The 72,089-nt window shown below is 43.9% G+C and overlaps 1 protein-coding gene across 1 annotated transcript; it reads right to left on the bottom strand.

The window, feature by feature from the left end:
• Positions 1-18,380: 18,380 nt before the first annotated feature.
• On the bottom strand, positions 18,381-70,140 carry scarb2c (scavenger receptor class B, member 2c). Its single transcript, XM_084170252.1, has 12 exons — positions 69,932-70,140; positions 69,291-69,448; positions 68,348-68,492; positions 58,553-58,744; positions 57,788-57,879; positions 57,329-57,448; positions 55,638-55,807; positions 55,265-55,383; positions 37,613-37,686; positions 29,305-29,356; positions 23,694-23,846; positions 18,381-22,792 (listed from the first exon to the last, which is right to left on the bottom strand). The coding sequence occupies exons 1-12, from the start codon at positions 70,052-70,054 to the stop codon at positions 22,754-22,756; spliced, it is 1,437 nt and encodes a 478-aa protein (XP_084026378.1). The 5' UTR covers positions 70,055-70,140; the 3' UTR covers positions 18,381-22,753.
• Between the last annotated feature and the right edge of the window lie 1,949 nt (positions 70,141-72,089).

Raw genomic sequence — 72,089 nt, 5'->3', positions numbered from 1 at the left:
GTAAACAACATAAAGGCTTCATAATTCATAAAGGTCATGTTAACTATTATTTCATAGAACAAAACATATAAGATCTCCAAAGCCTGTGTTAACCTCAGACCTTCTTTTCTGCGTTTATTCCAAAACCCTATTCTTTCCCCATTCATTTTTTCCCATAGGGATGGCTGAACGAACCAGAGGTTAGTAATTTCTGGGTTTTAGGACTACAAGATGGTGAGCTCTACAGAAATCCCCGAACACACTTGTAGGCGATGTCATGGCGACGTGTAGAAACACTTCATCGGGTCTAACTGTCATGTGCAGTTCGTCAAAACAAAGGCACTCCTTCGATATAAAGTTGTTTTTGACTTAAATTAAAATGTGTCAGTTTGTCACTTTCACGAGGTTGGAGTAGTAACATGTTAAACTACTTAAGACATTGAATCGGCTCCAATCTAGGCTGTGCCTTTAAATTTTTCACTTCTCATCATGAACTTCTCTAACCCCAAACCTCGGCCTGGTCTGTTTTGTCTGTTTCGCAAACATTCCCGGAAGTCTTGTGATGTGACACAACTCTGCAATAAAGGTCTGTGCTATCCGAGATCCTTCGTGCTTCCATATCCCATTGAAGTTTACATTTAAAATGGTTACGGTAAGGGTTAAGGTTAGGGTTAGGTAAGGGTTATGGTTAAGGTTAGGTTAAGGGTAGGGGTTAAGGTTAGGGTTTCAGGTAGGGACATCCCAAGGATCCTGGATAGCAGTAACCTTGCAATAAAGAGCTAGAGCTCTGGATTCTGATGCCCAGGCCCAATGGCAAACATTTAAAAAATACTTTCATTTCAAAAATAATTTTACAGTGCATTTGTCAATGGGTCAATTACTTTAACCATCAATTAAAACATTTTGGACACATAAACAAGTTATGGTACAAATTGTGAGATAGTCATTAGTGTTTGCCAAATTGTAATAAGATTGGTTGAATAATGGTTTTTAAATGCACTAAAAATGATCATAAGGCAAACTCTTATTCCATAATGTAACCTTGCAAGGGTTTCACTGTTGAGGAACATTCTCACTTTTGGATGGGATACATTGGTGCAATTATTTATTTATGACATTATTAAGGCACCATGTCATGATCTGTCATGATGCCATGATCAACACGCTATATGTGTCTGCACAAGATAGCGATGACCTCAAAGGTCACACGTGTTGATACTGACGTCATGTAACAGTGCGCAAAGAAAGGGGTTGAGAAGAAGGTCATTGTGCAAAATCCAGACATGAAAGATTGCTGCGAAAGAAAAAGTATTGTAGGTCAAAAATGTCAACACAGGAGAGGGAAAGTATGTTTTCCATGCAATTTGTTTAGCTTTTTTGGATACATGAATTCTGGTGGACGATTTAGCATAGGTAGTTAGCTAGCATTTGCTAGCTAGCTAGCCAAGTGTTGGCTAGCTAGCTAACTGTAGGTAGCAAACATTAGCTGGCGTTTTTGTTGGGCCTACCAACTAGGCTAGCTAGCTAGCTACAGTAGTTACCATCTACAGCAGGGGTCGCCACAGGTCGATCGCAAGCTACCAGTAAGTCTAGATGCACAATTAAAGGCTCAAAAATCCAAATTTGTTAGTTTTCTTCCAGACCTAAAAAAAAAGGTAGAGTGGCTTCAGAAAGTATTCACCCCCCTTTGTATTTTTTCTATTTTGTTGCCTTACAACCTGGAATTAAAATGGATTTGGGGGGGGGTTGTATAATTTCATTTACACAACATGCCTACCAATTTGAAGATGCAAAATATGTTTTATTGTGAAACAAACAAGAAAGTAGACAAAAAAACTGAAAACTTGAGTGTCAATACTTTATAGAGCCACCTTCTGCAGCAATTACAGCTGCAAGCATTTTTTTATTTATTTAATCAATTTTAGAATAAGGCTGTAATGTAACAAAATGTGGAAAAAGTCAAGGGGTCTGAATACTTTCCGAAAACACAGTGCAGTACTTTTTAACGTTTATTTTTAACGTTAGCTAGGCTCGATGGTCTTATCTTCCCTGAACCTTGAACCAAGTATGCCAAGACTATGAAGATTATATATTCTGAATCAGGGGTGGATGGAGAAAAATCCACCCTTTTTATTTGTTTTATTTTTTATAATACGATTTCAATCTTCAATAGCTCTTACACAAAGCGTACCATGATTATGAACATTATATTTTCTGAAACGGGTGAGGATGTACAAAATTCCACATATTTTTTTGTTGCTGTTGAAATTTTGATTTTCAGTCTTCAATGGCTCATACGCAATGCCATGACTATGAAAATGACATTCTGAATCGGGGGAGGATAGACAAGCATTCACTTTTAAAAGTTTTTTTTTTAGCTTTCAATCTTCAATAGCTCTTACACAAAGCGTGCCATGACAATGAAAATTATATATTCTGAATCGGGGGAGGATGGGGAAAAAAATCAAGTTTCTGTAATTTTTTGTTGTTGCTTTCAATCTTCAATAGCTCTTACACGAAGTGTGCCATGACTATGAAAACGATATATTCTGAATCGGGGGAGGATGGACAAAAATCCACAGCTTTTTTGTTGTTGTAGAAATTTAGATTTTCAATCTTCAATGTCTCTTACGCAAAGCCATGAATATGAAAATGATATATTCTGAATCGGGGGAGGATAGATAAAAATTCACAGTTTTTATTTTTTTATTTTTTAGCTTTCAATCTTCAATAGCTCTTACACAAAGCGTGTCATGGCTATGATGAAATGATATATTCTGAATCGGGGGAGGATGGACAAAAATCCCCAGCTTTCTATTTTATTTATTTATTTAGGTGTTCTTTAGGGGGTGTCACGGTTTCGGCCGAGGCTGCTCCTCCTCCTGGTTCGGGCAGGCTTCGGCGGTCGTCGTCCCCGGAGTACTAGCTGCCACCGATCTATGTTTCATGTTCGTTTGGTTTTGTCTTGATGTTGTACACCTGTGTCTTGTTAGTCCTCGTTAGTGTCCTATTTAGTTCTCGTTGTGTGTGTTTGTCTTTGTGTGTGATTGCTCTTCTGTTTCGTGTTGGAGCTACGTACTTCCCTCCAGTGTTTTGGAGAGGTTTTTCGCACATGTTAGTGCGCCGTTTGTTTGACGCCTGTGTGCGCCGTTATTTCGCCTTCGGGCTAATTGTGCTTATTTTCTACGTGAATATTGCACTAAAGTCTTTTGGACTGAGCTTCTGCGTCCTGCGCTTGATTCATGCACCACACCCACCTTCAGCACCCCTTGACAGAATCACACACCAATATGGAATCAGCAGGATCTGCAGTTACGCCTGAGTCGCTCGAGGAGCATGTTCGCGGCCAAGATGACCAGATACGACAACTGGGGACCGCTCTACAGGACGTCATCAACACCCTGCACCGATGGGAGGCCAGCGGGGTACCCACACCTCCACCTACCCTGCCAACCCCATCGGCCGGTCCACCAGTCCCAGGTCCGGAACCCAGGGGGATTCGGCTCTCGCTCCCGAGGGCGTATGACGGAAGAGCTGCCGGGTGTCAGGGGTTCCTCCTGCAGGTGGAGCTCTACCTGGCCACTGTACACCCGGTGCCCTCGGGACACGAGAGCGTTTCCGCCCTCATCTCCTGTCTCACGGGCAAGGCGTTGGAGTGGGCTAACGCCGAGTGGAGGAAGATGGACGCCAACACCATCTCCTATGCCGAGTTCTCCCGCCGCTTCAAGGCCGTGTTCGACCATCCACCTGAGGGCAAAGCGGCGGGGGAGCGTCTAGTCCACCTGAGACAGGGGAGGAGGAGCGCACAGGCGTTTGCTCTAGAGTTCCGGACTCTAGCGGCGGACGCAGGGTGGAATGAACGGGCCCTCATCGACCATTTTTGATGTAGCCTACGGGAGGACGTTCAACGTGAGTTGGCCTGCAGGGATACCCATCTCACCTTCGACCAGTTGGTCGATATGTCCATCCGTCTGGACACCCTGCTGGCCACCCGTGGACGTCCCGAGGGGGGTCCGTCCATTCCGCCCTCCGGCACCTCCGAGCCGAGCCCTATGGAGCTCGGGGGTGCCGGTGCTAGAGAAAGGAGGAGGAGGAGCCCGAGGGGGCCTGTCTCCTGCACCAAGTGCGGTCGTGGGGGGCACACTGCGGCCAGGTGCTGGGGAGGGAAGACAACAGGCCACGCACTGGGGGGGCCTCCCAGGTGAGTAGACGTCCCACTTACCCAGAGCTTTCTGTTGCGCACTTTTGTATACCTGTGTGTTTTCCACAGGTTGCACCTCATCTGCTAAATGGCATATTATTATTATTATTATTATTCCCAGCATAAGGCGCTAGTAGATTCAGGCGCAGCTGGGAATTTTGTTGATCGGAAGTTTTGTTTAGATTTAGGGATCCCTCTCCTACCTGTTGACAAACCTTTTCCCGTTCATGCCTTAGATAGCCGCCCGTTGGGGTCGGGGTTGATTAGGGAGATCACAGCACCACTTAGGATGTGTGCGCAGGGGGGTCATGAAGAGACTATACAGCTGTATCTGATCGACTCTCCTGCGTACCCAGTGGTGCTGGGAATTCCCTGGTTAAGCACCCATAACCCTGCTATTTCGTGGCAACAGAGGGCTCTCGATGGGTGGTCTGCTCAGTGCGAGGGGCGATGTCTGGGTGTTTCCGTGGGGGCGACTTCGGTGGAAAGTCCAAACCAAGTGCCCGCACTGCACATTCCGCCTGAATATGGGGATTTAGCTCTCGTGTTTAGTAAAACTAGGGCGACGCAGTTGCCTCCTCATAGACAGGGGGATTGTGCGATTGATCTCCAGGCAGGAGCAGCGCTCCCACGGAGCCACGTGTATCCTTTGTCTCAAGAGGAGAGAAAAGCTATGGAGACTTACATAGCCAAATCTTTGAGACAGGGATACATTCGGCCCTCCACTTCTCCCGCCTCCTCGAGTTTCTTTTTTGTGAAGAAGAAAGATGGAGGGTTGCGCCCGTGCATTGATTACCGTGGTCTCAATTAGATTACTGTGAAATACAGTTATCCACTCCCTCTGATTGCGACCATGACAGAGTCATTGCATGGAGCGCGGTTTTTCACAAAATTGGATCTCAGGAGCGCGTATAACTTGGTGCGCATTAGGGAGGGCGACGAATGGAAGACAGCGTTTAGTACCACGTCAGGTCATTTCTAATATCTTGTCATGCCATATGGGTTGATGAATGCTCCATCAGTCTTCCAATCCTTCGTAGATGACATTTTCCGGGATATGCAGGGACAAGGGGTGGTCGTGTACATTGATGACATTCTGGTGTACTCGTCTACCCGAGCCGAGCATATAACCCTGGTGCGTCGTGTATTGAGGAGGCTGTTGGAGCACGACCTATATGTCAAGGCAGAGAAATGTCTGTTTTTTCAGGAGTTGGTCGCCTTTTTGGGTTATCGGTTGTCCGCGTCAGGGGTGAGAATGGAGGTGGATCGTGTGTCCGCTGTGCGTAATTGGCAAACTCCAACCACTGTAAAAGAGGTGCAGCAGTTCTTGGGCTTTGCGAATTACTACCGGAGGTTTATCCGGGGTTTTGGACAGGTGGCAGCTCCCATCACGTCCCTTCTGAAAGGGGGTCCGGTGCACCTGCAGTGGTCAGCTGATGCGGACAGGGCCTTTAATAGACTGAAGGACCTGTTTACGTCGGCTCCGGTGCTGGCGCATCCGGATCCCGCATTACCCTTTCAGGTTGAGGTAGACGCGTCTGAGGCTGGTATAGGGGCCGTTCTCTCTCAACGGTCCGGCACGCCACCTAAACTCCGCCCCTGTGCTTTTTACTCAAAAAAGCTCAGCCCGGCGGAGCGTAACTATGACGTTGGGGACAGGGAGCTGTTAGCTGTAGTTCAAGCCCTTAAGGTGTGGAGGCATTGGCTTGAGGGGGCTCAACACCCTTTCCTCATTTTGACTGACCATCGGAACCTGGAGTACATCCGGGCAGCGAGGAGACTGAACCCTCGCCAGGCTCGATGGAGTATGTTTCTCACCAGGTTCGTATTTAAAATCACGTACATCCCTGGGTCCCAGAATGGTAAGGCAGATGCGCTGTCCCGGCGGTATGACACGGAGGAGAGGTCCGTTGAGCCTACTCCCATACTACCGGAGTCTTGCCTTGTGGCACCGGTGGTGTGGGAGGTCGATGCCGAGATCGAGCGAGCGTTGCGTACCGACCCCAGCCCTCCACAGTGTCCTGAAGGTCGGAAGTACGTTCCGCTCGAGATTCGGGATCGACTCATTTACTGGGCTCACACGTCACCCTCCTCTGGACATCCGGGTATTGGCCGGACAGTGCATTGCCTTAGCACTAAATACTGGTGGCCCACTTTGGCTAGGGATGTGAGGGTTTATGTCTCCTCCTGCTCGGTGTGCGCCCAGTGTAAGGCGCCCCGACATCTGCCCAGGGGTAAGTTACAACCCCTGCCCGTTCCACAACGACCATGGTCCCACCTCTCGGTGGATTTTGTGACAGACCTTCCCCTCTCTCAGGGGAATACCACCATCCTGGTTGTTGTGGACCGGTTCTCTAAGGCCTGTCGTCTTCTCCCTATGTCGGGTCTTCCTACTGCCCTACGGACCGCTGAGGCCCTATTTACCCACGTCTTCCGGCATTACGGGGTACCCGAGGATATAGTGTCTGATCGAGGCCCCCAGTTTACCTCCCGTGTTTGGAGAGCGTTCATGGAGCGTTTGGGGGTCTCGGTTAGCCTTACCTCAGGGTACCACCCGGAGAGTAACGGGCAGGTAGAACGTGTCAACCAGGATGTGGGTAGGTTTCTGAGGTCGTATTGCCAGGGCCGGCCGGAGGAGTGGGCACGGTACATTCCCTGGGCCGAGATGGCCCAGAACTCTCTCCGCCACTCCTCTACCAACCTAACCCCCTTCCAATGTGTGTTAGGTTACCAGCCGGTTCTGGCACCTTGGCAGCAGAGCCAGATCGAGGCCCCTGCGGTGGATGATTGGATGAGGCGCTCGGAAGAGACGTGGAACGCTGCCCACGTCCACCTGCAGCGGGCCGTCCTTCGTCACAAGGCGAGCGCCGATCTCCACCGCAGTGAGGGGCCGGTGTACGCACCCGGAGATCGAGTCTGGCTCTCTACCAGAAACCTACCCCTCCGCCTGCCCTGCCGGAAGCTGGGTCGGCGGTTTGTGGGGCCCTTTAAAGTCCTGAGAAGATTGAACGAGGTGTGTTATAGGTTACATCTACCTGTTGAGTATAAGAATATTAACCCCTCGTTCCATGTGTCTCTTCTCAGGCCGGTGGTAGCTGGTCCACTCCAGGACAATGAGATAGGGGAGACTCCTCCGCCCCCACTGGACATCGAGGGGGCTCCGGCGTACACCGTTCGGTCCATCTTGGACTCAAGACGCCGGATGGGGGGTCTCCAGTATCTCGTGGAGTGGGAGGGGTACGGCCCGGAGGAGCGGTGTTGGGTGCCGCGGCCTGCTCCACGTCTTCCTGGTCGTCCCAGAGGCCGGGGTCGGCGCACGGGGGGGGTACTGTCACGGTTTCGGCCGAGGCTGCTCCTCCTCCTGGTTCGGGCAGGCTTCGGCGGTCGTCGTCCCCGGAGTACTAGCTGCCACCGATCTATGTTTCATGTTCGTTTGGTTTTGTCTTGATGTTGTACACCTGTGTCTTGTTAGTCCTCGTTAGTGTCCTATTTAGTTCTCGTTGTGTGTGTTTGTCTTTGTGTGTGATTGCTCTTCTGTTTTGTGTTGGAGCTACGTACTTCCCTCCATTGTTTTGGAGAGGTTTTTCGCACATGTTAGTGCGCCGTTTGTTTGACGCCTGTGTGCGCCGTTATTTCGCCTTCGGGCTTATTGTGCTTATTTTCTACGTGAATATTGCACTAAAGTCTTTTGGACTGAGCTTCTGCGTCCTGCGCTTGATTCATGCACCACACCCACCTTCAGCACCCCTTGACAGGGGGCTTCAATGGCTCTTACACTTATGAAAATGATATATTCTGAATCGGTGAAGGGTGGACAAACATTCACGTTTTTGTGTATTTTATTATAAATATATATATATATATATTTAGGGGGTAGATCAGTTTTAATATTTGTTTTTGCTTTCAATCTTCAATAGCTCTTACACGAAGTGTGCCATGACTATGAAAACCATATATTCTGAATCGGGAAAGGATGGACAAAAATCCTCTGCTTTTATATGCTTATAAGAAAGAAACAGATGAAAACAGAGTTGTCGATTTCCATCGTTAGTTGGTGGTCCTCTGTAGCTCAGCTGGTAGAGCATGGCGCTTGTAACGCCAGGGTAGTGGGTTCGATCCCCGGGACCACCCATACGTAAAAATGTATGCGCACATGACTGTAAGTCGCTTTGGATAAAAGCGTCTGCTAAATGGCTTATTATTGTTACTTGTAAATGTTAAAAAATGAAGAAAAAGACAGACCCATTTTTCTAAATTGGCTATCTCGGCTACTCACTATACTATGGGCTACAGATTTAAGTCACCTCTAGAATAGTTACTTTTATGTTATTGAGTAGGGCCTATATCTCTGTTTAATCAAATTATCAATATATTTGTCTTTTTACATGTTGCAATAAAGTTGACTAAAGTAGAAGCTCATCTTTGTTTGTAGGTTTTTTCACTTGGTAATAAGTAATAAGTAATTATATAGAAATTGCTCATAGCTAACTGTAAAGTTACACTTTCACTTTAAATAGCTAAATCCTGTGTAACACCTAGCGACAACCTTGTAGTTGTGCAGATATTACAGATATGTACTCTGTGGGTTTATTAGTGTGTTTATTTTCTCACTTAATGGGGTGGCTCTTTTAGAAGCTGATGATTAGATTGTCGGAATGGGGAATGTACTTTTATAGGTACACAATAATTACAAGTAAGTACACCTCAAGATACACTTCATTTTAACTAGCTGAATCCTGTGTAACACGTGTAGTGTCTGAGGAATGACGACTTTGCTAACGTTTTCAAATGGAACCTGAGAGGAGGTTTATTCAGCTTAGAGGAAGCATCTGGGGAGCAGTTTTAGGGGGACACCCCATAGAACAGAGGAAGTCTGTTGTGTGGAGACAGGGGATTGGTTGGTAGGAAGAACCACCCATATCAGATTACATAGAATATATACCACAGTTAAGACAAAGGAAGACAGAATAATCAGATTAGAGATGGGGCGATTATTCTCCAGGTATCTGCAGGTATCTGTAAATCGACGCTGTAACCCTTTGTTATGAATAAACCTTTATGATGAAAATACAGCGTCAGCGGGTTCTCCTTGGTCATCACAGCATAATTAGCAACGTTTACTCGACACAACACACACCTAGTAATTAAATTGTAATTATGCAGATATGACATGCACTCTGTGGGTGTACTCGTGTGTTTTATTTTGTCACTTGGATGGTGCTTCCAGAAGCCTTAAAATAACGACCAGGTTGTCAGGATGGGTAATGTACTACAGAAATACACATGAATTACAAGTAAGTAGCCCTGAAGATACACTTCATTTAAAAGTAGCCAAATCCTGTGTAACACCAAGTGAGTACATTGTACTCATGCAGATATGACATGTACTCTGTGATGTACTCTGTGATGTACTCTGTGCTGTACTCTGTGGGTTTATCCTCTCACTTGGATGGCAAGGAGGTTTCAGGTTGTCATAATGGGTAACGTACACATTCATCCTAATTTTTTTTTACAAAATTATAATCTGGGATGACACCCGTATGGTAGACCTCGGTCCGTGAGGTTGACCTAACTCCGATCTGTTTTTGTGAACCCAACAAAATAAACCCAGATGGTACACTTTTGGGGGACAAGTGCTAGCAACGACGTTAATTGGAGGTTATGAAGAGTGGGGCATTAACGGGTAGATAATTTCTGACCCTATTGTGCCTCCAAATTTTTAATCTCTGACACCCAGCGAATCTGTCCACAAGCGATGACAACCTGGTGACAATTATTTACGAAATCGGATGCAGCTGAGAAGAAACTAGACAGTAAATTGGACAACAAACGCTCGTTACCGTGCTTGTCACAAATGGGCAAGTTTCCACTAAATTCATCAATACTTGTTACAGTGTAATTACACATGTAATTACACTGTAATTAAGAACCTCTTAAAATGAAGTGTTACCGATCAAACTATAGGGGCAATTTAGGGTTGGAAATGGGAACTCCTATAAAATGTCAAATTATTTGGAAAACACTTATTTTTCTAACTTCGGACAAAGAGTGATGATGAGGGGGTCCTCTGAGCCAAATACATACTTATAGAGGAGGGTTGAATAAGTGCAGTACCAATTTATTACACAGATATAGAGGGCCTCGGGGCGAAATAGACAGTTATTTCCCAAGTATGAATTCTGTGCAGGAATCATATTACAGGGGGTCAATGGGGGGTAGGACACCTCCATAACAAAACCAGGGCCACCACCCCATGTTTTGTGAGTGAGAGTATCAGCACAAGCGGATAATCAACATGGAGCCCATCCTGTCTCACATGAGAGAGCCTCTGACCTGTCCTAGACAACACTGTAATTTACAGTCTTCCCACCGCTGCTGTGTGGAGCAACACGTCTGGCCAACTGAGACTACAGTTAACAAGGTTATCGCTATCTAGTGGACTAAACGATACACTACCGTCTGAAAGAGGTACATGTTCTACACTAGCTAGTGATACCTACTGTGTATCAAAACAGGGCAGGTGTAAAACTCCTGGTATCACCACATATCTGCTGCTGACTTTTCTTTCCTGATATAGATTTTTGCACAATTTTTTCAATTTATTGATTTTTATCCCCACCATAAGCAAATCAACCAAATCAACCCAATCAACCCAATCAACCCAATCCACCAAATCAACCCAATCAACCAAATCAACCCAATCAACCCAAATTGACATTAAGATTCCATGCATATTTTGACTGAAGAGAGCATTTACACACAAAATAAGAAAAGGTCAATCACTAGGTCAAAACCAAACCCCTTTGTTTTAATTGGCGTGTAGACTACATAACCCAGCGTCCATCCTCTCTGTCCCCTGACGTGGTTTTTGGGCCTATAGAAGTCTGAAGCTGTTGTTGCTAAAGTGGTCACTAAACCACCCTGCTACCTCTGTCATCAACCCTGTGGGCCCTGCTGAAAGTAGTGCACTGCATAAGGAATAGGCTGTCATTTGGAACACAACCACAGTCCTATCTCCCCCGACAACCATGGAACTCCAAACACACACACACACACACACACACAGTGCCTCACTAAACCACCCTGCTACCTCTGTCATCAACCCTGTGGGTGTCACGTCCGTTGTATAAAGGATCGGACCAAGGTGCAGCGTGGTACGCGTACATAGTCGTTTATTTTAATAAACACCGACAAACTAACAAAATCCAATGGAACGTGAAGTTCAAGAGGCTAAACATCCAACAAGCCAAACAGAAACAAGATCCCACAACTAAAGGTAGGCAAAATGGCTGCCTAAGTATGATCCCCAATCAGAGACAACGATCGACAGCTGCCTCTGATTGGGAACCACACCCGGCCAACATAGAAATAGATAAACTAGATTATATCCAAATCACACCCTGACCTAACCAAACAGAGAATACAGGTGATCTCTAAGGTTAGGGCGTGACAGTACCCCCCCCCCCCCCCCCCACACAAAGGTGCGGACTCCGGCCGCAAAAACCTGACTCATTAGGGGAGGGTCCGGGTGGGCATCTAGCCTCGGTGGCGGCTCCGGCTCCGGGCGCGACGTCGGTCTTAACCTCTTCTCCCATCCTGCCTCCCCTTTGCATGCCTGGTCCGGTCTGGACCCCAGCGCGATGCTCCCCCTCTCAGTCCTCCCACAATGCACCAAGCCCTGTCTGGACCCTGGTGTGGGAGACCCCGACCCTGGAGAGGGGCTGACGTCTGGTTCCGGCTTGGCAGTCCTCCCTCGATGCACCAAGCCCTGTCTGGACCCTGGTGTGAGCACCGGTGAAGTGGACTGCCCCGGCTCTGGTAAGGAGCAGATAACCGGAGCTGGACTAGGCACCGGTGGAACGGACTGCTCTGCCACTGGAGTGAAGCAGCTGACCGGAGCTGGACTAGGCACTGGTGGAGCGGACTGCTCTGGCACTGGAGTGGAGCAGCTGACCGGAGCTGGACTAAGGCACCGGTGGAGCGGACTGCTCTGGCACAGGAGTGGAGCAGCTGACCAGCACTGGAATAGGCACCGGTGGAGCGGACTGCTCCGGCACAGGAGTGGAGCAGCTGACCGGAGCTGGACTGGGCACCGGTGGAGCGGACTGCTCTGGCACAGGAGTGGAGCAGCTGACCGGCGCTGGACACTCTGGACTGCAGACTGTCGCTGGAGGCTCTGGACAGCAGACCGTCGCTGGAGGCTCTGGACTGCAGACCGTCGCTGGAGGCTCTGGACTGCAGACCGTCGCTGGAGGCTCTGGACTGCAGACCGTCGCAGGAGGCGCGGGGCCATGGACCATCACAGGAGGCTTCGTGCCATGGATCATCACTGGAGGCTTCGTGCCATGGATCATCACTGGAGGCTTCGTGCCATGGATCATCACTGGAGCCCGGCAAGTGCGGGGTTCTGGCACAGGACGCACTGGGCTGTGAAGGTGCACTGGCGACACGGTGCGTAGAGCCGGCGCAGGATATACTGGGCCGTGGAGGCACACTGGAGGTCTGGAGCGTAGGGCACAACCCGTCCTGGCTGGATGCTCACTTTAGCACTTACCAAGCGCACCGGGCTGTGAATGCGCACTGGAGACATAGTGCCTATCACCGCATTACAGGGTGCCTGAACGGTCACCCGCTCCCTAAAGCGAGTGCGGGGAGTTGGCTCTGGTCTGAAACCTGGCTCCGCCAACCACCCCGTGTGCCCCCCACCCAAAAATAAAATGTATTGGGGCTTCCTTCGTCGTCGCTGTTGATCCTTTCCTGCCTGGGCTTCTTCCTTCGCCCAGGGTCCCTTTCCGGCTAATATCTCCTCCCATGTCCAGAATGTCTTCCCCACCTGTGTCCAGCATGTCTGCTCCTCCTGGCCACGCTGCTTGGTCCGTTGGTGGTGGGATCTTCTGTCACGTCCGTTGTGTGAAGGATCGGACCAAGGTGCAGCGTGGTATGCGTACATAGTCGTTTATTTTAATAAACACCGACAAACTAACAAAATCCAACAGAACGTGAAGTTCAAGAGGCTAAACATCCAACAAGCCAACCAGAAACAAGATCCCAGAACATAGGTAGGCAAAATGGCTGCCTAAGTATGATCCTCAATCAGAGACAACGATCGACAGCTGCCTCTGATTGGAAACCACACCCGGCCAACATAGAAATAGATCAACTAGATTATATCCAAATCACACCTAACCAAACAGAGAATACAGGTGATCTCTAAGGTCAGGGAGTGACAGTGGGCCCTGCTGAAAGTAGTGCACTACATAAGGAATAGGGTGTCATTTTGAACATAACCTCTGTCCTATCTCCTCCGACAACCATGGAACTCCAAACACACACAGAGTGCCTTCGGAAAGTATTCAGACCCCTGGACTTCTTCCACACTTTGTTACGTTACAGCCTTATTCTAAAATTGATTAAATAAATAAAAATCCTCAGTAATCTACACATAATACCCCATAATGACAAAGTGAAAACAGGTTTTTAGACATTTTTGCAAATTAATAAAAAATACAAAACATAAATACCTTATTTACATAAGTATTCTGACCCTTTGCTATGAGACTCGAAATTGAGCTCAGGTGCATCATGTTTCCATTCATCATCCTTGAGATGTTTCTACAACTTCATTGGAGTCCACTTGTGGTAAATTCAATTGATTGGACATTATTTGGAAAGGCACACACCTGTCTATATTAGGTCCCACATTTGACAGTGCATGTCAGAGCAAAAACCAAGCCATGAGGTCGAAGGAATTGTCCGTTGCGCAGGATTGTGTCGAGGCACAGATCTGGGGAAGGGTAAAAAACTAAATGTTCAGCATTGAAGGTCCCCAAGAACACAGTGGCATTCTCCATCATTCTTAAATGGAAGAAGTTTGGAAGCACCAAGACTCTTCCTAGAGCTGGCCGCCTGGCCAAACTGAGCAATCGGGGGAGAAGGGCCTTGGTCAGGGAGGTGACCAAGAACCCGATGGTCGCGCTGACAGACCTCTAGAGTTCCTCTGTGGAGATGGGAGAACCTTTCAGGCCTTTATGGTAGAGTGGCCAGACGGCAGCCACTCCTCAGTAAAAGGCACATGACAGCCCGCTTGGAGATTGCCAAAAGTCACCTAAAGACTCTCAGACCATGAGAAACAAGATTCTCTGGTATGATGAAACCAAGATTGAACTCTTTGGCCTGAATGCCAAGCGTCACTTCTGGAGGAAACCTGGCACCATCGCTACGGTGAAGCTTGGTGGTGGCAGCATCATGCTGTGGGGATGTTTTTCAGCGGCAGGGACTGGGAGACTTGTCAGGATCGAGGCAAAGATGAACAGAGCAAAGTACAGAGAGATCCTTGATGAAAACCTGCTCCAGAGTGCTCAGGACCTCAGACTGGGGCGAAGGTTGACCTTCCAACAGAACAATGACCCTAAGCACACAGACAAGACAACGCACAAGTTGCTTCGGGACAAGTCCCTGAATGTCCTTGAGTGGCCCAGCCAGAGCCCGGACTTAAACCCGATCGAACATCTCTGGAGAGACCTGAAAATAGCTGTGCAGCAACGCTCCCCATCCAACCTGACAGAGCTTGAGAGGATCTGCAGAGAAGAATGGGAACAACTCCCCAAATACAGGTGTGCCAAGCTTGTAGCGTCATACCCAAGAAGACTCGATGCTGTAATCACTGCCAAAGGAGATTCAACAAAGTACTGAGTAAAGGGTCTGAATACTGATGTAAATGTGATATTTCAGGGTTTTTTAATTTATAAATTAGCAAACATTTCTAAAAATCTGTTTTTGCTTTGTCATTATGGGGTATTGTGTGTAGATTGATGAGGGGAAAAAACGATTTAATCAATTTTAGAATAAGGCTGTAAAGTAATAAAATGTGGAAAAAGTGAAGAGGTCTGAATACTTTCCGAAGGCACTGTATGTCACGAAGGGTGTGATTAACAAAATATAATAAGGTTGGGGGTGATAGCTTTCACACAGCGTTGAGAATGCTCAATTTAGTATTTCATGTCTTCCTTTGTTTTATTGTTAGTCAGACCCAAGCTGCAAGTCTTGGCTCACTCCTGTGGCTGGCATGGATGACTACTAGCCAGGCTGCCATGTTTGGCTTGACAATGACAGCAATGGAGTTGGCAAGAGCACAATCAGACTTAGGACCAGGATAGAAGACTGCATATTTCTGTTCTTTACTCTACTGCATGGGAAAAGCAGGATGGTTGCTGCACCAGACCATGCCCCCATCATGACCCCCATCTATTATACTGCGAGAGAGGGTGTTTAGGGGGTTGTTGATCCAGGGACTTGTTCTTTCTTCTCTCTCTAATATGTAACAGTGTAACCTCTGAATTCTTTCTCTAATATGTTACAGTGTAACCTCTGAATTCTTTCTCTAATATGTTACAGTGTAACCTCTGAATTCTTTCTCTAATATGTTACAGTGTAACCTCTGAATTCTTTCTCTAATATGTTACAGTGTAACCTCTGAATTCTTTCTCTAATATGTTACATTGTAACCTCTGAATTATTTCTCTAATATGTTACAGTGTAACCTCTGAATTCTTTCTCTAATATGTTACAGTGTAACCTCTGAATTCTTTCTCTAATATGTTACAGTGTAACCTCTGAATTCTTTCTCTAATATGTTACAGTGTAACCTCTGAATTCTTTCTCTAATATGTTACAGTGTAACCTCTGAATTCTTTCTCTAATATGTTACAGTGTAACCTCTGAATTCTTTCTCTAATATGTTACAGTGTAACCTCTGAATTCTTGCTCTAATATGTAACAATGTAACCTCTGAATTCTTTCTCTAATATGTAACAATGTAACCTCTGAATTCTTCCTCTAATATGTTATAATGTAACCTTGGTACTGAACCATGGACTTTTATCTGGGACTAACCATAATCAGTCAGCAATCTCTAGATATCTCTGCATGGTTTGATCTTCCACTGACAACACATCAGACTATAAACTGAACCACCATCAATGTACAGTACTGCTGCTGAATTCATGTGAGACCACTGTGCTCCTGAACCCTGCATATGTGAGACCACTGTGCTCCTGAACCCTGCATATGTGAGACCACTGTGCTCCTGAATCCTGCATATGTGAGACCACTGTGCTCCTGAACCCTGCATATGTGAGACCACTGTGCTCCTGAACCCTGCATATGTGAGACCACTGTGCTCCTGAACCCTGCATATGTGAGACCACTGTGCTCCTGAACCCTGCATATGTGAGACCACTGTGCTCCTGAACCCTGCATATGTGAGACCACTGTGCTCCTGAACCCTGCATATGTGAGAGTGCTCCTCCGTCCACACCAGTTCTGGGTTCAAATAGTATTTGATTTCTTACAAATACTTTAGCTACTCTTGACGGAGGTTGTCTGGTGCAATGGAATAGTCTAGTCCAAAAAGTGCAAACACCATCCATCTGGAACTGCAGGCAGGCTCAATAAAGCTAAAATTATGTGGGGAAAAAACCCAAATACTATTTGAACCCAAGTCTGGCCCTCCCAGCTCAGAGAGGATAGGAGCCATTACACAGTTAAAGGTGTCAGTGGCCTGCCCTGCAGACGTGGAGTTGCCCTCATTTGGACCCCGGGTAAAGTGTTCTTTGAACACGCCCCCACCTCCTACCGATGATCGTTGCCCTTGGCAGCCCTTATCAAATAGATTAGCACCTCTAATATAAGTGGCCGGCCGAGGCTCCTATAGTCTCATTGCACGGCAATCAGGAACCTAGGCTCTGCTCTCTTCAACATGAGGACAGCACAGTACATAGCCATCTTCGTGCTCCTGGCTCTGGTCTGCCCAATCCAGGTAGGATGCTAGGCCCCATGTCTGATCTTGTCCACCAGCCGGTTCACTCTATGCGGTAGCAATGGAGCCTGGGGAGGGGGGAAGAGGTTAGCCTACGTCTGATCTGATGCTACGTCGGCTTGGCATCAACAAGACGTTTATTCACTCACTGTCCCTGGAATGTTGGGTGGAGATTTTGCCTTTCGGATACGAATCTAACATTTTATTGGGAAGTTTGCATGCATTGCTGCAGGTTCAGATTGCTGCAGGTTCAGATTGCTGCAGATTGTAGCTTCAGGTTTTAGCTACTGTACAGTTTTGCTTTGCCGAACTCAGGGGTCTGTCGATATCGGTCTGTGAGATAGCAGCTGAGTGGTAACGGACAATCTACAGAATAACTTCAGTCAGGCTGTTTCAGTCAACGAGCCCTGTTTCAATGAGACTTAAAAGAAAATGAAATCCTACACACCGCACTTGTTTATAAAGGAGACTGACTGACGCTAACCTGCCTTCCTCCACCTTCCCAAGGTGCAGACCGCTCCTGTGCCTGAGGATTGGACTGGGATAGGCCTGATCACCCGAGCCAAGCGCTCTCTCCTGTGGCGATGGAATACTCTGAAGCCTGTTGGCGCCAGCTGCAGAGAGCACAATGAGTGTGGGACCAACTACTGCAGGTACTGGGTTTGAATAGGGAGAGCTACATTTACATTTTAGTCATTTAGCAGACACTCTTATCCAGAGCGACTTACAGGAGCAATTAGGGTTAAGTGCCTTGCTCAAGGGCACATCGACAGATGTTTCACCTAGTCGGCTCGGGGATTAGAACCAGCGACCTTTCGGTTACTGGCACAACGCTCTTAACCACCAAGCTACCTGCTAGTTTATAACACTAGCTTATACTAATTTCCGGTGCTATGCTCATATTCAAAACAACTATTGTTTCCATTTGCAACAAAAAAAAATAATCTTTGGATATTTTGTGTCATTTCTTGCAGGAAAAAAACGTGTTCTTTCCAGATTTTTACCTCTTGAACTGAAATATGATCTCTGCTATAAGTCTGGACAAAGCCAGAACAACGATCAATGGAAAAGCAACAATCAACGGAGCCTGTCAATGGAATGCCAAACTGTACCAACTGATGTCACAGGACTTCAGTTGGCTCACCAAATACTCCCAAATATTTGGTAAAAACAGCTAACCAAATAATTTGAACTGCCCCGATAACCCCTTCCTAACTGATACAAATGTACCAGGTACAGTCTAACAGTAAATAAGCTGCAAATGTTGTAAAGTTATATGAACCCTGTCTCAGTATGTATTATCAGATAATAGCATTCCCATTGGATACTTCATCTATCCAATCAACAAATGTTTTAAAACAAAATACAGACAATGCACTCAACAAACATGAAGCGGTTTTTATTGACAAGCAAAAAATGTCTGCGGAAGATATGTTTAAAACCATGGAGCAGTTATTTATTTGTAAATTATTTATTTGTACATAATGTCAAGGTTGTACACACATAATGTAAATAATGTTAAAATATATAAATTGCATTTGTTGTGACATGGTAGTGAAAGTATTTTATGGTTTCTTACAAAACAAAAAAAAGCCATGCGGGCTCCTGAAGCATAATGCATTAGCAAATGGATAAGTGGTGGTCTTTTCAGGACATGGGATAATGGATGACAGACTACATTTACCTGGTACCAGATACTGTGTGTGTGCACCTGCCAACTCCCATTTCGGATAGAACCCTCTAAAATGAATCACTTACTATTTACATACTGTCATTATCACTATGGGAATAACATTTAAAATGTAGGAGTCATTCTCACACAATGCATTCTGTTACATACATTATTGTTTTTAATCACTGTTTGTATAGTGGCATGAGGTTAGTGGTATTATAACTAACAAAACACTGAGGGGAAACGTTCCCTTGTAGTCTAATTTCTATTTTCTATTGCTACTGTATGACCAGTCAGTACAATAATGTTATATAGTCTCTCTCTCTTTCGCTCTCTAAAAATGAATATAAAAAAATTAATTTCTGCAACTCTATGCATATCAGAGTTGTGAACATTACTTTCCCCAGCTTTAACAATTAATCACAATGATTGGGTAGTCAATAATTAGGTCACACTTTATTTGGATAGTCCATCTGTAAATGACAGCTATCTGTTGATAAGCAACTGCTTGTAAATATCCAGTACTTTCTCTTGCGTCTATCCTCTTTGTGAAAATATGACTATGTCTCAATGACCAATGATTCATTTAACAGTGGATTCCAATGCTTGCTTCCTTATGTATGTACAGATTAACTGATTGGTTTGATAAAATGTTGATAACTTTCCCTAAATGTACACTACCGGTCAAAAGTTTTAGAACACCTACTCATTCCAGGGTTTTTCTTATTTTTTAAAAACTATTTTCTACATTGTAGAATAATGGTGAAGACATCAAAACTATGAAATAACACATATGGAATCATGTAGTAACCAAAAAAAGTGTTAAATAAATCAAAATATATTTTATATTTGAGATTCTTCAAATAGCCACCCTTTGCCTTGATGACAGCTTTGCACACTCCTGGCATTCTCTCAACCAGCTTCATGAGGTAGTCACCTGGAATTTCTTTCCTTCTTAATGCGTTTCAATCAGTTTTGTTGTGACAAGCTTGGGGGGGGGGTATACAGAAGATAGCCCTATTTGGTAAAGGACCAAGTCCATATTATAGCAAGAACAGTTCAAATAAGCAAAGAGAAACGACAGTCCATCATTACTTTAAGACATGAAGGTCAGATAATACGGAACATTTCAAGAACTTTTAAAGTCTCTTCAAGTGCAGTCACAAAAACCATCAAGCACTATGATGAAACTGGCTCTCATGAGGACTGCCACAGGAATGGAAGACCCAGATTTACCTCTGCTACAGAGGATAAGTTCATTAGAGTTACCAGCCTCAGAAATTGCAGCCCAAATAAATGCTTCACAGAGTTCAAGTAACAGACACATCTCAACATCAACTGTTCAGAGGAGACCGTGTGAATCAGGCCTTCATGGTCGAATTGCTGCAAAGAAACCACTACTAAAGGACACCAATAAGAAGAGACTTGCTTTGGCCAAGAAACACGAGCAATGGACATTAGACCGGTGGAAATTTGTCCTTTGGTCTAGAGTCCAAATTTTTGATTTTTGGTTCCAACCGCCGTCTCTTTGTGAGACGTGGTGTGGGAGAAAGGATGATCTCCGCATATGTATTTCCCACTGTGAAGCATGGAGGAGGAAGTGTTATGGTGTGGGGGTGCTTTGCTGGTGACACTGTATGTGATTTATTTAGAATTCAAGGCACACTTAACCAGCATGGCTTCCACAGCATTCTGCAGCGATACGCCATCACATCTGGTTTGGGCTTAGTGGGACTATCAATTGTTTTTCAACAGGACAATGACCTAACACACATCCAGGCTGTGTAAGGGCTATTTTACCAAGAAGGAGAGTGATGGAGTGCTGCACCAGATGACCTGGCCTCCACAATCCCCCGACCTCAACCAAATTGAGATGGTTTGGGATGAGTCAGACCGCAGAGTGAAGGAAAAGCAGCCAACAAGTGCTCAGCATATGTGGGAACTCCTTCAAGACTATTGGAAAAGCATTCCAGATGAAGCTGGTTGAGAGAATGCCAAGAGTGTGCAAAGCTGCCATCAAGGCAAAGGGTGGCTATTTGAAGAATCTCAAATATAAAATATATTATGACTTATTTAACACTTTTTTGGTTACTACATTACTCCATATGTGTTATTTCATAGTTGAAGTCTTTCACTATTATTCTACAATGAAAATAGTAAAAATAAAAACCCTTGAATGAGTAGTTGTTCTAAAACTTTTGACCTGTAGTTTATGTAATTACGTAGTTATAACATTTTTTAATTAAAGTAAAGTAGGATAACCTCGTCAGGTGTTTGGGTCAATTCCATTTCAACTCAGTCAATCCAGGAAATTTTTCTAATTTCAATTAACCACCTGAATTGACTAAAATTGAAATGGAATTGACCCAAACCCCGTAGCTCCTATTATTTCACACAAAGCAGACAGATCATTCCTCGTAGGCCTACGAGCAGTATAAAAATATATAAAAGTGACGATGTCACTGGGGTTGTGTAATAAGAATAACATCTCTGCGCTAACGTCATCAGTCCAAAGGTGGATGTTTTGATACGCCGTAAAACTTCAATTAAAAGCAGCCTCAAATAGCCACCTGTCCCTTTTAATAGCCAGACAACGGCACATATTTCAGCAAAAAACGCCTGTTTCAAATAAACGCCTGGGGTCTAAATGAATTGTTTACGAGGTTAAATAATAATAATAATAATAATAATAATAATAATAATAATAATAATAATAATATAATATGCCATTTAGCAGACGCTTTTATCCAAAGCGACTTACAGTCATGTGTGCATACATTTTTACGTATGGGTGGTCCCGGGGATCGAACCCACTACCCTGGCGTTACAAGCGCCATGCTCTACCAATTGAGCTACAGAGGACCACGTAACATTAATTGTTTACGAGGTTTAATGTTTGACTTGTTACATTAAACAATTCAGTAATGACTCAAAAAAAGTATAGCAATCATCCGTTTTCAATCGGCATTAAGAAAACTCTAGCCATTGGCTGCTAACAGCTGAGAAATGCTAACTGGCAAGCACAAAAAACAGTCAACAACTTTGGGAGTACAAACCCCCGTCAGATCACCCTCTAGTGGTGAAAGTAAGAACTTCCGAAAATGCACAGTCAAAGAGGAAAATAATTATTCTGTTAAGGAAACGTTTTTTTCTTCTTCTCTAAATAGAGACATACTAATAAAATAAACAAAATAGTATGTAAATGATTAAAATGCTGGAATTAAACAATGAACTATGCAAATTAGCAAAAGCTGTGTGCATTAAGGAAATAAGACGCCTGTCTCAAATAGAAGCCTGTCTCAAATAGAAGCCCGTCTCTAATAAGCCCCTGTTCCGTTCAGTGATTTCAGCAAATAAAACGCCCGGGCTATTAACTGAAGTTTTACGACATTCCTAATCCTAATGATGACAGCGATAGATCATAATAATATTGCAATTCTTTTCAACAGCCTCTCAATGTCTAACATGAGTGGCCCCGTGTAGCTCAGTTGGTAGAGCATGGCGCTTGCAACGCCAGGGTTGTGGGTTCGATTCCCACGGGGGGCCAGTATGAAAAAAAATATGTATGCACTCACTAACTGTAAGTCGCTCTGGATAAGAGCGTCTGCTAAATGACTAAAATGTAAAATGAACTTGGCAATCTGCCTGAGCTTCTATCCTCTCTCATTCCCTACTAATCAGTGTTACATCTCTCTGGGTGACCCCAAAACACAACATTTAAAAGCAACAAAAATATTAAATAAAAGTACAGTCATCTTCCTTGTAACTCATGTTAAAAAATAAAAATAAACTGTTGGATTAAAAAACAAATAAAAGAAAAACAGATTAAAATATGTCAGACTTTAGAAAGTATTTAAACTATTCATTTTAAAAGACAAAAACATTCTCAATCCGGTTCCTGATCTAGCCTTACAGTAGCTAACAGTGAGGTTACGGTTACAGGGTAGAAGATGATTCAATCTGGTGAAGTGGAAACAGTGTGCAGTCAGAACCCTTGATACAGTTAACAAAACACGGATGGCAATTCTAATCCTGTCCTCCCAGGATCGCACTTCCTGTGGAGCAGATTCTACTTCTTGTGGGACTAGGACTTCAGAAGGGGCTGGCGTTCGTCAGAAGAGCTCTGAGGAGAAAAATAAATGTAAAGAAAAACAATATTTAGTCCGATCTGATTTCAGATCTATTTTCAGATAACGAGTCCTACATGTTGTGTTTCCCAGGACTCAAGTATGAAGTACTTGGCTCAAGAAAAAAGGACTTGAGTATGAAGGGCTGGGACTAGGGACTCAACTCTGACTTGAAGTTTGACTACATCACTGATGAGATCTACATGCGTTTTGATAGTTGATTTCGCCCCTGTAAATTCTAAAATAAGAAAACAGGTCAACAGCCAACTGGACCTTGTGATAAATCTCTTTAAGCACCTATTGTTTTGATAATATCGTGAGAGGGAAACATGTATCCATCACAGAAAGCTGTGAGGGAGTTCTCAGGATGCTACCAAGGTTACTTTTTTTTTTTTATACCAAGACATTATTGACTATGTCTGATTTGCTGAAGGCAGTTTGCTGGGGGAACCGCCCCTGATAGTGATAGTGTGTCGGGAACCTTCTCTTCCTGCTAATATTACACAAACATGAAGCTACAGGGTGGAGTTGTTTATGACTTACATAAATACTCCCTAATGGAACAGAGGGCATCTTCATGAAGTCATAGGCTACGTCAGAAATGGCACCCTAATCCCGATTTCAGGGTTTCCAAAACTTGGTCCTGGGTCCCCTGGGTCCCCCCCCGGGTGAACGTTTTGGTTTTTGCCCTAGCACTACACAGCTGATTCAAATAATGAAGCTTGATGATGAGTTGGTTATTTGAATCAGCTGTGTAGTGCTAGGGCAAAAACCAAAATGTGTACCCGGGGGGACCCAGGACCAAGTTTGGGAAACCCTGCCCTATTTAGCACACTACTTTTGACCACAGCCCTACGACACATGAATGACCTATGACCTACGGCTATGACTTCTCACCTCTGGGATCCTTTGACGACACTGGAGCACCATGAAGACCACGCCCAGGAGGATGCCGAAGCCAATCAGCATAAAGGGTATGTTGACCACTACGTTGCCCTCCGCCACGATCACCTGCAGCTGTTTGGCCGATACCTCATCGATCACAACACTCTGTGGGGAGAAGAGAAGAGATAAGGGGGTCATACATGCTTATGTCAAGTCATACCATGCATTACAACTGGATCATAATGTATTATATATGCAGGCTAACGTGTAACATGTATGAGGTAACAGGTAAAGAGTTAAATAGCTGAGGAACACTCAACTCTGTTCTCTTATATTGAGGCAGAGTTGAGTTTTTATAACTGGTCAGGCGATTTGCTAACAACAACATGATCAAGTGTGTGTGTGTGTGTGTCAGATAACCTATGATATCCTGCTGACAAATCCACAGAGATTGTGGTAAAAAAGTCACAACTTCCGGACTACTTGGCTACCTGCCAAACTTTTAGGTTTTTAATAACCATTTAATCCAAATCTGTATTTAAATACATTTAACAACGTCTTAGTTATCTCCTCACTCTACTTTGTTCATTCAACTTTTTCACCCCAGACTCTTTATCTGGACATGGTTCTACAGGACCCTTTATCTGGACATGGTTCTACAGGACCCTTTATCTGGACATGGTTCTACAGGACCCTTTATCTGGACGTGGTTCTACAGGACCCTTTATCTGGACGTGGTTCTACAGGACCCTTTATCTGGACGTGGTTCTACAGGACCCTTTATCTGGACGTGGTTCTACAGGACCCTTTATCTGGACGTGGTTCTACAGGACCCTTTATCTGGACGTGGTTCTACAGGACCCTTTATCTGGACGTGGTTCTACAGGACCCTTTATCTGGACGTGGTTCTACAGGACCCTTTATCTGGACGTGGTTCTACAGGACCCTTTATCTGGACGTGGTTCTACAGGACCCTTTATCTGGACATGGTTCTACAGGACCCTTTATCTGGACGTGGTTCTACAGGACCCTTTATCTGGACATGGTTCTACAGGACTTCCACCAGCCGAAAAAGCGAAGTTGTAACATTAAAGATATGTAAATGTGATATTTCAGTTTTATATTTTTAATACATTTGCAGAACGTTCTCCACGGCGTCTCCAGACTCTGTCACGTCTGTCACGTGTGCTCAGTGTGAACCTGCTTTCATCTGTGAAGAGCACAGGGCGCCAGTGGCGAATTTGCCAATCTTGGTGTTCTCTGGCAAATGCCAAATGTCCTGCACGGTGTTGGGCTGTAAGCACAACCCCCACCTGTGGACGTCGGGCCCTCATACCACCCTCATGGAGTCTGTTTCTGACCGTTTGAGCAGACACATTTGTGGCCTGCTGGAGGTCATTTTGCAGGGCTCTGGCAGTGCTCCTCCTGCTCCTCCTTGCACAAAGGCGGAGGTAGCAGTCCTGCTGCTGGGTTGTTGCCCTCCTACGGCCTCCTCCACGTCTCCTGATGTACTGGCCTGTCTCCTGGTAGCGCAACCATGCTCTGGACACTACGCTGACAGACACAGCAAACCTTCTTCCCACAGCTCGCATTGATGTGCCATCCTGGATGAGCTGCACTACCTGAGCCACTTGTGTGGGTTGTAGACTCCGTCTCATGCTACCACTAGAGTGAAAGCACCGCCAGCATTCAAAAGTGACCAAAACATCAGCCAGGAAGCATAGGAACTGAGAAGTGGTCTGTGGTCACCAACTGCAAAACCAGTCCTTTATTGGTGGTGTCTTGCTAATTGCCTATAATTTCCACCTGTTGTCTATTCCATTTGCACAACAGCATGTGAAATGTATTGTCAAACAGTGTTGCTTCCTAAGTGGACAGTTTGATTTCACAGAAGTGTGATTGACTTGGAGTTACATTGTGTTGTTTAAGTGTTCCCTTTATTTTTTTGAGCAGTGTACATCAAGCTAACGTGTAATGTGATGTAGCATAGAGGAAGATGTGCATAGCTCACGTTAGCTAACTACCTTGCTAATAACAGCTAACTGTAGCCCATTGGCATTAAGGGCCAGTAAAGGCCAGGCACTTGGATACTAGCTTGCTAGTTAATAATAAGATTTAGCCAGCTTGCTTTAATAATGTTTCAAAGCGAACTGGCTAGCTAACGTTAGCTAGCAAGCCAAATAATTTAAACGCAGACAAAATATATAAAACTAACCCGGATTTGTAAGTTAGGTAGCTAGCATTCGGGGCTTCTTCTGCCAACCCAAAACAACATCCGTACACGGATTTGCACCAGATCTGCAAATCCGTGTACGTGACCAATACACTTTTGATTTGATTCTATTAGCATATACATTTTACTTCCAAACAAAATAGTTATTTTTCTCGCTATGTTTATTTTTTTTAAAGTGGATTTTGTTTTGGAAGTAGTTACTGTCTTATTCCATCGCTGCATCTTCCGTACGGACACGAGCGTCCTCCGAAACACAACCCAACCGAGACGCACTGCTTCTGGACACACGTGCCCGCTTAACCCGGAAGCCAGCAGCACCAATGTGTCGGAGGGAACACCGAACACCAGGCGACCGAGTCGGCGTGCACTGCGCCCGGCCCGCCACATGAGTCACTAGTGCGCGATGGGACAAGAACATCCCCGCCGGCCAAATCCTCCCCCTAACCAGGACGACGCTGGGCCAATTGTGCGCCCCATGGGTCTCCCGGTCGCGACAGAGCCTGGACTCGAACCAGGATCTCTAGTGGCACAGCTACTCGGGAGGCCCTCTCGCTATGTTTATTGAGCGATTATATTTAATTTAATTCACAAGCTACTTGCAAAACCTGGTGGACTTGTTGTTCAGCAGCGTTGTGGGAACCCCCCCTACCATATCAGGAGCTGCTACAGATGGCATAGGCAGTGGCCAGACACCAGTCCCACTTCAGAGTATTGGAGGACACTTCAAAATGGAGGTTTGTCACATTTGATATGGTCAACGGTCAAAATACTATCTGTCCTGGAATTCACCTAACCACCATTGAAATCAGTGCCGTGTGTATATGTGCATTGTAACTCTGCCAATGGACTACTCCTGAACCCAGAGTGAGTAATGCCAACTAGTCAGTGCCATGCTGGCACGTGTCCCTTGTTTGATTGGCTATGTTCAACCGTGTATTTACTGTTGGCTTCCATGACTGTGTGGTGATAGTATTTCCCTCCCTCCCTCCCTCCCTCCCTCCCTCCCTGATATAGGAGCCGAAGTCAGGCTCCTTCATGACCAGTATCTGTAACGAGAGGGGCCTGGAGCTGATCCGCAGCTCCGCAGATGGGAGGAAAGGTGATTACTAATAAAGCCAGTAAAAAATCACAAGTGTTTAGTTTTAGTTTTATCACCATTACAAAGCATGTGTCAAATCAACCCTTCCTCATTTTTTTCTACAGATGGACAGAAGAGATGCTTTTGAACTGTCCTCTGACTGAAAAGTCAGGTTGATGCAGAAGTCTGAACTGGGAGAGACCTTGCACTCAGCATTAAAATGATACAAGACACATCTATTACTTTTCACCGTCTTTTGTTATTATTTAATAGTGGGAGGTGGGGGACCCTGTGTATTCTTCAAACATGTCAGGGAACTCCTGTCTTATAGAGGACACCCTACAGGATATATAAAAGTGTAATATTTGCACATTGTTATATTAGAAGAACACTGCTTGTACAGTATTTATGAAGGATGGTTTATTCTACATGGAACTGTTACACTTCACCGTTATCAAAACACTGTTTAGAACACACAACATATTCCCAAAATAATGTGGACACCCCTTCAAATGAGTGGATCCTGCTATTTCAGCCACACCCGTTGCTGACAGGTGTATAAAAATCGAGCACACAGCCATGCAATCTCCATAGACAAACACTGGCAGTAGAATGGCCTTACTGAAGAGCTCAGTGACTTTCAACGTGGCACCCGTCATAGGATGCCACCTTTCCAACAAGTCAGTTCGTCAAATGTCTGTCCTGCTAGCGCCGCCCCGGTCAACTGTAAGTGCTGTTATTGTGAAGTGGAAACGTCTAGGAGCAGCAACTGTTCAGCCGCAAAGTGGTAGGACACACAACGGGACCGCCGAGTGCTGAAACGCGTAGCATGTGAAAAATCGTAATTCCTCGGTTGCAACACTGCCTCTGGAAGCAACGTCAGCACAAGAATTGTTCGTTGGGAGCTTCATGCACACAAGCTATCACCATGCGCAATGCCAAGCGTCGGCTGGAGTGGTGTAAAGCTCGCCGCAATTGGACTCTGGAGAGTGACGAATCACGCTTCACCATCTGGCAGTTCGACGGACAAATCTGGGTTTGGTGGATGCCAGGAGAACGCTACCTGCCGCAATGCAGAGTGCCAACTGTAAAGTTTGGTGGAGGAGGAATAATGGTCTGGGACTGTTTTTCATGGTTCGGGCTAGGCCCCTTAGTTCCAGTGAAGGGGAAATCTTAACGCTACAGCATACAATGACATTCTAGACGATTCTGTGCTTCTAACTTTGTGGCAACAGTTTGGGGAAAGCCCTTTCCTGTTTCAGCATGACAATGCCCCCATACACAAAGCATGCAGAAATGCACAGAGCCCTGACCTCAACCCCATCAAACACCTTTGGGATGAATTGGAACACCGACTGCGAGCCAGGCCTAATCGCCCGACCTCACTAATGCTTGTGACTGAATGGAAGCAAGTCCCCGTAGCAATGTTCCAACATCTAGTGGAAAGCCTTCCCAGAAGAGTGGAGGCTGTTATAGCAGCAAAAGGTGGGACCAACTCCATATTAATGCCCATGATTTTGGAATGAGATGTTGGACAAGCGGGTGTCCACATACTTTTGGTAATCTAGTGTATACTCTACTCTTCTCATATAACTCTCTAGGCTACTGACCGATTCAAAACGTCCTTCTAGAAGTATCCCTTTAATAGTTGTTGATTTCTATTTTAACTTATCAAGAGGTCTCTTTTAAAAAGGAAGTTAGCTCCATCTAAAACCCCTCTGTTCAAATATGTTTCTTCTACAGTTCATACTAGCATTGATGAGACTGCACTGATGGTGAACCTTCTTAGTTCCTAAAGTGACACAGAGTGTCTAGGCCTACATAAGGTTGTCATAAACATGTTATGACAGTTTATGACAGCTTTGGTCACCTTGCCGTACTGTGATAATCCTGATATGAAGCCTGATGCAGGAGTGGTTTGCTTTTCAGTTACCTTTGCTCCAGATAACTGGCGTAAGGTTAAAGGACATTCCTTGCTGAGCGTGTATCATGTTTCCTCATCTAAGAAACGTTAAGCATTGTTGTGAGCCACACGTCATTCTATTTATGTTTTTGGATCCTATTTACTTTTGACCTAGTGGGGGAACAATCGCTTATTCAGATAGTTTGGCATGTGATTTAACTAATGAACAACATTAGTACATTACACAAACGTGGACGCCCAAAAACAACTTGGAAAACAACAGTAGAAGGGGAACTGAACGAAATGAAGCTATATGCAGGGCCATCAGAAGTGTTGTCAGTCTGCCAGTAGACACAAAGAAGATCAACAGCATATACATTATGTGAATGAATGACCAAGCCCAGCTTACCTCATTGAGGTACAGCACAGGAAACACCAGAGTCCTGACGTCACCTGTTTGGCTGCAAGGAGAATGAAGGACAAAATGTTAGAAAACTATAGAATCTAAAGCCATTGTTTGATCACGGTGAGACTAAAAAGGGGCGTGACTGACAGACATCCCGACATCAAAACCTAAAACTGCACTGTTGGCGCTAGGAACACAAGCATCTTGCTACACACGCAATAAAATCTGCTAAATATATGTGTACGTGACCAATAAAATTTGATTTGATTTGAAACTGACCCTAACCTTAACCCCTAACATTGATCTAATTTTAAGCAATTGAGAAATGTAACATCAGTTTGCCAGTCAGTCGCGTCCCCTTAGTTTTCCCCTGTAGGATCATTGCATGAAATCACTTTAAGAATGGGACTTTTATTCCTATGTAGTCCCCGTGTAGCTCAGTTGGTAGAGCATGGCGTTCGCAACGCCAGGGTTGTGGGTTCGATTCCCACGGGGGGGCCAGTATGAGAAGAAAAAAAAAAGTATGCACTCACCAACTGTAAATCGCTCTGGATAAGAGCGTCTGCTAAATGACTAAAATGTATTCCGCACTATGTAAATCTATTTCCAGAATGCATTTACTCAGTGTTCTAGTGGTAATATTAGAACCTGCTCGGGCGGTGTACTGTGGGATTTGGAATAAGAATACGGGATGGTTTTTCAATACATTTGAATATTTGTAGCAACTTTTTAAAGTGAATACCTGCAGTCAACTTGTGTAATACGTTAGGAGATGAAGCAGGTTGCGTTCTTCATTTCACCTGTCACATTATTTTACATTATGAACCTTACCGTAGTTCCCCAGAACAGTTGAGCCAGCCATGTGTGTTTTTTTGTAAATAGCACAACAGGAGAAAGCGGAAGCTGGTGAGTCCATAGTGTTCTACTGTATATCTATCAGTGAGTCTCTGTTGGTGAGTCCATAGTGTTCTACTGTATATCTATCAGTGAGTCTCTGTTGGTGAGTCCATAGTGTTCTACTGTATATCTATCAGTGAGTCTCTGTTGGTGAGTCCATAGTGTTCTATATCTATCAGTGAGTCTCTGTTGGTGAGTCCATAGCGTTCTATATCTATCAGTGAGTCTCTGTTGGTGAGTCCATAGCGTTCTATATCTATCAGTGAGTCTCTGTTGGTGAGTCCATAGCGTTCTATATCTATCAGTGAGTCTCTGTTGGTGAGTCCATAGCGTTCTATATCTATCAGTGAGTCTCTGTTGGTGAGTCCATAGTGTTCTACTGTATATCTATCAGTGAGTCTCTGTTGGTGAGTCCATAGCGTTCTATATCTATCAGTGAGTCTCTGTTGTGCGGTGCACATGAGTATGCAATTCACTACTAAATGTTGGCCATCAGATATCTTATAACGGCTTTCTGCCAGAAGTCAAAGAGCTCTGGATGAGTTCTGTACAGCTGCCATTTTGTCCCTGTGCTTCCTACTAGCGTTTTTCCCCTCCTCCGTTCTCCTCCCCTCCGCTCCGTGTTCACATGCTGCTCTTCCTTCAGAAAAGCATGCATCACAACTTTGTTCATTTGCACAATTTACCTCGTTCACTTTCACTTGTAAAATGTCCACACTCACCGAAAATAACATTCGGTTGCCACTAGCTATGCATGTATAACTTTATGAGCTGGATTTGCTAACAGCGTCTGTGTAATTTTGGTAGCATTTTTGGTAATAGAGGCCCAATGGGCTTTTCTTGCGTTTTTTAGCGCCCCCTTGTGTGCTATGCCGGTAATATGGTAAATCCCGGGATAAGAGAAGGACGGTATGACTATATGAAAATCTGGGTACCACCCAAGCCTACTTGTTACCCATTTACATTTTAAACCGCTCAATTAATACACTATTATAGTATGGTGTGTTTGTGCTCTGAACAAGATGAAGCCTGCCAACATCACATCGTCAGCAAGCCATTCCAAGCCCCATTCTCAATTTTCCCATATTTCATGTGCCGACCAGCAATTGAGCAGTACGATGTTACGTTACACCACTGAAACTGATCCAAGTCATACCAACCTTTCTCTGCGCCCACCGCTCGAAGTGGACACACACACAATCTCATGCATGGAAATAAATTTAACCTGAACTAACCTGGAAATCTGGTCATAGTTCGACCAGCAGGACTGAGGACAACAAATGGCTGTTTTGTTTCATAAAGAAACCCAATTAACTCAGTCCTAAAAAAAATTAATTAGCTAATTACCTAATTCAGTGACGAACGAATGAGAAAAATGAACTATGAGAACGATAAAGGTCAGATGAGGGCATGGTGACCAGGCCTGGGTTCAAATACTATACTAGCTTGGCTTGATTGAGCTTGCCTGGTGCAATGGAACCATTAGAAGAGAGTCTCAAACCCCTGCCCGCCTGACAATCCAAAAATAAAAGCTAAAATGTATTTAAAAAATACTTTAAAAATCGTAATTGAACCCAGGTCTGGTGGACATCAGAGCTAACAGGATCCACATGATGATGCAACCAAGACTTGCATATCAAGTCATCATCACAGTAAATGATGTAAGAAAAGGTGTGAAGGGCAGAGCCATAGTGCATATCAGACACCCTGGGGACCATGTCAGATGTTGATGCGTTTTGACTGAGCAAAGGTCAGCAATGGAGTTACAACGACAGCGTAATTAATACATTAACAGTTCTACTTCAGACAGACTCCTCACAGTCAGTCTCTAATAAGGCTATAAATTGTAGTCTGATGACTGTTGTAATGTTATGTGGTTGGAGAAAAACACCTGACCATATCACTTTTATTGATTGTCTGAAGGTACTACCAACAGGAAGCTTGTGTAAGCAAGAAGTGAAACTTGTCTGGCAGAGGTCGTCCTCAGCTGCTGTGGCCAAACTTAGTGATCAGTTACACTGTTTAAACACACCTAGCCATTAGAGTGTTGAGCCAGTAACTGAAAGGTCGCAAATACAAATCCCAGAGCTGACAAGGTGAAAAATCTGTCAATATGCCCTTGAGCAAGGCACTGCTCCAAGGTCGCCATTGATAATGGCTGACCCTGGCTGTGACCCCACTCTCCAAGGGTGTTTCACAGGGATTTGGTATATTCCAAAAACACATTTCCAAATCAAACGTGTATATAAATACATTGTACATGTGTGAAATAGGACAAATATAACCAAAGTATTATATCATTATTATTACAGAGAACTGTGGTGCCCTATTTGTTGAAGCTTGCAATATATAACTTTTTGGGTGACCCGATCAAATTCACATAGAAATGTTTACTTATAGATCTGTCATTCTCATTCAAAGCAAGTCTAAGAAGCGGTAGATCTGTTCTATGTGCGCTATTTCTATGCTTCCTGTTCTTAATTATTTTTTTATTTTTTTACTTTCGGTTTTGTGCACGAGCTTCAAACTGCTGAAAATACAATAATTTTAGTTATGGAAAATATATTTCACAGCGGTTTCGATGATACAATGATTCTCTACACTATACTTGCTTGTTTTGTCACAAACTGAAATTCGGCAAACTATTAGAATTGTAGCAACCAGGAAATGGCGGAGCAATTTAATAATAAATAATAATAATATGCCATTTAGCAGACGCTTTTATCCAAAGCGACTTACAGTCATGCATGCATACATTTTTGTGTATGGATGGTCCCGGGGATCGAACCCACTACCTTGACGTTATAAGCGCCGTGCTCTACCAGCTGAGCTACAGAGGACCACAAATTTCTGCATAGTGCATCTTTAATATTTGGGCTGCTTGAATAAAACTACATCACTCAGCCATGGTCTAATATTTAGGCTGCTTGAATAAAACTCCTGAGTGGCGCAGTGGTCTAAGGCACTGCATCGCAGTGCTAACTGTGCCACTAGAGATCCTGGTTCGAATCCAGGCTCTGTCGCAGCCGGCCGCGACCGGGAGACTCATGGGCGGCGCACAATTGGCCCAGCGTCGTCCAGGGTAGGGGAGGGAATGGCCGGCAGGGTAGGGGAGGGAATGTAGCTCAGTTGATAGAGCATGGCGTTTGCAACGCCAGGGTTGTGGGTTTGATTCCCACGGGGGGCAAGTATAAAAAAATATGTATTCACTAACTGTAAGTCGCTCTGGATAAGAGCGTCTGCTAAATGACTAAAATGTAAAACTACATCACTCAGCCATGGTCTAATATTTAGGCTGCTTGAATAAAAACTACATCACTCAGCCAGGGTCTAATATTTAGGCTACATCTCAAAAGGTTTGAATAAAAACTACATCACTCAGCCAGGGTCTAATATTTAGGCTACATCTCAAAAGGTTTGAATAAAAACTACATCACTCAGCCAGGGTCTAATATTTAGGCTACATCTCAAAAGGTTTGAATAAAAACTACATCACTCAGCCAGGGTCTAATATTTAGGCTACATCTCAAAAGGTTAGAATAAAACTACATCACTCAGCCAGGGTCTAATATTTAGGCTACATCTCAAAAGGTTTGAATAAAACTACATCACTCAGCCAGGGTCTAATATTTAGGCTGCTTGAATAAAACTACATCACTCAGCCAGGGTCTAATATTTAGGCTGCTTGAATAAAACTACATCACTCAGCCAGGGTCTAATATTTAGGCTGCTTGAATAAAACTACATCACTCAGCCAGGGTCTAATATTCTGACCCCACATCTTGTTAAAATGTTGAGTATGCTTTCTGGTATGCATACGTGACTTATCTATACACAGTCAATAGGTGGGGGGGGGGGGGGGGTGTTAGCTCATACTCAAAGAGAAACCACCACCTCACTAAGGCGGCAGTTGGTTTAATCATATCCCGGTAGCGCAAATCGCAACCACAGATCTTCCAGTCATGCTCAATGTTAAAATCTAGTTTCGTATGTACAGGATACACATGGTATACAAATGTACAACTAAACGCTACCTTGCAGGTTCCTTTGCGGTCTTTCTGGGGTCAAATTGGGGTCATGTCGCTCATCATTTTCTACTAATATGGCATTTAAAACATCCTGTTGTTTCTTGTACGTTGGGAGGCTGGAGTCAATAGTTTCCAACACTGTCACGTAATCTGGGATATATTTACTTCCTCACTCTCTCCTCTATCAAAAGTCTATCTGTTGCATCAACTGCACTTGGCAAGAACACACACACACACACACACACTGCTGCCGCGCCCACAGAATCAGCTGTAGCTAGCTAACTAGGTGTGTTTAAACAGTGTAACTGATCACTAAGTTTGGCCACAGCAGCTGAGGACGACCTCTGCCAGACAAGTTTCACTTCTCTCTCTACAAAGATAAACAGAGCTGAGAATAGATTATTAGGAATACTTCATAATTAAAGAGATTCTCTGCTACTTTTGTATACTTTTTAGCCAGTAGTTCTGAAAGAAGCCAAAAGTGGTCCCTGAAAATTGCATACTACGTCACGTCTCTCTCTCTCTCTCTCTCCCTCCGTTGGGCCCGCCCTGTAACCTCATTGGATAACGCTGGACAGGCCTCTTGCTAGCTGTCACTCAAATTAGAGGGGCTGAAGTTCATTGGCTAGAACTCAATTTGCAAGGGGGCTGGGCCACGTGGAAATGTAGAGAAAATTGTACGGCACAGCTTCAAGCCAGTAATTCTGCTCATAGATTATGCATGTATGAAATACACATTGGACACATCCAGCCCAAAGCCGTAGGTTTAAAAAATACTTTTAGTCGCGAAAGTACCGGACCATGTCATTAAACTGTTTCTCATCTTACAGGCGATTATATCTCATAAACAGCAGGGATCACAAACGCTGTTCAGAACGCTGAGATAGCAGGTTTCTATGGGTATTCAGTACTGGACCACTGTACGGTCCTCACTGCGAACCCCATTGAATACATCAAATAATTATATTTACAAAATGAAACAAAGGTCAATAGGCTCTGCCTACACTGAGTTGTAGGCCTATGCCCTTTTGAGTAAATCTGAGCTAAAAAAACAAACATTCCAGGCTATTCCGTTAAAACAACTACCGCAGGGTTCCCCAACTGGCGGCCCGCAGGTCATTTTATTTAAAAAAATGTTTCATTGTTGGACATAAAAGATTGTAAAAACACCAACAAATAAGCTCCAAGTGATTTTCCGTTTTGGAAATCTGTTCCTAACTATTCCCACGCATAAGAGAGAGACGTACTGTTTGTGATTGTATGCAAATGTAAGCACGGTTTGACATTATTATGTTTTAGTAAAATATTATATCTGTTTGGGCTTCTTGCGGCCAATTTGCTGTCTACAAATGATTTGTAATTATGTTCCGGCCCGCTGACCATCCGCTCAAGAAACAAATAGTCCCACGGCTGAATCTAGTTGACCCCTGAACTAGAGCCTATGCTCACGTTGTAATCAAAATTATAATCTTAACTGGTGCATTTCAAACCGTCCTTTTGTGAGGCGCAGCCGGGAACTAGTTCTGTAAGATGGGATGTGGTCGATAAACCAGAATTGGAGGATCCTTCATCATCGTTTAAATCTCCAGTTTGGGAAAATGTTGGCTTCCCAGTAGATTACAACGGCGATGGACAGTGTTGTGGATAAAACGTTAACAGTATGTCGCCACGCACAACGAGAATGTACTCCTGAGTGGCGCAGTGGTCTAAGGCACTGCATCGCAGTGCTAACTGTGCCACTAGAGATCCTGGTTCGAATCCAGGCTCTGTCGCAGCCGGCCGCGACCGGGAGACTCATGGGCGGCGCACAATTGGCCCAGCGTCGTCCAGGGTAGGGGAGGGAATGACCGTCAGGGATGTAGCTCAGTTGATAGAGCATGGCGTTTGCAACGCCAGGGTTGTGGGTTCGATTCCCACGGGGGGCCAGTATAAAAAAATATGTATTCACTAACTGTAAGTCGCTCTGGATAAGAGCGTCTGCTAAATGACTAAAATGTAAATATAAAATGTAAAAATGAGAATAGCCTATGCAGCTGCCAACACCTCAAGTTGACACATTTACGCCGACATCACCCCAGTATACCAGAGCGAGACAGAAACGCAAAGAAACAACATCGTCTCCCCTCTGCGTTCAAGCAGCCCTTGGCAACTGATTCTGACTGGGCCAAAGAAATTACAAGAGCAATAGGTAGGCTATGTTTATATATATATTTTTTTATAGTTTTTGGTTTATTGCCACGGATATGCGCCCATTTTTGGGGGTTTCAGCACCTTGTGAAAGTGCTCGAGCGACGTTACGAACTTCCCTCTTGCACCCATTTCAGCAAACAGGTAGTACCCGCCCTATATAAACAAATCAAAGCAGTCAATGTACCGTGCTAAAGACACGTCACAAGTGCGCATCTGGCCCTGAAGGAGGTGCTTTCGTAACAAAGTAGGAAATGGGAATTTACCACGTAAGACTGGGGAAAATCCACTTGAATGGCCCTCAAACTGCTAATTACTACTGGTAAACTCATCTATCATCCCGAGCACCCACTTATCCCACATGGTGACCTCGGATGTCACCTACTAAGGAAATGGCCTTTATAACAGAATTCTCAGCAGTTAAATGCAACAAAACATCATTTTATAAAAAGCAATCTATTAATGTGGTTTTTGAACTCTATAATTTGTTTACAAGCATGATAGCTGTACTTTTAGTTTATGGTTGGCCATTAGCCAATCAGCGTTTCTCAACGAGTTCAAATCACATGAATGCATCCAAATGGTATTTACGACTTCACAACTGGAAACACACATGGTTATAAACGTAGCATCAGAGTGGAAACCTGAGGCCCAACATAACAATCCGTTCACAACAGACAAAGCAAGGAACATTGTGAACGCTGAACATTTAATTTCCCCTCTGTACCAAAACCGCAATTATGTACCGAACCATGGGTTTGGTGAACCGTTACACCCCTATAGGCTTCCTTCTATAAGGCCCCACAGTGGAGGTGTCACAATACCGATAAAACCTAGCGGTCAAACATGGAAATGGTTTCAAATCGTTTTTCCACCATTCATTTTTCCCCATAGGGAATTTCTAGAAACACTTAAAATAAGGTCTGTTACCCTGGCGTGACGTTTTGATAACCATGATAAGGTGACTTTTATCAATATAAATCGGCTCTGTTTACTCTCAGATTAAAAAATGCTAATTAGCATCAAAGTAGACATCATACAAGACTACAAATCCCTGCAAGCTCCTGCACGTCATCTTTAGCTGACACCTTTGCTAACAGGTATTGTGTCAATTTAAAACTTGCACAAGACAGTTCACAGAATTGTCAATTTAAAAAGAAAAGTAGCCACTTTATTAATTACAAAATGTATTTGCTTACCTAAACACGGGAATCTTCTCAACGAACACATTCACTTGAAGTCTCTTAGCAGCCTGAAGTACGATGCCTGTAAGCTGTGGAAACAAATCGTTATGAATTATTACTACTTCTCAGGTTGCCCATTCTATAGACCACTGAATGCTAACAGTCAGTATCTGGATAATGTGTGTGAAATGCTTGATAACGTATGTTATGTCAACAGTGGTATATTTTCTGGGTGACCTAAATATTGACTGGGTATCACCAAGCTATCCACTCAAGAAGAAGCTTCAAAACTGTAACCAGTGCATGCAATCTGGTTCAGGTTATCGGTCAACCTACCAGGGTATTTACAAACAGCACATTAATGAAATCATCCACATGTATTGGTCACATCTTTACTAATGCTGCTCTAAAGCATTATCCACACCCATTGGATGTAGTGATCATAATATAGTAGCAATATCTAGGGAAACCAAAGTTCAAAAGGCTGGGCCTAATATATAGTGTAAGAGAGATCATACAAGAGGTTCTGTAGCGATTCCTATGTTTACATCTTCAAGAATATTTGCTGGTCTGTTGTGTGTAGTGAGGACCAACCAGACGCAATACTTGGCACATTTGTGAAATTGTTTCTTCCAGTTATTGATAAGCATGCACCTATTAAGAAACTATTTAGAAATGCTAAATCCCTGTGGATTGATGAGTATTAGAAACATTTTATGGTTGAGAGGGACGAGGGAAAATAAATGACAAATAAGTTTGGCTGCACAGCCAACTGGCAAACAAACTGTAAATTGAGAAATTGTGACTAAACAAAAAGAAGAAACTGTAAAATGACATTAAAGACGATTCTGTGCTTCCAACTTTGTGGCAACAGTTTGGGGAAGGCCCTTTCCTGTCTCAGCATGACAATGCCTCCACCCGTACACAAAGCGAAGTCCATGCAGAAATTGTTTGTCGAGATCGGTGTGGAAGAACTTGACTGTCCGGCCCAGAGCTCAGAGCTCTGACCTCAACCCCATCAATCACCTTTGGGATGAATTGGAACGCCGACTGCAAGCCAGGCCTAATTGCCAAACATCAGTGCCCGACCTCACTAATGCTTGTGGCTGAATGGAAGCAAGTCCCCGCAGCAAAGTTCCAACATCTAGAGGAAAGCCTTTCCAGAAGAGAGGAGGCTGTTATAGCAGCAAAGGGGAGACCCAACTCCATTTTAATTCTCATGATTTTGGAATGAGATGTTCGACAAGCATGTTTCCACATACTTTTGGTCATGTAGTGTATTTCAAAACTATAAGCGTTATATTTATAAATAAATAAAAATCCCCCGGTAAACCGTAAACCTCATCTAAATCTCGTAATGAATAATGTGGCAATTGTGAGAGGTATTGACGTGTTGAAATCACAGAACTGTCTGTTCAAACAGCTAACACACAGCTCCCACAAGACATGCCACCAGGGGTCTCTTCACAGTCCCTAAGTCCAGAACAGAGGCTGGGAAAAACACAGAACTACAGTGGCTTGCGAAAGTATTCACCCCCCTTGGCATTTTTCCTATTTTGTTGCCTTACAAACTGGAATTAAAATAGATTTTTTGGGGGTTTGTATCATTTGATTTACACAACATGCCTACCACTTTGAAGATGCAAAATATGTTTTATTGTGAAACAAACAAGAAATAAGACAAAACAAACAGAAAACCTGAGCGTGAATATACTTTGTAGAGCCACCTTCTGCAGCAATTATAGCTGCAAGTCTCTTGGGGTATTTCTAGGCCCTCTCCTATTCTCCCTATACACCAAGTCACTTGGCTCTGTCATATCCTCACATGGCCTCTCCTATCATTGCTACGCTGACGATACACAACTAATCTTCTCCTTTCCCCCTTCTGATAACCAGGTGGCGAATCGCATCTCTGCATGTCTGGCAGACATATCAGTATGGATGACGGATCACCACCTCAAGCTGAACCTTGGCAAGACGGAGCTGCTCTTCCTCCCGGGGAAGGACTGCCCGTTCCATGATCTCACCATCACGGTTGACAACTCCATTGTGTCCTCCTCCCAGAGTGCGAAGAGCCTTGGCGTGAAACTGGACAACACCCTGTCGTTCTCCGCTAACATCAAGGCGGTGACCCGATCCTGCAGGTTCATGCTCTACAACATTCGGAGTACGACCCTGCCTTACACAAGAAGCGGCACAGGTCCTAATCCAGGCACTTGTCATCTCCCGTCTGGATTACTGCAACTCGCTGTTGGCTGGGCTCCCTGCCTGTGCCATTAAACCCCTACAACTCATCCAGAATGCCGCAGCCCGTCTGGTGTTCAACCTTCCCAAGTTCTCTCACGTCACCCCGCTCCTCCGCACACTCCACTGGCTTCCAGTTGAAGCTCGCATCTGTTACAAGACCATGGTGCTTGCCTATGGAGCTGTGAGGGGAACGGCACCTCTGTACCTTCAGGCTCTGATCAGTCCCTACACCCAAACGAGGGCATTGCGTTCATCCACCTCTGGCCTGCTGGCTCCCCTTCCTCTGCGGAAGCATAGTTCCCGCTCAGCCCAGTCAAAACTGTTCGCTGCTCTGGCACCCCAATGGTGGAACAAGCTCCCTCACGACGCCAGGACAGCGGAGTCACTCACCACCTTCCGGAGACATTTGAAACCCCACCTCTTTAAGGAATACCTGGGATAGGATCAAGTAATCCTTCTAACCCCCCCCCCCCCCCCCTAAAATAAATAAATAAATAATAATAATTGTAAAGTGGTTATCCCACTGGCTATAGGTTGAATGCACCAATTTGTAAGTCGCTCTGGATAAGAGCGTCTGCTAAATGATGTAAATGTAATGTAAATGTATGTCTCTATAAGCTTGGAACATCTAGCCACTGGGATTTTAGCCCATTCTTCAAGGTAGAACTGCTCCAGCTCCTTCAAGTTGGATGGGTTCCGCTGGTGTACAGCAATCTTTAAGTCATACCACAGATTCTCAATTGGATTGAGGTCTGGGCTTTGACGAGGCCATTCCAAGATATTTAAATGTTTCCCCTTAAACCACGTGAGTGTTGCTTTAGCAGTATGCTTAGGGTCATTGTCCTGCTGGAAGGTGAACCTCCGCCCCAGTCTCAAATATCTGGAAGACTGAAACAGGTTTCCCTCAAGAATTTCCCTGTATTTAGCGCCTTCCATCATTCCTTCAATTCTGACCAGTTTCCCAGTCCCTGCCGATGAAAAACATCCCCACAGCATGATGCTGCCACCACCATGCTTCACTGTGGGGGTGGTGTTCTCGGGGTGATGAAGTGTTGGGTTTGCGCCAGACATAGTGATTTCCTTGATGGCCAAAAAGCTCAATTTTAGTCTCATCTGACCAGAGTACCTTCTTCCATATGTTTGGGGAGTCTCCCACATGCCTTTTGGCAAACACCAAACGTGTTTGCTTATTTTTCCTTTAAGCAATGGCTTTTTTCTGGCCACTATTCCGTAAAGCCAAGCTCTGTGGAGTGTACGTCTTCATGGTGCCGCTTGCTTGGTGGTGCCCCTTGCTTAGTGGTGTTGCAGACTATGGGGCCTTTCAGAACAGGTGTATATATACTGAGATCATGTGACAGATCATGTGACACTTAAATAGTCCACCTGTGTGCAATCTAACTAATTATGTGACTTCTGAAGGAAATTGGTTGCACCATATCTTATTTAGGGGCTTCATAGCAAAGGGGCTGAATACATATGCACGCACCACTTTTCCGTTATTTATTTTTTAGATTTATTTTAAACAAGTTATTTTTTTAATTTCACTTCACCAATTTGGACTATTTTGTATATGTCCATTACATGAAATCCAAATGAAAATCCATTTAAATTACAGGTTATAATGCAACAAAATAGGAAAAACACCAATGGGGATGAATACTTTTGCAAGGCACTGACTACATGGAACTCTTCCACATCAGGTAACTCTGAGCCATCTGACTCTGTGCCCATCCACAGGTCTCTACCCACGCAGACACAACCGACGCTGCTGCTAAAATGATTATTGATTAGATGTATAACTCCATTATGCTGCTGTCCATTGATTATCGATTGCCATTACATTAGTATCTATCTATTTATTATATTACTATTCACTGTTACTCCTGTTTACATGTATATATTACCATTAGTATATTACCGTAAGTATTTATATATTCCTGCTACTAGTTACTTTTCAGTCCTGTTTACATGTATATCCTACTACCAGTCACTTTCTATGTATAAACCCACCTCAACCACTCCAGTATCCCTGCACGTTTAATAAGGTACTGGCACAGACCTGTATATACTTGCATTCTCCTGTTTCTTTAACTCTCATCATAGTTCTTGTGTGGTTTTAATTCTTACTTTATTTTTAATTATATTTTCTATTATTATTATTATTATTATTATTATTATTATTATTATTATTATTATTATTACCACCACTGCATTGTTGGGTAAGAGCTCTCAAGGTAAGAATTTTACTGTACTGTTTTACACCTGTTGTATCCTGTGGACGTGGAGAATAAACTTTGAAACACACACACACACACACAATTATTGTAGCATTGCACATTTTATAGTGTACATTTGTATAGTGCACAATGTCTTGAGTGATGTAATGTTTTCTATATGATGTGGGTGGCTGGTAGCCTAGTGGTTAAAGCGTTAGGCCAGTGACCTAAAAGTCTACAGCCTCTTATCTTTAGTGTCTCTATGCCTGGTACTGAGCCACTCCAACTGCACCACAAACAGCTATAAATAACGGCTTATCAACAAGAAGGACTTCATACACACTGCCTCAGACTGGCCCCAGCCTCAGGAGGAGCCCTGGGTCGTGTTCATTAGTGCACACCGTAGCAAAACGTTTTGCGATGGCAAACTAAGACCAAGCTTTTCCTGTTTCCATCATTTTTTTCCTTCTTCAGTTTGATGCCTAATGAATACAACTCTGGGTTTTATGACTCAGTTCAAAAACAGTTCAAAAGCTTGACACGGTCTTGATCAAAGTGATATTGACTATTTACTGTAATGCTGGCATGATGGACCACTCCACATATATTTGCAGCTGTTAATGTTTTCTGTCATTTGTCTCCTGAGCATCATAGTGTGTGCGCTTTGTGTGAATTAGTGAGATTATCCTTCTTCCATAGTAAAACATTATCCTTGTAACACCCAAAATAAAACGCTCTGTGAAAGTCAACAGTTTTGACCTGTTCTTCTAAAGTGGTAATAGTGCCCCCTCAAGTGGTCAATCTGAAAACAACATGCTGAAGCCAGAGAAAAGGTACTATAGGCAAAAGGTCATATACTGAACAAAAATATAAACTCAACATGTAAAGTGTTGGTCCCATGTTTCATGAGCTGAAAATATAAGATCCCAGAATTTCTCAATGTGCACAAAAAGCTTATTTCTCTCAAATTCTGTGCACGTCCCTGTTAATGAGCATTTCTCCTTTGCCAAGATAATCCATCCACATGACAGGTGTGGCATATCAAGAAGCTGATTAAACAGCAAGATCATTACACAGGACAATAAAAGGCCACTCTAAAATGTTCAGTTTTGTCACACAACACAATGCCACAGGTGTCTCAAGTTTTGAGGGAGCATTCAATTGGCATGCTGACAGCAGGAATGTCCATCAGAGCTGTTGCCAGAGAATTGAATGTTCATTTCTCTACCATAAGCCACCTCCAACGTTGTTTTAGAGAATTTGGCAGTACATCCAACTGGCCTCAAACACAGATCCTGCGGGATCGTCTGAGACCAGCCACTCAGACATCTGATGAAACTGTGGGTTTGCACAAGCGAAGAATTTCTGCACAAACTGTCAGAAACCATCTCAGGGAAGCTCATCTGCGTGCTCGTCGTCCTCACCAGGGTCTTGACCTGACTGCAGTTTGGCGTCATAACCGACTTCAGTGGGCAAATGCTCAACTTCGATGGCCACTGGCACGCTGGAGAAGTGTGCCCTCCACGGATGAATCCTGGTTTCAACTGTACTGGGCAGATGACAGATGTGTGGGCGAGCGGTTTGCTGATGTCAACGTTGTGAACAGAGTCCCCCATGGTGGCGGTGGGGTTATGGTATGGGCAGGCATAAGCTATGGACAACAAACACAATTGCATTTTATTGTTGGCAATTTGAATGCACAGAGTTACCGTGACGAGATCCTGAGGCCCATTGTCGTGCCATTCATCACCTCATGTTTCAGCATGATAATGCACGGCCCCATGTCGCAAGGATCTGTACACAATTCCTGGAAGCTGAAAATGTCCCAGTCCTTCCATGGCCCGCAAACTCACCAGATATGTCATCCATCCCCAACTATAACATTTTCCATCTAGATAGAACTGCCAAAGGGGGTGGAGTTGCAATCTACTGTAGAGATAGCCTGCAGAGCTCTATTATACTATCCAGGTCTGTGCCCAAACAGTTTGAGCTTCTACTTCTAAAAATCCACCTTTCCAGAAATAAGTCTCTCACTGTTGCCGCTTGCTACAGACCCCCCTCAGCCCCCAGCTGTGCCCTGGACACCATATGTGAATTGATTGCCCCCCATTTATCCTCAGAGTTTGTACTGCTTGGTGACCTAAATTGGGATATGCTTAATACCCCAGCCATCCTACAATCCAAGCTAGATGCCCTCAACCTCACGCAAATTATCAACGAACCTACCAGGTACAACCCTAAATCCGTAAACATGGGTACCCTCATAGATATCATCCTGACTAACTTACCCTCTAAATACACCTTCGCTGTCTTCAACCAGGATCTCAGCGATCACTGCCTTATTGCCTGCGTCCGTAACGGGTCCGCGGTCAAACGACCACCCCTCATCACTGTCAAACGCTCCCTAAAACACTTTAGCGAGCAGGCCTTCCTAATTGACCTGGCCCAGGTATCCTGGATGGATATAGATCTCATTCCGTCAGTAGAGGATGCCTGGTTGTTCTTTAAAAGTAATTTCCTCTCAATCTTAAATAAACATGCCCCATTCAAAAAATACAGAACTAAGAACAGATATAGCCCCTGGTTCTCCTCAGACTTGACTGCCCTTGACCAGCACAAAAACATCCTGTGGCGTACTGCATTAGCATCAAATAGCCCCCGCGATATGCAACTTTTCAGGGAAGTTAGGAACCAATTTACACAAGCAGTCAGGAAAGCAAAGGCTAACTTTTTCAAACAGAAATTTGCATCCTGTAGCACTAACTCCAAAAAGTTTTGGGACACTGTAAAGTCCATGGAGAATAAGAGCACTTCCTCCCAGCTGCCCACTGCACTGAGGCTAGGAAACACTATCACCACCGATAAATCTACAGTGGGGGAAAAAAGTATTTAGTCAGCCACCAATTGTGCAAGTTCTCCCACTTAAAAAGATGAGAGAGGCCTATAATTTTCATCATAGGTACACGTCAACTATGACAGACAAAATGAGAGAGAAAAAATCCAGAAAATCACATTGTAGGATTTTTAATGAATTTATTTGCAAATTATGGTGGAAAATAAGTATTTGGTCAATAACAAAAGTTTCTCAATACTTTGTTATATACCCTTTGTTGGCAATGACACAGGTCAAACGTTTTCTGTAAGTCTTCACAAGGTTTTCACACACTGTTGCTGGTATTTTGGCCCATTCCTCCATGGAGATCTCCTCTAGAGCAGTGATGTTTTGGGGCTGTCGCTGGGCAACACGCACTTTCAACTCCCTCCAAAGATTTTCTATGGGGTTGAGATCTGGAGACTGGCTAGGCCACTCCAGGACCTTGAAATGGTTCTTACGAAGCCAAGCCTTCGTTGCCCGGGCGGTGTGTTTGGGATCATTGTCATGCTGAAAGACCCAGCCACGTTTCATCTTCAATGCCCTTGCTGATGGAAGGAGGTTTTCACTCAAAATCTCACGATACATGGCCCCATTCATTCTTTCCTTTACACGGATCAGTCGTCCTGGTCCCTTTGCAGAAAAACAGCCCCAAAGCATGATGTTTCCACACCCATGCTTCACAGTAGGTATGGTGTTCTTTGGATGCAACTCAGCATTCTTTGTCCTCCAAACACGACGAGTTGAGTTTTTACCAAAAAGTTATATTTTGGTTTCATCTGACCATATGACATTCTCCCAATCCTCTTCTGGATCATCCAAATGCACTCTAGCAAACTTCATATGGGCCTGGACATGTACTGGCTTAAGCAGGGGGACACGTCTCGCACTGCAGGATTTGAGTCCCTGGCGGCGTAGTGTGTTACTGATGGTAGGCTTTGTTACTTTGGTCCCAGCTCTCTGCAGGTCATTCACTAGGTCCCCCCGTGTGGTTCTGGGATTTTTGCTCACCGTTCTTGTGATCATTTTGACCCCACGGGGTGCGATCTTGCGTGGAGCCCCAGATCGAGGGAGATTATCAGTGGTCTTGTATGTCTTCAATTTCCTAATAATTGCTCCCACAGTTGATTTCTTCAAACCAAGCTGCTTACCTATTGCAGATTCAGTCTTCCCAGCCTGGTGCAGGTCTACAATTTTGTTTCTGGTGTCCTTTGACAGCTCTTTGGTCTTGGCCATAGTGGAGTTTGAAGTGTGACTGTTTGAGGTTGTGGACAGGTGTCTTTTATTCTAATAACAAGTTCAAACAGGTGCCATTAATACAGGTAACGAGTGGAGGACAGAGGAGCCTCTTAAAGAAGAAGTTACAGGTCTGTGAAAGCCAGAAACCTTGCTTGTTTGTAGGTGACCAAATACTTATTTTCCACCATAATTTGCAAATAAATTCATTCAAAATCCTACAATGTGATTTTCTGGATTTTTTTCCTCAATTTGTCTGTCATAGTTGACGTGTACCTATGATGAAAATTACAGGCCTCTCTCATCTTTTTAAGTGGGAGAACTTGCACAATTGGTGGCTGGCTAAATACTTTTTTCCCCACTGTACAATAATCGAGAATTTCAACAAGCATTTTGCTACGGCTGGCCATGCTTTCCACCTGGCTACCACTACCCCGGCCACCAACTCTGCACCCTCCGCTGCAACTTGCCCATGCCCCCCCCGCTTCTCCTTCACACAAATTCAGACAGCTGATGTTCTGAAAGAGCTGCAAAATCTGGACCCCTACAAATCAGCTGGGCTAGACAATCTGGACCCTTTCTTTCTAAAACTAGCCGCCGAAATTGTCGCAACCCCTATTACTAGTCTGTTCAACCTCTCTTTCGTAACGTCTGAGATCCCCAGAGATTGGAAAGCTGCCGCGGTCATCCCCCTCTTCAAAGGGGGTGACACTCTAGATCAGGGGTGTCAAACGTCCGGCCCACGGGCCGGATCAGGCCCGCAAACGGGTTTAATCCGGCCCGCGAGATGATTTTGTAAAGTATAAAAATGCGCTGCAATTTTTCAATAAAATAAACTGCTGTTCCAATTGCGTCCACTGGATGGCGCAATAGCAATTGTGTTAAGCAAGCAAACTGTTTAAACCGGGGCAGAGCAAGTAGGTCAAGTCTGTGTTTACTCACAGCCGATACATCAGTGACGCTGCAGTGAAAGCTAGCTACCTCATTGCTAATGAAATCGCAGTGGCTTCAAAACCATTTAGTGAGGGTGAATTTGTAAAAACATGCATGATGAAGGCAGCGGAGATTGTGTGCCCTGAAAAGCGTCAGGCCTGACAAGAAACACAGTTGCAGACAGGATTTCCGATCTTTCAGTGGATTTAGACAGCCAGTTGAAGCAAAAAGTAAAGTCATTTATTGCGTTTTCGGTTGCAATTGATGAAAGCACGGACATTACAGATGTTGCACAACTGGCCATTTTCATCCGCGGAGTTGATGACACATTGACCGTCACCGAGGAGTTCGTGGAGTTGGTGCCGATGACAGATACGACAGCAGCTGATATTTTTACCGCACTCGTCGGCGCGCTGGACAGGGTCGGAGTGGACTGGTCCCGCGCTGTCAGCCTGGCTACAGATGGTGCGCCCTCAATGATCGGGAAAAAAGCAGGCGTTGTGACAAAGTTCAGAGAGAAAGTGCAATCTGCAAATGGAGGACGTGATTTTTTGACTTTTCACTGTATTTTGCACCAGGAGGCTTTGTGTTGCAAGTCATTAAAGATGGATAACGTCATGAAGGTGGTCATCCAAACTGTTAATTTCATCCGAGCCAGAAGCCTGAATCACCGTCAGTTTGACAGCCTTCTCAGAGAGAAAGACCACATCTATGGCCTGCCATACCACACTGAGGTAAGATGGTTAAGCCGAGGTGCTGAGGCGTTTCTTTGATTTACGAGAAGAAATTGAACAGTTCATGGAAGAAAAGGGCAAACCAGTGTTAGAATTCCATTCCGCAGAATGGATGCAGGACCTTGCATTTATGGTGGATGTTACAGAGCACCTGAATAACTTGAACAAACAGCTGCAAGGGCGCAACAAAGTTGTCACGCAGTATTATGACAGCATACGTTCTTTCAAGTTGAAGCTGTCATTGTGGGAGACGCAACTTGCCGGTGGTGATGCAGCTCACTTCCCCCGTCTGAAAAATGTGTGCGCTTCCCAACATGTGGCAGACACGAAGCGGTTCAAAGATAAAATAACGGGACTGTTACGGGAGTTTGAGCAACGCTTTCAGATTTTTGGTGAACTGGAGAAAGACTTCAACGTTTTTTGCTTGCCATTCACCGTGAATCCCTCTGATCTGCCCGTCAGCATCCAACTTGAAATAATAGACTTGCAGTGTGACTCGGATTTGAAGGGCAAATTTGCCGCAGCTGGCTTGGACACATTTAATCAGAATCTCTTGCCAGGTTACCCCAACTTGACAGCCCTCGCTGCAAAACTGTTGTGCATGTTTGGAACCACATACAGTGAGGGAAAAAAGTATTTGATCCTCTGCTGATTTTGTACGTTTGCCCACTGACAAAGAAATGATCAGTCTATAATTTTAATGGTAGGTTTATTTGAACAGTGAGAGACAGAATAACAACAAAAAAATCCAGAAAAACGCATGTCAAAAATGTTATGAATTGATTTGCATTTTAATGAGGGAAATATGTATTTGACCCCTCTGCAAAACATGACTTAGTACTTGGTGGCAAAACCCTTGTTGGCAATCACAGAGGTCAGACGTTTCTTGTAGTTGGCCACCAGGTTTGCACACATCTCAGGAGGGATTTTGTCCCACTCCTCTTTGCAGATCTTCTCCAAGTCATTAAGGTTCGAGGCTGACGTTTGGCAACTCGAACTTTCAGCTCCCTCCACATATTTTCTATGGGATTAAGGTCTGGAGACTGGCTAGGCCACTCCAGGACCTTAATGTGCTGCTTCTTGAGCCACTCCTTTGTTGCCTTGGCCGTGTGTTTTGGGTCATTGTCATGCTGGAATACCCATCCACGACCCAATTTCAATGCCCTGGCTGAGGGAAGGAGGTTCTCTCCCAAAATTTGACAGTACATGGCCCCGTCCATCATCCCTTTGATGCGATGAAGTTGTCCTGTCCCCTTAGCAGAAAAACACCCCCAAAGCGTAATGTTTCCACCTCCATGTTTGACGGTGGGGATGGTGTTCTTTGGGTCATAGGCAGCATTCCTCCTCCTCCAAACACAGCGAGTTGAGTTGATGCCAAAGAGCTCAAATTTGGTCTCATCTGACCACAACTCTTTCACCCAGTTGTCCTCTGAATCATTCAGATGTTAATTGGCAAACTTCAGACGGGCCTTTATATGTCATTTCTTGAGCAGGTGGACCTTGCGGGCGCTGCAGGATTTCAGTCCTTCACGGCGTAGTGTGTTACCAATTGTTTTCTTGGTGACTATGGTCCCAGCTGCCTTGAGATCATTGACAAGATCCTCCCGTGTAGTTCTGGACTGATTCCTCACCGTTCTCATGATCATTGCAACTCCACAAGGTGAGATCTTGCATAGAGCCCCAGGCCGAGGGAGATTGACAGTTATTTTGTGTTTCTTCCATTTGCGAATAATCGCACCAACTGTTGTCACCTTCTCACCAAGCTGCTTGGCGATAGTCTTGTAGCCCATTCCAGCCTTGTGTAGGTCTACAATCTTGTCCCTGACATCCTTGGAGAGCTCTTTGGTCTTAGCCATGGTGGAGAGTTTGGAATCTGATTGATTGATTGCTTCTGTGGACAGGTGTCTTTTATACAGGTAACAAACTGAGATTAGGAGCACTCCCTTTAAGAGTGTGCTCCTAATCTCAGCTCGTTACCTGTATAAAAGACACCTGGGAGCCAGGAATCTTTCTGATTTGAGAGGGGGTCAAATACTTATTTCCCTCATTAAAATGCAAATCAATTTATAACATTTTTGACATGTGTTTTTCTGGATTTTTGTTGTTGTTATTCTGTCTCTGACTGTTCAAATAAACCTACCATTAAAATTATAGACTTATCATTTCTTTGTCAGTGGGCAAACGTACAAAATCAGCAGGGGATCAAATACTTTTTTCCCTCACTGTATCTTTGTGAGCAAGTTCTCTCTGTAATGAGCATAAATAAAACAAAGCTGCGCTCAAGGCTCACGACAAGCACTTGAATCACATCCTGAAGTTGGCTGCCACTCAGGATGTGACGCCTGATATTGGTGAAAGCTAAAAGATGCCAGGTATCAGGAGTCAAATAAACTATGCAACCCCACTTAAAGTGCTACATGAGACACCCTGATATAGTTATGTGATCTGTGATATACTTCTGTGAATCACTGAGGCATTGTGTGTTTGTGTGTTCTTTGTCCTCAGAACTTTCAAATAACTTGGTGTTTTATGATTAATAGTGATGTTGTGCTTTTGGACACACTGTCCTCAGGCTCCAGCTTTATGTTTATATGTTTTTATGTTGATGTGCTATTGTTTTTAATTGATTTTATTATATTTGTATATTTAACCTATTCTTGACTCTGTGGTTCTTGCACTTGTTTGGGGAACAGGATTTCATTCTTTTTATCTACATTTCTGCCTGAGAAATGACCCCCTGATATAGTTATGTGATCTGTGAAACAGTTCTGTTAATCACTGAGGCATTGTGTGTTTGTGTTCTTTTTCTTTAGAATTTTCAAATAAACTTGACGTGTTTTATGATTAATAGTGATGTTGTGCTTGTACTATTTTGGACACACTGTCCTCAGGCTCCAGCTTTATGTTGTATGTTGATCGTATTAAAACAAAGAAAACAATCTGAAGTTGTTGTTTTTAAGTTATATATACCATGATTTTTCCGGTCCGGCCCACTTGGGAATAGATTTTCCTCCATGTGGCCCCTGAGCTAAAATGAGTTTGACACCCCTGCTCTAGATCCAAACTGTTACAGACCTATATCCATCCTGCCCTGCCTTTCGAAAGTATTTGAAAGCCAAGTTAACAAACAGATCACCGACCATTTCGAATCCCACCGTACCTTCTCCGCTATGCAATCCGGTTTCCGAGCTGGTCATGGGTGCACTTCAGCCACGCTCAAGGTCCTAAACGATATTATAACCGCGATCGATAATAGACAGTACTGTGCAGCCGTCTTCACCGACCTGGCCAAGGCTTTCGACTCTGTCAACCACCGCATTCTTATTGGCAGACTAAATAGCCTTGGTTTCTCAAATGACTGCCTCGCCTGGTTCACCAACTACTTCTCAGATAGAGTTCAGTGTGTCAAATCTGAGGGCCTGTTGTCTGGACCTATGGCAGTCTCTATGGGGGTGCCACAGGGTTCAATTCTTGGGCCGACACTTTTCTCCGTGTATATCAATGATGTCGCTCTTGCTGCTGGTGACTCTCAGATCCACCTCTACGCAGACGACACCATTTTGTATACATCTGGCCCTTCATTGGACACTGTGTTAACAAACCTCCAAACGAGCTTCAATGCCATACAACACTCCTTCAGTAGCCTCCAACTGCTCTTAAACACTAGTAAAACTAAATGCATGCTCTTCAATCGAACGCTGCTGGCACCCGCCCACCCGACTAGAATCACCACTCTCGACGGGTCTGACCTAGAGACTCTAGGTCAGACCCGTCGAGAGTGGTGATTCTAGTCGGGTGGGCGGGTGCCAGCAGCGGGGGTGCCACAGGGTTCAGTGGCGGTTTTACACGGAGGCCGGGGGAGGCCCGTGCCTCCCTGGAAATGTCCCTGGCCACCCCTGTGGCCCCCCCGTGCTGACCAAATAAAAAATTATGAATTTATAACTATTTTACACGCGAGCGCCAAAAGCGGAACTAATGCAACGCTCTACACGGCAACGTTCTACACGGGTAAATTAGAGTGGCGCACCCAAAAAAAAAAACGATTTAATATCATAAGTGACTTGTTGTTCTTGCACATAGCCTACATGTTCCTTTTGTTCCTCACACATAAATCAAATCAAGTTTTTAAATGTCTGGTCTCGATTTGTTTAGAAATGTAATCATATCTAAGCAAACTCATCGAAGCAGAAGCAAATATCCAAATGTTAGTAGGCTATCCTTGCTAGGTCTACACAATGTTGTGATGTTAACCACGTAACTTCATCCGTCTTGGCTGTTGCATCGCGATAACAAATACATTTTTAGTAAAATAATCAACAGGTTATCTGCCAGTGTTAAGTAGGGAGGGATGGTTAGGTAACAAAATGTAATGCATGCCCCTACGTTTTTTCTTCTTCTAATAGTTATCATGAAACGAGGAAGGGACATAAAGTCATTTTTTGCCCCAGCAAACAAAAAAGTGAGAGAAACAAATCGAGGTTTTGAGAAAGTTGAGGAAGAGGGAGAGCCAGCATGTGATGAAAGTGAGGGGTCTGACAAAGAGAGGGAAATTCCAGAGGGTGAGGAGGATGAAGAAGAGGGTGAGGAGGATGAAGAAGAGGGTGAGGAGAATGAAGAAGAGGGCGAGGAGAATGAAGAAGAGGGTGAGAAGCATGAAGAAGAAAGCATACAGGGACAGAGAGATGAACAGCCAGAGGGACAGCAAGTGGATCCATGTGGATCAAGTACTGCACCATCAGGTTTGTGATGAGGAAGGTTCTTACTATTTGCAAAGCAATGCAATTACAATGTAATGGTAGGCCTGCTGGGTGTCCTTAAAATGCTGCTTTCTGCTGTTAATTCTTTTTTGTGTCAATATGGCTCTGTTTTTTTTTTAAAGTAAATACTTTGCCTACATTTTGAAATACATGCAGATATACAGTAAATAAATGTTGTAGTTGTGCCCTATGTTTACTGTCCATCTTCTTCAGATATCAGCAAGTCTAAGTATGACGTACCAGTACAGCCGAACTTGAAGATATTCCCAACCACACTGATGGGGGACAGAAGACGAAGCTTCAGACCAAACTGGTACACTACTCATCCATGGCTTGAGTATTCTGTAATGACGGACTCTACATGTTGCTATGCATGTAGACATTTTAGCACACCAAATGCCCCAGACACCGTTTTTGTTTCAACACCTGGTTTTACAAACTGGAAAAAGGCAACTATGAGAAATGCAGGGTTTTCACTACATGCAAAGTCTGAACGACACAAGTGTGCAATGATCGCATGGAGGGATTATCAAAGAGCTGTTAGAACTGAAGTACACAAAGACACAGACACACACACACACACACACAGACACCTGTAATATTATTGTTTTCATGTTGTTGCTGATATCCATCAGTGTTGTTCATATTGCTACATTGTGTTGACATGATTGTTGCTTTTAAACGAATGTTAACTTAATGTTTATTGTCTGCATCCTATTGGACTACTGGATGTTAATGTGTAACACGTTTCCCTGTTTATGTGCTTTAGCAATACTGTATGTCAATATGGTCATGCTAGTAAAGCCTCTTTGAATTGAATTTCTTTTCTGATTTGGTTTATTTTACCTAAATGGATACAGGGTAGTGTGTTTTGTTTATAAATCACTCAGAAAGTTTTCTTTCTTAAAACAAAATGTGGAATCAACTGTCCACAGTAGTGGGGCTTCCATAAATAGGAAATGGCACATTGTTGTACCCTTTGTTGTATCCTGGAGTTTTGTTCACATTGAATATGAACCCTGTATTTGTACCCTGTACTTTTAATTTTTTTTATATTTATTTATTTTTTCATTTTTATGGCACTATCTCTCTTGCATCTGCACTCTTGTACAAAATACGTGTTATAATAAATGTCATATGATTTTAAAGTAAAATAAAGTTTATAATCTTTGAATATCATGTGTTGCCAGTTTTTTTATGTGTGCCCCCCTGATTAAACACTGGCCCCTCCTTGGCCCCCCTAGTAAAATGTGTCTAGAACCGCCACTGTGGACAACTACAAATACCTAGGTGTCTGGTTAGACTGTAAACTCTCCTTCCAGACTCACATTAAGAATCTCCAATCCAAAGTTAAATCTAGAATCGGCTTCCTATTTCGCAAAAAAGCCTCCTTCACTCATGCTGCCAAACATGCCCTCGTAAAACTGACTATCCTACCGATCCTTGACTTCGGCGATGTCATTTACAAAATAGCCTCCAACACTCTACTCAGCAAATTGGATGTAGTCTATCACAGTGCCATCCGTTTTGTCTCCAAAGCCCCATACACTACCCACCACTGTGACCTGTACGCTGTTGTTGGCTGGTCCTCACTACATGTTCGTCGTCAAACCCACTGGCTCCAGGCCATCTATAAATCACTGCTAGGCAAATCCCCACCTTATCTTAGCTCATTGGTCACCATAGCAGCACCCACCCGTAGTCTGCGCTCCAGCAGGTATATCTCACTGGTCATTCCCAAAGCCAACACCTCCTTTGGCTGCCATTCCTTCCAGTTCTCTGCTGCCAATGACTGGAACGAATTGCAAAAATCTCTGAAGCTGGAGACTCTTATCTCCCTCACTAACTTTAAGCATCAGTTGTCAGAGCACCTTACCGATCACTGCACCTGTACACAGCCCATCTGAAATTAGCCCACCCAACTACCTCATCCCTATATTGTTATTTATTTTGCTCTTTTGCACCCCAGAATCTCTATTTGCACATCATCTCTTGCACATCTAGCATTCCAGTGTTAATACTAATTGTAATTATTTTGCACTATAGCCTATTTATTGCCTTACCTCCATAACTTGCTACATTTGCACACACTGTATATATATTTTCTGTGGTATTTCTTACTTTATGTTTTGTTTTACCCCATATGTAACTCTGTGTTGTTGTTTTTAATCGCACTGCTTTGCTTTATCTTGGCCAGGTCGCAGTTGTAAATGAGAACTTGTTCTCAACTGGCTTACCTGGTTAAATAAAGGTGAAATAAATAAAATAAAATAAAAAATTGAGCATGTTTGGGAGGCTCTGGATTCACATGTACAACAGCGTGTTCCAGTTCCCGTCAATATCCAGCAACTTCGCACAGCCATTGAAGAGGAGTGGGACAACATTCCACAGGCCACAATCAACAGCCTGATCAACTCTATGTGAAGGAGATGTGTCGCGCTGCATGAAGCAAAATGGTGGTCACACCAGATACTGACTGGTTTTTTGATCCACGCCCCTACTTAAAAAAAAAAAAAAGTATCTGTGACCAACATATTCATATCTGTATTCCCATTCATGTGAAAATCGATAAATTAGGGCCTATGTTCTGACTGATTTCTATATAGGAACTGTAAAACTCAGTAAAATCTTTGAAATTGTTGCATTTATAATTTTTTGTTCAGTTTACATACCGGGTTGATATCGATGATGGTCTCGTGTTGCTTCTTGTTAGGTTTCATGCCGAAGACGTCTTTGACAAACTTCTCATCTGCCTGGTAGAAGTGTGGAGAAGACATGACAATCGGAGCATCTAGGATGTGAAATATGAGATTAATGAAATGTCTTTTTTCCCCCCTCGTTGAGTTGATAATGGACCTCAGACAGATTATGTTTTGAAACCATATGGCTACAGTTGGCATAGACTAGTACCGCCAAGGTTGTGGGTTCAACTCAGGCAGGGATCACATAAAAATGTATGCACTCAACGTTTGTATAAAATTGAGTGCCAAGTGGCATATATCAAATATTGGAAATAAAATAGAAAATATATGATATTATTATTACCTTGTTTGCAGGCACTGACTTGGAGCACGCCAGAGCCCAGACAGTTCCCTGCTGGGGAACAGAAACCAGCGTTCTCTGTTGTGTTGGCAAACACATTGCTGGGTGGAGAGAACCTGTAAGCTGGGACGCCCATCACAATGCTCTCCTCCTCATAGATGGCATAGATAGATCTGACAAAGAGGACCAAGGAACGGAGAAGGAAAAGGGTTAGATAAATCTATTGTGAAAGACAAGATACATAAAATGTTCAAAAAAAACAAATGGAGTAGCAAGCTAGCCAACGCATGCAAGATTTTGTTCTGGGTTCTGCAATTACAGTGGGACCTCTCCATCTTGGAATGTGATAGCAGACAGGATGTGCTTAGAATTCCGTGGCATTATTTTATAGTATGAAGAATACAATTTGAACATAGCTGAATAAAATAGAAAGGATATTTTTTCCAAACAATTTGAGGGAGTGCGGAAAGTACTAAAGACCCCTTGACCTTTTACACATTTTGTTACGTTACAGCCTTATTCTAAAATTGATTAAATAAAAAATGTTCCTCAATCTACACACAATACTCCATAATGACATAGCGAAAACAAGTTTTTAGAAATGTTGGCAAACTTGTAAAAAATAATAACAGAAATAGCTTATTTACATAAGTATTCAGACCCTTTGCTATGAGACTCCAAATTGAGCTCAGGTGCATCCTGTTTCCATTGATCATCCTTGAGATGTTTCTACAACTTGATTGGAGTCCACCTGCGGTCAATTCAATTGATTGGACATGATTTGGAAAGGCACACACCTGTCTATATAAGGTCCCACAGTTGACAGTGCATGTCAGAGCAAAAACCAAGCTATGAGGTCGAAGGAATTGTCAGAGAGCTCCAGGACAGGATTGTGTCGAGGCACAGATCTGGGGAAGGATTGAGGCCCCCCCAAGAACACAGTGGCCTCCATCATTCTTAAATGGAAGACGTTTGGAACCACCAAGACTCTTCCTAGAGCTGGCAGCCCGGCCAAACTGAGCAATCAGGGGAGAAGGGCCTTGGTCAGAGAGGTGACCAAGAACCCGATGGTCACTCTGACAGAGCTCCAGAGTTCCCCTGTGGAGATGAGAGAACCTTCCAGAAGGACAACCATCTCTGCAGCACTCCATCAATCAGGCCTTTATTGTAGAGTGGCCAGACGGAAGCCACGCCTCAGTAAAAAGCACATGACAGCACGATTGGAGTTTGCCAAAAGGCACCTAAAGGACTCTCAGACCATGAGAAACAAGATTCTCTGGTCTGATGAAACCAAGATTGAACTCTTTGGCCGGAATGCCAAGCGTCACGTCTGGCGGAAACCTGGCACCATCCCTACGGTGAAGCATGGTGGGGGCAGCATCATGCAGTTAGCAAGTTTGGTAGGCTACTAATGACCATCAGTAGCATCAGAGCTTGGAGAAGCCTAATTACTAAATGGTCACGTGGAATTTGACTGCGGCCATGACTCGTGACTGCCGGTAATACGGTCAACGCAACAGCCCTATACTCAACGCATACATTTTAGTTAAATGTATTTTGACTTCAAAAACGGGCTAAATAATAGTAACACGTGATGACAAACGCTGAAAATAAACTGTCACATGACGCTAAGGATGTAATGGTAGAGGAAGCTCCCATGACACAGAGACATGGGAGTTTGGACCCAAACCAACCTGCAGAGGTCAGAGGAAAACATGTAGAGGGTCTCGTTCTTGGTGATGATTGGATGAAAGGAGGCCCCATTGGTTCCATTGATCATGTTACACTCATCTGTGGTCCACCAATTCAGAGAGCTGCAAACAGAGAGAACACACATCGTTATCGCTGTTACACCATTGCTACCACTTCAAAATGGGTTCTGACTGTATTCGCCTTCTGTGAAATCTAGATAATATCCACCTTAAGTAAAACAGAATGTGAGATTGTGAGATCAGGTTGGTTTGACGAGGCTAAGATAATATTGAAACAGAAAAACACCCATCTAAATTATATCAGTTACACAAACCGAACAATTAGATTACAGATTAAATTAGTTTGAATTTATTGTCATCCTTGACAATAGGAGGCCTAAAAGCATTGTATTTATATGTTTATAACATATTATGTGGTGGAATGTTCTATAGAACCCTTACCTTTGACCCTTCCACTGATCTATAATGGCAAAGTCCTTGTAACTCTGTTGACCGGTCAGAAACACATAGTCGCCATCATCTGTAGCATTTTGCTGAAATACAAAAACAGAACCACCATGAAACTGTCGCTTCTTCATGATTTCATCATCAAAACAGAACACTGGAGAAACAAAATCATAGACTGTGTGTTGTATCTGAAACAATGTTCTCTAATTCACATGGCAAGGCTTTCCTAGATCTATTCACATGGCAAGGCTTTCCTAGATCTATTCACATGGCAAGGCTTTCATAGATCTATTCACATGGCAAGGCTTTCATAGATCTATTCACATGGCAAGGCTTTCCTAGATCTATTCACATGGCAAGGCTTTCCTAGATCTATTCACATGGCAAGGCTTTCCTAGATCTAAGTCTATACTTTCTTTATGAAGTGACTACAGTTACAAAACGTTATATTACTACAGCACTTAAATAACCAACCACTTAAAAACGCACAAATACAAATACCTAACACTAATCAACATATCACAACCAAATACCTAACACTAATCAACATATCACAACCAAATACCTAACACCAATCAACATATCACAACCAAATACCTAACACCAATCAACATATCACAACCAAATACCTAACACCAATCAACACATCACAACCAAATACCTAACACCAATCAACATATCACAACCAAATACCTAACACTAATCAACATATCACAACCAATCATACAGTCCATATTGGGTAGTGAGTGAGAACCAAACCTTGTAGAAGAGTCCAAACACATCATCTAATGTAGGCTGCAGTAATTTCAGAGCTTTGAGAAGGCCGTCCTCGTAGCCCCAAAGCAGTTCTCCCACAGCGTGTGTAGTGAATAGATCTTCATTGACCGACTTCATGTAAGATGAGATGATATTGGCCATAAACGGCGAATCCTTGAATTTTTCCATCACCGTCTGGGAACAGAAAGAGAGAGAATACTCAGAACTGAATGCATCGTCATTCACAAGCGACACTCATACATCAGACAGCTGTAGCGACACTCATACAACAGACAGCTGTAGCAACACTCATACATCAGACAGCTGTAGCGACACTCATACAACAGACAGCTGTAGCGACACTCATACAACAGACAGCTGTAGCGACACTCATACAACAGACAGCTGTAGCAACACTCATACATCAGACAGCTGTAGCAACACTCATACAGACAGACAGCTGTAGCGACACTCATACAACAGACAGCTGTAGCGACACTCATACAACAGACAGCTGTAGCGACACTCATACAACAGACAGCTGTAGCAACACTCATATATCAGACAGCTGTAGCAACACTCATACATCAGACAGCTGTAGCGACACTCATACAACAGACAGCTGTAGCAACACTCATACATCAGACAGCTGTAGCGACACTCATACATCAGACAGCTGTAGCGACACTCATACATCAGACAGCTGTAGCGACACTCATACATCAGACAGCTGTAGCGACACTCATACAACAGACAGCTGTAGCAACACTCATACATCAGACAGCTGTAGCGACACTCATACATCAGACAGCTGTAGCGACACTCATACATCAGACAGCTGTAGCAACACTCATACATCAGACAGCTGTAGCAACACTCATACATCAGACAGCTGTAGCGACACTCATACAACAGACAGCTGTAGCGACACTCATACAACAGACAGCTGTAGCAACACTCATACATCAGACAGCTGTACTACTGACATGCTTCATCAAAAGTGAGTGCTTCATTAAAGTGCGTGTGACAATAGGACAAACATAAGCACCACCACCTTCCATAAGCTCTCCAAAGACAATATGAACCTTTTTACATTGACGTAGGGCTGGGCGGTATACCGTATTTTACGATATACCGGTAGTGATGCACGGACCAGTTTGGGTTTTTACTTTACCTTCTACAACGGTATTTGAATGTTTGGTTTGTTAAAAAGGTGGTACGCCGTTTGTTCCCTCTCTCCCTCCCCTCCCATGGTCAATGCAGCACATGCAACAAAGTTGATGACAACGATGCGGTTTTGACTTTGCTTCCTAGTATAAATCCACTAGCGTTATATAATAATTACACTATTAGTTAGTGTTTCTTACATCCGCAAACAGCAAGTTTGTCTTGTCTTAGCAAGTTGGCCCTAAAATCTTGTTAGCCGCTAATTCTAAAATCGCTAGCTAGCTAATAAATGTACTGAGTCAGAGCTAACTTAATTAGCTATACAGCCTGATCATACCAGGGACGGTGTAGACCTGAATCTGCATGTTGTTTGTGCAACAGTATCTTCTAAATCAAAGAGGAATACATGAAGCAATAATATGTTAGCTACATTAAGTTGCTAAGAGAAAACATTCAATGTAGCCAAAGATTATAGGGTCCCCTAGGAAACACTTATAAACAATTTGGTTCCTATCCTGTCACAATAATTATTCCCTGGCATTTTTCATTCGTTGTCATGTCAAACACTATTCAAAGTTTTGACCTAGATAGTTTGTGTGTATGTATTGATATGCAGGCTACGTCAACAAAACAAAAAGGAGATGATCGTGGACTTCAGGAAACAGCAGAGGGTGCACCCCCCTATCCACATCGACGGGACCGCAGTGGAGAAGCTGGAAAGCTTCAAGTTCCTTGGCATACACATTACCGACAAACTGAAAATGGTCAACCCACGCAGACAGTGTGGTGAAGAAGGTGCAACAGAGCCTCTTCAACCTCAGGAGGCTGAACAAATTCGGCTTGGCACCTAAAACCCTCACAAACTTTTACAGATGCACAATTGAGAGCATCCTGTCGGGCTGTATCACCGCCTGGTACGGCAACTGCACCACCCGCAACCGCAGGGCTCTCCAGAGGGTGGTGCGGTCTGCTGAACGCATTATCGGGGGCAAACTACCCGCCCTCTAAGACACATACAGCACCCGATGTCACAGGAAGGCCAAAAATATAATCAAGAACATCAACCACCCGAGCCACTGCCTGTTCACCCCGCTATCATCCAGAAGGCGAGGTCAGTACAGGTGCATCAAAGCTGGGACCGAGAGAATGAAAAACAGCTTCTATCTCAAGGCCATCAGATTGTTAAATAGCCATCACTAGCACATTAGAGGCTGCTGCTGCCTATTGAAATCACTGGCCACTTTAAGAAATGGAACACTAGTCACTTTAATAATGTTTACATATCTTGCACTACTCATCTCATATGTATATACTGCATTCTATTCTATAATATTCTACTGTATCTTAGTCCATGCCGCTCTGTCATTGCTTGTCCATATATGTATATATTCTTAAATTCCATTCCTTACTAGTTGTGTGTGTATTGGGTATATGTTGTGAAATTGTTAGATACTACTTGTTAGATATTACTGCACTGTCGGAGCTAGAAGCACAAGCATTTCACTACACCCGCTATAACATCTGATAAACACGTGTATGTGACAAAACAAATGTGATTTGAAGTGTTCCTTTAAAAAACTGTTTGATGTAGTCCTGTCCTTGAGCTGTTCTTGTCTATTCATGTTCTGTATTATGTAATGTTTCATGTTTTGTGTGGACCCCAGGAAGAGTAGCTGCTGCTTTTGCAACAGCTAATGGGGATCCTAATAAAATACCAAAGTGCCCACTATTATATTCTAACTGTAGAATTAGAATAATAATTACATTTCCATGGTTCCAACAGTTATTTATTATTATTATTTATTTAGTAATTTTAGCAGACGCTCTTATCCAGAGCAACTTACAGTTAGTGAGTGCATACATTATTTTTTTACTTTTCATACTGGCCCCCCGTGGGAATCGTTGCAAACACCATGCTCTACCAACTGAGCTACATCCCTGCCGGCCATTCACCTCCCCTACCCTGGACGACGCTGGGCCAATTGTGCGCCGCTCTATGGGTCTCCCGGTCGCGGCCGGCTACGACAGAGCCTGGATTCGAACTAGGATCTCTAGTGGCACAGCCTTAGACCACTGCGCCACCCAGTTCACCCAAGTGTTGTGCTCTAAATCGCAATTGCAACATTTGGTTAAAAATAAGGCCTATATATCGTGCAGTCCTATGTGGCAGTCTGGAAATTATCTGAAATGAGTGCAGGAAATGCAGAAATTGATGAACAGTATAAAACAAAATCAGAATGGAGAAGGACCCATTGAAATCACATAGAATGTATGTGTTGCCACCCTAGGGTCACGCACTACTCATAAAGCACATTTTTAACTTGTATTATTCAAAAAACATAAAATACCGTCAAATACCATCCATTTTTATTGTAAATACCGTGATATTATATTTGAGCCTTATCGCCGAGCCCTACATTGACGAAAGTTGAAGGATATTCTTGAGAGCCATCACATTTTCTCCCCAGAGAATAGACATATTACTGTAACGCAAAGCTGAAAATGTCTCATGTCACGACCACTACCTCCTGAGGTAACAAGACAGTCTCCCGACAGTTGTCCCCCTCCAAGCAGGACAGTGTAAACAGAATTGTCTCGTTGGGCCCAACACTCCATGCCCTGACGAATTGAGGCTGTTCTGAGGGCAGAAGGGAGTGCAACTCAATATTAGGGAGGTGTTCCTAATATTTTGTACAATCAGTCCACGGTATCGTAACCAGGACACGTTAACCAAAGATAGTTTGTATTTTTCCTAGGATTCAAAGCCCATGTCGAGACTTGACAGTGACCGCTAAAGTGACTCTTCAGTGTTAGCCTAGTGATTGGTTGTTCGCAAACAAACAAACGGCTCTTTTTGAAAGGATCGGTTAGGCGAACGGAACCGAATCGGGGAGAGGGCCGTTCATTCGGCTCCCCAATTTGCATACTGGTAGGCTACAACTGCTTTTCGTGGATTATATGCAAATGAATGATGAAAACATTCTATGAAGATTTTGAATCCTTACTGCAGGAACAATAGGTAGTGGAGAGAGAGACACATTCTGGTCCATAATGTGATCAACCGATTGAATTTTATAAAAAGCTAAATGTCATGATACTTGCACTGAACAAAATTATCCCCTGAATAAAAAATAAAAACATTTTCCTGCAATTCTATATTGTTTCTCACAGGGAATCCATGTTTACTTGACAGAACACAAGCTTTTTTTCTTAGGTTTATGCTACAATAAACTAAATTGAAAATACTATATTTAGTTTTTGCCAGAATAAATTAAATTGAAAGATTAGACTAGACTCGTTTTTCTGACCAGATTAGTAATCTACCGCCTTCCCTCAAAGTCCCACCCAGGGATTGATTGATTGGTCTGGACGGTATTCCAGGGCGTGAATTTGCATACCGCCCCAACAGATCCACAGACGACGCAAATCTCAATTGCACTCCACTCTGCCCCACCTAGAAAAAAATGAATACCTATGTGAGGATGACGTTCATTGACTACCGCTCAGCATTCAACACCATAGCGCCCTCCAAGCTCGGGACCCTGGGACAGAACACCACCCTCTGCAACTGGATCCTGGACTTCCTGACGGACCGACCCTCGGTGGTAAGAGTAGGCAACAACACCTACGCCATGCTGACCCTCAACACGGGGGACCCCCAGGGGTGGGTGCTTAGCCCCCTCCTATACTCCCTTTTCACCCACGACTGTACGGCCACGCAATGACTCCAACTCCATGTTCAAGTTTGCTGACAACACCAGGGTGGTCGCCTGATCACCAACGGCGATGAGACAGCCTACAGGAATGACAGTCAGTCAGGAATGACTGGCAGTCTCTCCCTCAACGTAAGCAAGACCAAGGAGCTGATCGTGGACTTCAGGAAACAGGGGCGGGTGCACCCACCCATCCACATCAACAGGGCCGCAGTGGAGAGGGTCACTGAGGACGTATCATGGTCCTCTCACACCAGCACAATCCTAATAAAGGCACGGCGGTGCCTCTTCTTCCTCAGGAGGCTGAAACGATTTGGCATGGCCCCTCAGATCCTTAGGAACTTTTACAGCTGCGCCATCGGGAGCATCCTGACTGGTTGTATCACCGTCTGGTATGGCAACTGCACCGCCCTCGACCGGAAGGCCCTACAGAAGGTGGTGCGGACGGCCCAGCGCATCAATGGGGGAAGAGCTCCCAGCCATCCAGGATGTACATGCCAAGCGGTGTCTGATAAAGGCCTGAAAAATTGCCAAATACTCCAGACACCCGAGAAATGGACTGTTCTCCATGGTCCCGTCCAGCAGATGGTACCGGTGCATCAAGGCACAGACCAACGGACTCCTAAACAGCTTTTATTCCCTGGCCATAAGTCTGTTAAATGTCTAACAACTGCACCCCCTAACACCTACGCTGCTGTTCATGTATTATTGTTTGCCATTACCATTAGTACCCATCTATTTAATCCTGTTACTGGTCTCGATTACATGTATATATTACCATTAGTATATTACCGTAAGTATTTATATATTCCTACTACCAGACACATACCAGCCCTGTTTACATGTATACATTACCATTAGTATATTACCGTAAGTATTTATATATTCCTGCTACCAGACACATACCAGCCCTGTTTACATGTATATATTACCATTAGTATATTACCGTAAGTATTTATATATTCCTGATACCAGACACATACCAGCCCTGTTTACATGTATACATTACCATTAGTATATTACCGTAAGTATTTATATATTCCTGCTACCAGACACATACCAGCCCTGTTTACATGTATATCCGCCTATAACACCTACACTGCACACGCGCACACACACACACACACACACACACACCTCTTATGCTGCTACCAGTCACCATCTCCTAATACCTGCCTATATGTACATATCTACCTCAAACACTCCAGTATCCCACTGCACACTGTAAATGTGGAATTGGCAGTGACCCTGAATATAGCTTCCCGTCTTATTTAGTGTGTTTTCTTTATTATAAATATATACTGAACAAAAATATAAAACGCAACATGTAAAGTGTTGGTCCCATGTTTCATGAGCTGAAATAAAAAATCCCAGAAATGTTCCATATGCACAAAAAGCTTCTCTCAAATGTTTTGCACAAATGTGTTTGCATCCCTGTTAGTGAGCATTCCTCCTTTGCCAAGATAATCCATCCACCTGAGTGGCGCAGGTGGCGCAGATAATCCATCCACCTGAGTGGCGCAGTGGTCTAAGGCACTGCATCGCAGTGCTAACTGTGCCACTAGAGATCCTGGTTCGAATCCAGCCTCTGTCGCACCCGGCCGCGACCGGGAGACTCATGGGCGGCGCACAATTGGCCCAGCGTCGTCCAGGGTAGGGGAGGGAATGGCCGGCAGGGATGTAGCTCAGTTGATAGAGCATGGCGTTTGCAACGCCAGGGTTGTGGGTTCAATTCCCACGGGGGGCCAGTATAAAAAAATATGTATTCACTAACTGTAAGTCGCTCTGGATAAGAGTGTCTGCTAAATGACTAAAATGTAAATGTAAAATGTGTGGCATATCAAAAAGCTGATTAAACAGCACGATCATTACACAGGTGCACTTTGTGCCGGGGACAATAAAAGGCCACTAAAATTTACAGTTTTATCACACAACACAATGCCGCAGATGCCTCAAGTTGATGCTGACTGCAGGAATGTCCACCAGAGCTGTTGCAGGAAATTGTAATGTTCATAAGCCGCTTCCAATTTCGTTTTAGAGAATTTGGCAGTACGTCCAACCGGCCTCACATCCGTAGACCACGTGTAACAACGCCAGCCCAGGACCTCCACATCTGGCTTTTTCACCTGCGGGATCGTCTGAGACCAGCCACCCGGACAGCTGATGAAACTGAGGAGTATTTTCGGTCTGTAATAAAGCCCTTTTGTGGGGAGAAACTCATTGTGATTGGGTGGGTGGAAATTGTTGCATGTTGCATATATATATATATATATATACACACACACACACACACACACACACACACACACACACACACACACACAGTGCCTTTGGAAAGTATTCAGACCCCTTGACTTTTTCCACACTTTGTTCAGTTACGGCCTTATTCTAAAATGGATTAGTTTTTTTGTTTGTTTTCTAGAATACGTCATAATACCCCATAATGACAAAGCGAAAACAGGTTTTAAGATTTATTTTGCTAATTTAAAAAGTCAGGATCGAGGCAAAGATGAACGGAGCAAAGTACAGAGAGATCCTTGATGAAAACCTGCTCCAAGAGTGCTCAGGACCTCAGACTGGGGCAAAAGTTCACCTTCCAACAGGACAACGACCCTAAGCACACAGCCTAGACAACGCAGGAGTGGCTTTGGGACAAGTCTTTGAATGTCCTTGAGTAGCCCAGCCAGAGCCCGGACTTGAAAACGATTGAACATCTCTGGAGAGACCTGGAAATAGCTGTGCAGCGACACTCCCCATCCAATGGTTTCAGGGTTAAGCGAGCGGGTGTTAAGAAGCGTGGCTTGGTGGGTCATGTTTCGGAGGACGCATGACTCGACCTTCGCCTCTCCCAAGCCCATTGGGGAGTTGCAGTGATGAGACAAGATCGTAATTGGGGAGAAAAAGGGCGTAAAATAACAAAAAAATAGTATAAAAAAAGGTTCTTACTTAAAAAACAGTCCAGATCATGTAGGCCTAGATAATATCCAAAACAACACACTGAATTCCTACATTTTCAGTCAATGTCATTGTAAAGTCATGTCTTTCTACTCAATCCCACAACTAAATTTGACCAATCTGGGAAGTAAAGTCATTAAAGTATAGAATCATTTAGCTGTGTATTTCAGATGGAATCAAGGCATTAGAATGTACCAGAAGCCAACAAAATAGAGCTCGTTCTGCAATTATTTTTCCCTGGGTAGCATGACGAGCCCCCCCCCCACCCCCCCACAAAATAAACCCTTTAAATTGTCTGCACATGCCTGTGAGTTGTTGCATTATTCAAGAGTGTAATATGGTTAGGATGAAAAGTTGCTTCCATAGTTGAATAGTTTGTTAAAAAGCATGCTTAAGGGCTCTCCATTGTGATTTTTACAGTCAACGCAAATGGAGCTCCCGTCGCATCATGTTCCAAAAATTAGGTCGCACAAAAGTATGTAGAACTACTTAAGAGAGCTACGCAAACAAAGGTCCGTCAGATCCGTTGGCGTAGACGTTGTACATCCCTTTACTGGCTAGTGGCTATACTGGAATATTTACCGTCAATTTGACCTGAGCCCCCGAACCCTCTCTCAGCACATGACATTCCGTTGCTAATGTAAATTGAAACGTTGATGTATATAGGCGGCAGGTAGCTTAGTGGGTAAGAGCGTTGTGCCAGTAACCGAAAGGTCGCTGGTTCTAATCCCCGAGCCGATTAGGTGAAAAATCTGTCTGTGCCCTTGTGCAAGGCACTTAATCCTAATTGCTCCTGTAAGTCGCTCTGGATAAGAGCGTCTGCTAAATGACTAATTATTATTATTATTATTATTATTATTATTATTATATACTGTACTCTGTAAATGGAAGTCGCGGTGCCTCTGCTACCTCTGCTACAACTCTCTTCAATCAGAACACGTTTTAAAGTTTCATACACAAAAAAAGAAGCAGTTTGATGTATTGTAGCTTAGCCTACCACAGCTAGGATGTTGACTGTTCTGATTAGGGGGGGGGGGGGGTGTTGTACCCTACCATAGCTGGGATGTTGACTGTTCTGTTTAGGGGGTGTGTGTTGTACCCTACCATAGCTGGGATGTTGACTGTTCTGATTAGGGGGGTGTGTGTTGTACCCTACCATAGCTGGGATGTTGACTGTTCTGATTAGGGGGGGTGTGTTGTACCCTACCATAGCTGGGATGTTGACTGTTCTGATTAGGGGGGGGGGGGTGTGTGTTGTACCCTACCATAGCTGGGATGTTGACTGTTCTGTTTAGGGGGGGGGTGTTGTACCCTACCATAGCTGGGATGTTGACTGTTCTGATTAGGGGGGGGGGGGGGGGGGGGGTGTTGTACCCTACCATAGCTGGGATGTTGACTGTTCTGTTTAGGGGGTGTGTGTTGTACCCTACCATAGCAGGGATGTTGACTGTTCTGTTTAGGGGGTGGGTGTGTTGTACCCTACCATAGCTGGGATGTTGACTGTTCTGTTTAGGGGGTGGGTGTGTTGTACCCTACCATAGCTGGGATGTTGACTGTTCTGATTAGGGGGGGGGGTGTGTTGTACCCTACCACAGCTGGGATGTTGACTGTTCTGTTTAGGGGGTGTGTGTTGTACCCTACCATAGCTGGGATGTTGACTGTTCTGATTAGGGGGGGGGGGGGGGTGTTGTACCCTACCACAGCTAGGATGTTGACTGTTCTGATTAGGGGGTGGGGGTGTTGTACCCTACCATAGCTGGGATGTTGACTGTTCTGTTTAGGGGGTGTGTGTTGTACCCTACCACAGCTAGGATGTTGACTGTTCTGATTAGGGGGTGGGGGTGTTGTACCCTACCATAGCTGGGATGTTGACTGTTCTGATTAGGGGGGGGGGGGGGGTGTTGTACCCTACCACAGCTGGGATGTTGACTGTTCTGATTAGGGGGGGTGTGTTGTACCCTACCATAGCTGGGATGTTGACTGTTCTGATCAGGTCACTCTCTGGACCTCTGGACATGTCAGGCTCAAACACATAGGTCTTAGTGTTGACAGCAGACACTTTGGTTCCATTCTCCAGGAAATTAACTCGCTCCATCGGACGAAACTCCCTGAGCAAGGAAACATTATAAAAACACAGTGAGTGATGGCAAGAACCAAGAAGAATGTGCTGAAGAAAAAGAGACATCTGGTGAGGGCAAGCCAGATAAGGTGCGTGGAAACATTAGCCTGATGGTCCTAGATCTGTTTGTGTTATCATGCCAGACAAGGACTGGCATGATGGCACAAACAGAGTGTTACCCAAGCTATGGAAACATGCAAGCTAGCCAAAAATGTTCATTTTGAGGCGAGTGGATGGGAGCAAGCCCACCAGTCAATGCTTGTATAATACCTAGAACTAAAGCGTTCATGCTGCCCCAATGGCTGCGTTTACACAGGCAGCCCAATTCTGAACTTTTGCCCAATTGTTGGCAAAAGATCTTATCCGACTGCTCAAATGACAAATAATTGGGCAATAGATAATAATTAGGCTGCCTGTGTAAGCGCAGCCATAGAGACCTAGGGCCTACTGCTGACTTGATCGCCTCAGTGATAAACATCTCATCGGCGCTTGGTTTCATGCTGCCAAGAGAGAACCCAACAAGCCTCCTATCCTGAGCTGGGTTCATTCACAGAGTTACACATTTAGCACAGAATCCCCTGATCCTGTTAAGGAAGCACAGGACATGTCACCAGTTGTGTAAATGTCAGCTGAGTTCCTTCCTACTTGCTGACAATGACTATCACATGACAAATGTCACAACAGATATTAGTAAATGGCTCAGTTGCGGTCATTTTTACTCAAGACTGCATCTCATCTTTAGCCCGTGACAGTTTTACTCATCGTCATGAATTGCTCCACATCTCACCTGTATGTGTAGGGTCCAACCTCCATAACAGCAGGCCGCTCTCCCCTCAGCACCTCTGCCGGGTTGGTCACGTTGAAGAAGTAGAACTGCATGTAAACTGGAGAAGGTGGGTTTTCCCACACGTCAAATGCCAGCGTGCCATTCCTGAGCACAGTCTCCTAGGGTTCAACGTACACTGGTTAGTAAACACATAGCTTGTGACCACAAAAGCTGATATGAAAGCTCGATTCGCACGACAGATGATTGAACCAGGTAGCTAACGTGAACAGTAGTAGCCAACTAAAACATTTGTTTGTCTGTCTGACCACAACACAGCATATTGACTGGATATATATGTCAATGCTAACATTCAATTCAGACAAGAATAGCTTGTCAAGTTTTCACAGTGATGTTAAAAAACAAATCAGGCTAAGCTTACTGTACACGAAGTATTTTAACGTTTGTAGGCTACAACGAGCTAGCTAGTTAGCAAGCTTAAGCTGCCAGGCTACTGTTAGCTGCATTCTAACTAGTTCTCTAGTTAGATTAGATTACTTGACGTTAAAATCAAATTTAAATACAATTAGCCTCTGTTTGGCTGGTTGGTTGAACAACCAAGTTGGCCTGCTAGCTAGCTTGCCACTGGCTAGCGTTAACGTTACCTCTTTTATCTTCGCGTCGACGATGTTTTGAAACACCTGCGAAAGCACCAGAACTATGCCCGCTATCAAAGTTAGCATGGAAATCACTCCCATGCTGTAAATACAACATGATTTCACTGACATGGTTGATCAACTTCAAGTGTTACGATATGTCCAACGCTAGCCAGATATTATTCACTTGCGAAACACTTCTTCTTCTTTAAATGTGTACTGGCGGATCGCAACCAACTGAAAGGTGCATACACCACCACCTACTGTACTGGAGTGTGAATTCATTATAATAATTGGTCATTTAGCAGACGCTCTTATCCAGAGCGACTTACAGGAGCAATTAGGGTTAAGTGCCTTGCTCAAGGGCACATCGGCAGATTTTTCACCTAGTAGGCTGAGGGATTAGAACCAGCGACCTTTCAGTTACTGGCACAACGCTCTTAACCACTAAGGTACCTGCCGCCCCGAAACACCAGTGGTTCCCAACCAGGGGTACGTGGACCACTGGGAGTGCTTGGCCTATCCACAGGGGGTACTTGAGAAGACATGAGTCCAAAAGCCTACTTGTAAAATGCACGAGGGGGTACTCCCGGCAGAGAAAAATTAAACTGGTGGTACAGTAACCGAAAAAACGTTGGGAACCACTGCCTATGGGTTTGTAGCTTCAACCCCACAGCACACACACACACACACTTACACACACCAACGGATTAATGGACTGCTGAATTTATATTTTTTTCACTTGCTTTGTTTGCTCTTTTCCATATTTTGTTTATCTCTGATAAGCTACCCAGGAAAGGGCTGAAAATTGTCCATATTAATATATGTAGCCTAAGAAATAAGGTTCATGAAATCAATAACTTTCTAACATCAGATAACATTTAGTATATTAGCCATTTCTGAGACTCACTTAGATAATTCCTTTGATACAGCAGTAGCAATACAAGGATGGAAAGAGACAGGAATGCTTATGGGGGAGGTGTTGCTTTATTTATTCAGAGCCATATCCCAGTAATGATTAGAGAAGATCTCATGTCAAGTGTTTATTGAAGTACTGTGGATGCAGGTTCACCTACCTGATCTAATGCTTATTATTTTGGGGTGTTACTATAGGCCATCAAGTGCTAACAGTCAGTATCTAAATAATGTGTGTGAAATGCTTGATAGTGTATGTGATGTAAACAGAGGTCTATTTTCTTGGGGACCTGAATAATTACTGTTTTTCATCAAGCTGTCCGCTCAAAAGGAAGCTTCCCACTGTAACCAGTGCCTGTAATCTGGTTCAGGTTATTAATCAACCTACCAAGGTGTTTACAAACACTACAGGAACAAGATCCTCCACATGTATTGATCACATTTTTACTAATACTGTAGAACTTTGTTCTAAAGCTGTATCCGTACCCATTGGATGCAATGATCACAGTGGCTATATACAGGAAAGGCAAAGTTCTGAAAGCTGGGCCTAAAATAGTGTATAATAATATAATAATATTTTACTGTTACTTATGTGGATGATGTTACAAATATTTGTTGGTCTGATGTGATTAATAAGGAGCATCCAGATGCTGCACTTGATTGATTTATGAAATTGATTCTTCCAATTATTGATAAATATGCACCTGTTAAGAAACTGACTGTTAGAACTGAGGAATTGAAAAACTGTATGGTTGAAAGAGACGGGGCAAAAGGAGTGGCTAATAAGTCTGGCTGCACATCTGACTGGCTGACTTACTGCAAATTGGGAAATTATGTGACTAAACTCAACAAAAAGGAAAAGAAACTGTATTATGAAGCCAAGATTCATTATATAAAGAATGATGGAAAAAAAAAACTTTGGAGTACTTTAAATGAAATTATGGGCAGAAAGACAAATTCAACTCCGTCTTTTATCGAAATCAGATGGCTTATTCATCACAAAACCATTTGATGTTGCCAATTATTTTAATGATTACTTCATTTGCAAAGTGGGCAAACTTAGGCAGCAAATGCCAACAACGAACAATCGTACTCATGCATAAAAAAATTTAAAAAATGAAAAAGCATTGTAAGTTTGAATTTTGTAAAGTTAGTGTGGGAGAGGTGGAAAAATTATTGTTATCGATCAATAATGCCAAACCCCCTGGCATTGACAACTTAGATGGAAAGCTACTGAGGATGGTAGCTGACT

Source organism: Coregonus lavaretus, assembly GCF_964263955.1.
Source record: "Coregonus lavaretus genome assembly, chromosome: 10".
NCBI lineage: Eukaryota > Metazoa > Chordata > Actinopteri > Salmoniformes > Salmonidae > Coregonus > Coregonus lavaretus.
This window is presented reverse-complemented; position numbering and strand designations above follow the sequence as displayed.

Excerpts from the sequence above, each read along its gene's own strand:
- scarb2c (XM_084170252.1), bottom strand. The coding sequence starts at position 70,054 with ATGTCAGTGAAATCATGTTGTATTTACAGCATGGGAGTGATTTCCATG. Across the intron at positions 68,493-69,290 it reads GTTGGACCCTACACATACAG|GGAGTTTCGTCCGATGGAGC; the intron begins GTGAGATGTGGA and ends TTCCTTGCTCAG. Across the intron at positions 57,449-57,787 it reads GATCAGTGGAAGGGTCAAAG|CTCTCTGAATTGGTGGACCA; the intron begins GTAAGGGTTCTA and ends CTCTGTTTGCAG.